Here is a 72,089-nt window from a genome sequence, read left to right on the forward strand (position 1 = left end):
TCCAAGCTCAACCCTTGTTCACTTGGGATAAGTTTGCTCCCCAGGTGATATTTGGAAATGTCTCAAGATCTCCTGTAATTGGCCTAACCTGAGGAAAGGAGCTACCTGGGTGGGGGCCAGGCACACTGATCAAGATCTTAACAGCGCTCGGGCCAGTCCCCACCGGCCTGGATGGCACAGGGCAAACCCTTAATGTCGCCAAGATTGGGAGATCTCCACTCTCACTTGTCCCCATTCTTCAAGTCTCAGTTCAAATCTCACCTCCTCTGGAAACTGCCCTGCCCCGTACTTCTCAGTAGATGGGTCGGGTGTGAACTCTCCCAAGCTTTTTCCTTCTAGTCCTGGGTATGTGTTCTTTCTCCAGCGTTTCCATGCTGTAGCAAATTGCCTTTGGGCTTCTATCCTTTTCCTCAACTGACTGGAAGCTCCTGCGGAGCTGGGGGCAGGGTCTGTTTCATCCACGCATGGCTAGAGCTCACACTAGAGCCTAGCTGGTTGTAAGGTTTTTTTTTTGAAATGTTGGAATAATTGAATGAAAGAGGAACAATCTTGTTTTAAGCTTTATGACTTTGCTTTTCCTCTAATTATTTGGCTGCATTAGAGACATCTTGCTGATCCTCTTGAGAATGTTTAAATACAGAACAAGTGGTTTTCATCTTCTTACATTTCATTATGACTGTTCTAGAGCATCTCAGCAGTGATGGCATCTTTGATGATAAACTTTGGATGGTGATAACAGTATACATTTGAAGCTAATACCAAGCCCATCTTTCACTGCTAATAATCTACTATATTGGAATTATTTTCAGATGAAAGTCACTAAAGTCAGATTGCCTTTGTTCACATCTGGGATCTGCCACCTACCACCTGTATGAACTCAAGCAAATTAAACTCTATGCCTCAATTTTCTGTCAAAAAAAAAAATGGAGGTAGGCATAATACAGGATGGTTATTAACACAAATGGAAGCACAGTCTGATATCAACCCCTCATTACTTGTCATGAATGCATCAAGCCAGGTAGCTGCAGCTCATTCTAACATGTTACTCTATTGCACTCCTGAAGAGAAAAGAATGGAACTATGTTAAACGATAAGAGTATTCACAATTTACCCACTATGTGTCGTGATCAAGCCAAAATAACTCTTCAGAACTCACCAAACTTTTTTTTTTAAGATTTTATTTATTTATTCACGAAAGACACACAGAGAGAGGCAGAGACACAGGCAGAGGGAGCAATAGGCTCCACGTAGGGAGCCTGATGTGGGACTCGATCCGGGGACTCCAGGATCATACCCTGGGCCAAAAGCAGACACTAAACCGCTAAGCCATCCAGGGATCCCTCACCAAACTTTTTACAGGCAGGTGATGGAGTGTCAGATAATCTTGGCACAATCCAAAAACCACTGATCATCTACAGTTACCACTGCTGCTGCATTCTAATTTTTCTGCTTCAAACAGTGGCATTTTAATCATTCTGCCCATAGCAACTAATGTCCTTTAAATTAGCATTAAAAATTCATTCTTTTGGTTTATCCTTCCTGAATCAAGCTAATTAGCTATCAGCTGAGAGCCCTTTAAATTATAACCTGAGTATGTAACATTTTCTAATTTATAATGCCTCATCTAGGCAAATTGAAAATCCAAAAAGGAGTGAATTAATTAATGTTAATTAAAGAGTACAGCATGGAACGGATGCCAGGTCAATCTTTGGAGTGCACTTGCTAAGCTATTGTTGGGGAAAAGTTGACCCTTTGCAGCACATCCATTTGGACAATGGACTTTGCCACAGTGGTTTTGTAAAACAGAGGAAAAGAAAGCTAGAGATAGGAGAGGAAGCAGCACTGAAGAGGACTGCATTTAATCGTACAATACATACATAACATATGTGATATTGCAAATTCTCTGTAATAGAACAAGTAAACAAATCAACCTTTGAAGGTTTTTACAAGTTTCTGAAATTTCTCTTTTCTATTTTTAATCAGTAAATATTCTCTGAATGCCTCTTACATACAAAGTTTTATTAGACACTGAGCAAAATGCAAAGATAAGAGGGTCATCACCCAAAGAACTTACAAAATAGAGTACTTTCTGTGATGATGAAAATATTCTCTATCTGCACCAGCCAATAGAGTTCTACATGTAGATATTCAACACTGCAAATGTGGCTTAAGTGCAGGTCTGTCTGGAAGGTAAGACATCTTGCAGACTGCTTGTTTTTATTACTTAAAGATTTCCAAATGTTGTCAATGTTTTTCTTATGCCACATCATTGTAACTCTCTCTGTCTCTCCCTCTCTCTCTCTCTCTCTCGCCCTCTCTCACTCTCTGTCTCATTCACACACCCTACCCTGTTTTCTGTTCGGTGTAATGTTCATCAACTTAAACTGATTTTCCTCAGGGCTGTGATGATCAACTTGGAGAGATGAAACATGTCAGAATTTCTGGAGTGAGGAAGAGAAAACAGCTGCATAATAAACATTAGAATTTGTAATAAGAAAAGGAACAAAAAGTATATCCAAATTATATGAAAATAAAATGGAGGAGTTTGGGGTACACAAATGGTTCTCAACAGAAATGTATACCTGTTCACAAAGGGGAATATCAGAATCTAGGAAGGGGTTAGGAAACAGGCTATGACATTTTTGTGTTGAACTAATTGGTACACGGGTTTACAAACTTTAAGAAATACAACCTTTACTGAAGAACAGTTAAAATACGTTGGTACTAAAGTGCTGAAGAGTCTTTTCACCACACAAGCCAGTGTGCAGGTAACCATTATCTCAACAGACATTGGAAATTCACGGAGTGTTACAAGGACAAAGAGCTGGTGGTTCTGGGTTCTCCACAGAATTGCTGACACAAGAACTGTGTATATGGAACCATATAATTTGGACTATACCTTAATATTCTTTTTAAAAAAGGATTTTATTTATATATTTGAGAGAGAGAGAGAGAGAGCACAAGCAGGGGGAGCAGCAAAGGGAGAGGAGAGGAAGAAGCAGGCTCCCCGTGAAGCAGGGAGTCCAACACGGGGCTTGATCCTAGGACTCTGAGATCATGACCTGAGCCAAAGGCAGCCGCTTATCTGACTGAGCCACCCAGGCACCCCTACCTTAATATTCTTAAATGAAAACAAAAATGTTACGAATATAGTTGTCAAAACCTGGTCCTATTCATAACTTAACAAACCACTATGAGTGAGCAAAATACATTCAACATACAATAATGGAAGGATTCATTATTCAGAACAAGTAATTGCAGTTTTTAAAATCAAATTTATAACTCAATAGGAGTATTTTAAAAGTAAGGACTGTTTCATAAAGTTTGGCACATTTACTTCTTTTTTCAAGTTACTATATGTTCATCAAAGATGGATTTCAGATTCAGTCATTTTCTTTGTTGAGCCACTAAATTGTTTTCTTATTCACCCCATCTTTTTGTGCTAGACTTGAATACTACTAATATTGCCACCTATAGGTCTAAATGATTTTTTGGTTTGTTTCTCAAGAGCACAATGTGGAAGAACTAAAAACCCTTGGAGGATGGATCATTCTGGATAGTTGAGTTTGACAGCCTTTTAGGGATGCATGCTTTTACTCACCTTTTTCCTTTTTTTTTTCTAATTTTGGATGGAAAAGTTTTTCAAAGACACTATATAAGTCCCTGACTTCTCAGCTACTGCACCAAAAATAATTAACAATTTTTGATGACTAAGAAGAATCATCATCTGTATGAATTATTGAGCTAGCTTCTTTGGCCTTAGGCAAAATCATCCCAGACCATTGTACCCTCTGAGTATTTCACTCATTGGAATATTCAGTCACTTGTCTGAACCATCCATTCACTTTTCACTGCTGAAAGTATATATTCCTCTTTGACATTTTTTACTCTTTCATGTTTTGCTTTTAGTTTCTGTAATTAGAAACCAAATGACTACTCTAGTTAGAGTTGTTTGCAAAATAAAAGTAATTTGGAAGTAACTTTGTGACTAAAGGATCCATAAATGTTATTTTAGGGATTTTTGTGACTCAGATGAATTTTTGTAACTTGCTTCCTGTTGCACAGGTAAGAATACCGAAAAAGAATTCTGGAGAGGTGACTCATTAATGACTTATTATGTTTAAGACTTCCTCCACTATTTAACGTTACTTTTATGTTCATATGTGGTAATTCTTCACATTTGAAATAAAGTGTTAACTTTTAAAAAAGTTCTTATGATATTAAAAATATTTGAAAATCTATTATCTTCCCCAAGCCTTCCAATTCTGCTGCAGTATGCTATGATACAAATGTTACATTTTTCTCCAGATTAGCAGAATGTATTATTCTGAGCAATAGTTAATGATCTTAAATAGATAGCATACAGAACATTATTTACTAATTTTTTAACGTATTGCATTCATGTGTAAGTCATATCTTGATATCTGATAAGCTTTTAAAAACTATAACTGTTAACTTAGAAGTATCATATTCAGATGATTTGTGTAAAGCTGGGGGCAATCCTCAGTGCTTCAGGAAAATCTAAAGTACATCTTATAGTTTATCTTCTACTCTGGACTTTAACATTCATCAACACCATTCTAGTTTATAACTTTTCTGGGGGAAAAAAGAGCTCCAGGTAGGCATCCATTATCCTCATTTGGAAAAATTGTTTATTACTTCTTTATATAAAATATTATTTTTTATTATTTTTAAGATGAGTATCAGATAAGCAATCCATAAATAAAGAGAAATTAGATAAATTGGGGATGGACTCAGAAAGTATACCATATAGATCATCTTGAAAAGACCACTGGACAGGGTTTTTCTACAGTTTAATGAATTTGGAAAATACCTCCTATTAAGCCTTTCTTAGATATTCATAATTCATTTTACAGTATTAAATACTATCCCCAAATGAAGAAATGCATGCACTTTGATCCAAATTTTCCAAATTTATGGGACCTTTCCTCTCAAAATGCTTTTTAATATCCTGTTGAACCATTATATCTGGGCACACATTCTGGTGGCCCCTGTGATGCTTACAATTATTTGCTTCTCCCCTCTTTCCAAGCCATGGTAGATCTGCACTTCTTTACATCATTGAAAGTTTAATATAATCAAATCATCTGTGATCATGCAAATAAATGGAGCAATCATCACCTGCGTCACTTCTGGGGAGCTCTTTAAGGGCCACTGTGCAATTTGTCACATTCCTTGCAAAGAGAAACTAAATGTATGTGTCAAGGTGCAGCATGGCTCAGCCTGGGTCAAGAGAGTGCTACCTATAAGAGATGAAAAGCGAGTTAGAAATCACCCTTCATTGGGTTTTCTGCCTCTGAGATCTGTGGGTTGTTATGGTGGTGTAACTTAGCTCATGCTGAATGATACACCGAACTATGCAACCAAAAACTTAAAAGTATAAGACAATTTACAAGATTGTTAAGATGATTCATCGCTCCGGAAACTAACTTTAATGGGATTCTCTCTTTTATATCTTTTTAAAGAAATTATTTATTCATTCATGAGGGACACAGAGTGAGAGAGAGGCAGAGACACAGGCAGAGGGAGAAGCAGGTTCTATGCAGGGAACCCAGTGTGGGACTCAATCCTGGGACTCCAGGATCATGCCCTGAGCCAAAGGCTGCTGAGCCACCCAGGCATCCCATTAACGGGATTACCTAGTGCTTTGCCTTATTTAAAAATCTCAGCCATCTCAATGAAGGAAAGGTGGATACACTGAGAATGTCCACTCAGCACAATTATGATCAAGCCAGAGGACCTCAGTTCATGGTTGCCCTGAAAGATCTGAAACTGTTACAGGCACAAAAATACAGCAGCATTAGTAATTATCTACTGCCTTAGCTCATCTACTCAGTAGCATTTCTTCCTGTACACCAGCCTCACCACAGCATTTCATATTTTTCTTACTACTCTCATAGGATGAAAAGTTTCTACAGCCTAAGTCATTTCATGAACTTGATAAACTTAATGTTGTTACTCCTTTTCCTGAAAGGAGTTCTCCTCATTTGCTTTCTGGACCTTAATAAAAAGACTAAATTGAAAAAAAAAATTGTTTTGGTCCTCTGGTCCCAAATAGGTGTTCATATTTCTCTATTGAATACAGTAGAGGTAAATGGACTTCTTCAATTATAGACAAAAGAAGGGACAATTGATGTTATGTATGAGGATATAAAACAGTCACTCTTTTCTCGCCAGGGAGGAGGTTTCCAAGTAAAGAGAACTTCACATCAGTTTATACTTATATTTGGTATTGACCTTTTCTAAAACCATAAGAGAAACATCAATGTAAAAATAATCTCTCACTTATCAGAACTACATTTCTATGGATTTTCCAAGCCACCCTGGTCCTTGATCCCCGTACTTTTATTCTCCCCCTCAGAATCCTGGAAAAACTGAACCAGCGAAATATAATTTAGAACAAACAGAAAAGACTAAGAGCTTATTTCCGCTGAGGTTATAAAGTGTTCCCTTGATTTGTTCAGCTCTTCTGCAAAAACATTATCTCTTCAATCTTCTAGATTTTGCTCATTCCTTCATTTAATAATCACTAAGTACTGTCCACTACGGGCAAGTTGTTGGACTTTTGAAACAATTCAAGGGGCACCTGGATGGCTCAGTGGTTGAGCATCTACCTTTAGCTCAGGTCGTGATCCTGGCATCTCGGGATCAAGTCCTGCATCAGGCTCCCTGCTGGAGCCTGCTTCTCCCTCTGCCTATGTCTCTGCCTCCCTCTCCATGTCTCTCATGAGTAAATAAATAAAAACTTAAAAAAAAAAAGAATTCAAAATCTTGAACTGCATTTCCTATATAGTAGTCACTAGCCATATGTCACTATTTAAATTAAATCATTTTTTTTAAAGACTAGTTATTCAGTCATTAAAACTATTTGAAGTATTCAGTAGACATATGTAGCTACGGGCTACTATGTTGAACACTGCATATGTAAAATAGTTTTATCGTCCCACAAAGTTCTTTTGAACAACGCAGATATAGAACACTAACATCATCATAGAAAGTTTTATTAGATAGTATAGGCTCTAAATAATAAATTTTATTTGCAAGTAATAATATTTTGATGACAGTCTTCTGTAGGGAGTACATAATGTCATGATATATAACTTTGCTTGGGGAAATTAGAGGAATCCAAAGAAGATTAAGTAGAAGACGGCCAGAAGGACAAAAGAGAGCCATTCTAGACAGAAATGTCAACATGTGCCAAGGTTCAGGTGCTTGACATAATGTATATTTTGAAACTAGGAGGAAACTTAGTATTCTAGAATAGATCATGGTTACAAGGGGATGGCATGAGATAAGATTGTAAGCTTAATCAGGAGTCAGAGTTTGGCAAATTTCATGTGCCATATTAAAAGTTATCATCATGAATCTCAAGGAAAACTAAAAACATATTTTAAGCAGAGTTATAACATGGTCATGTACTTTTTAGAAATATGATCCAAAATCTGTGTAATATGAGACAAACTTCTAATTCAAGTATGGGGGAATGATACAAAAGAGAGGACAAACAAAACCAAAAAGAAATGTTGGATTTTAAAAGCATATGCAAAATTTTGTGAATTAAAATAGAAAAAATGCAGAACATGGCTAAAGCCATTGGTCTATGGGCCTTCAAATTAAAGGTGCTCTAAGTCAGATGAGAACCAGATCTAGATTTACTGCTTGAAGCCAAGACCAGTAAAAAAAAAAATAAGCCATTTATTCTATTCATAAGTAGATTGGAAGATCCCTAATATGCAAAAAATAGCCAGAACAAATGGAGAAATACTTTCTACTTTTGGGAGGAAAATAACTATTCACCTAAAATTATAAGCCGAGTTATACTGTGGTTTAAAAATCAAGGCAATATGACTCAGCAATTGATCACTCAGCTCATGGGCAGATAAAGAACATGGCTAGCTGTGGGAATTAATGTGAATTATAGGACACACTGATCATCAACACTTCAAACACACCTGCAGCCCTAAGTATTTTTTAGAGCTATGCCAAAACAAAACAAAACAAAAATCAAAGAAATAAAGATATTTTTAGGTATTAAAATAAATCAAGACATTTCATCACCCACAGTCCCTTTAAAAAGTTAATTAAGGGAGGTACTTAAGCAAAAATAAAGGTTCAACCCAGGGGGAAATCATGATATACAAGAAAGAATGCTGTCCATGAAAATTTAAAAATAGATTAGTAAGCTTAATTAACTACTAACTGGAAAAAATAAACTGTAAGGACGCTGTAAAATCTATTTCACTTGCTATAAAAATATCCGATATTTAATGTTAAAAATAGCATTAAGAACTTCTAGTTTGTAGTCCAGCACATAAAGAGCTTGCAAGTCATCACATCATCCTAATAACAAAAGTGAACAAACTGAAAATCAATAACTCTTCTTAAATCCATCAAAAAATGAAGTCCAGGGCAAACCATTGACCCCAAAATTGAAGAGACAGATATACATACTGAGAATGACAACTTATTGGTACCCATGAGTATCAACCCACAACAGAACCAGTGATATGGTAGAAAAACCTAAACTGTATAGTTGGGAATTTTAATAAACATTTAAGAAAGAAATTATACCAATTCTCTGTAATCTCTTCAAAAATACAGAGGAGAGAATGCTTCCTAATTCCTAGGAGGCCAGCATGACCCTAATACCAAAACCAGACAAAGATGTTGTGAAGAAAGAAACCTACATCATTATTACTCATGAACATAGATGCAAAAATTCCTCAACAAAATGTTATCAAAATGTCTACCAGTATATAAAAAGAATTATTACACAATGTACAAATGAGATTTATTTCAAGTATGCAACAATTAGAATATAGTTCAACACCTGAAAAACAATGACTGTAATGCAGCACATCAACACTAAACTAAAAAATAAAAATCCCATGATCGTTTCAATACATGTAGAAAAGCATTTGACAAAATCCAATGCCCACTCAGGATAAAAGAATTTCAATAAACTAGGAATAGAGGAAGACCTCCTCAATTTGATAAAGAAAAGCTTAAAAATATCCTGCACCTAACATCATATTTACTATTGAGAAACTAGAAGCTTTTCTTTCACTTTAAGTACAAGGCAAGGATGTCTCCTCTCACCACTCCTCTTCAACTGCATACTGGATGTCCTTGCTAATACAATAAAACGGGGAAGGAAATTTAAAGTATACTGATTAGGAAGGAAGAAATAAAACCACCTTTGTTCCCACTTATGGGGAAAATCTCAAAACAAAAACCAAAAACCAAACCAAACCAAAACAAAACAAAAAAAAACCCACCTGAAATGAACACATGAATACAGCAAGGTTCCGGGACATAAGATTAATCTATAAAAATTAATTGCCTTCCCATATATGCCAGCAATTTGAAATTAAAAACACAAAAACACTTACATTAGCACTCAAAAAATAAAATAACCAGGTATAAATTTAACAAAATATATACAAGATCTATATGAGGGAAACTACAGAACCCTGATAAAAGAAATCAGAGAACTAAATAAGTAGAAACATATTCCATGTTCATGGAAAGAAGGACTCAATATTTTCAAGATCTTAGTTCTTCCTAACTTAATCTTTAAATGCAATGCAATTCTAACCAAAATCCCCACAAGTTATTTTATATATATTGACAAACTGACTAATGTTTATATGGAGAAGCAAAATATTCAGGATAACTGACACAATATTAAATGAAAAGTTAGTATTTTCTAACAAAGTTAGAATGCTAACACTAAATGACTTCAAGTCTTCCTATAAAGCTACTAATCAAGACAGTGTGATATTGGTAAGAGAATAGACAAATAGATCAATAGAACAAAATAGGGGGCCTAGAGCAGAGCCACACAAATATGGTCAACTGATCTTTGACAAAGGAGCACTTTAGAAGCTTCCTCACTGACTATAGCACTTAAGATAACGTGATCTTGGCATAGTGGTAAACAAAGAAAACTGATAAAATACTATAGAAAACCCAAAAATAAACACAAGTGAATAGGGAAATGTAGTATGTGTAAAATAAGCTATGAAATTAATAGGGGCTGGATAAGCTACTTTATAAAGGGTGCTAGGACAACTGATTGTCCATATGAAAAATATAAATAAGTAAAATTAGATTATTATACTGCATACTAAAATTAATTCTAGTAAATACTAAATTAAATACTAAATACTAAAATTAACTGTATACATGTGCACAAAGAAATATGCGTCGCAATGTCCATTATGAGATTGTAATAGTAAATGTCTTAAGACAATTTAAATGTCTACCATGATTGATAGATGTAATATATTCATAGAATGATGTAGATGGTATTTCTATATGCTCAATGTGCATGTAAATATTAATAGTCATAAAGAGTAAGTAAATCTGTTCCTTGGTAGCTAAAACTGAGATAGTAAAAAACAAGATATTAATAGTAAATCAATAAAACCCTCAAACTTGCTGATCACATCTGCATTTGTGATATTTCAAATGTGCCCTTCCAAGGACACCTGTCAACATGTCACAAAGAACAAAGCAAACGTCAGGTCTGCACTTCTGGATCTCTAGTATAAATGCTCCAGCTTAAAGCATGATGGCTAATTAAAGAGTTTAGTCCTTGCGTTGCCTTCTTTAAACCTTGACTTCATTGTTTCTTAAAGTTCCAACTTACTATGTTCTTTATGCCACAAAATGTCTCTTTCTTAATACGATTAAGCATAGACAACACATCTCCTGTTTACTGAGTTCCTGCCCTACAAGACTCTGTTGACCCTATTGTCAATTCTAATATTAGAATAAGGAAATACACTCTTTATTCCACTTATAGCCGCTTCTTTGCCTGGGAGAGGACTTACATCACACAACTGACTCGGATTCATTCCTAAATTTAGACATAGATAACCTTTTATCCTTTGTGACTAAAAGAAAATAGCTTGTTTTCTTTCCATTGGGAATAAATCATCTTAAAAATATACTAAAGAACAGAAACTAAATTTTTTTTTACAGGGCACTTCGTGGCTTATTTTAATCTCTCTCTCACTCCTTCTCTCTACCTCTCTCTCTTATCTTAGTACAGCTGACCTTCTGTTATGGCTTTGTTAAATTAACATTTGTTAAGTGGAGCACAGGGTGCCAGATGGCAAGCCAGGGTTCAGCAACAGACCATAAGAGAAATTGAAATAATTGAAGTAGAAAAGTTTGTTACTCATAGGTCCTAGAGAAAGTACACTGTACACCACACAGAGAGATCAAGGCAGGGTACAGGGAGATGCAGATCCTGAGGCACAAGCCTGTACTGGAGTCCACTGGTGGAATGCTTTGGATATCCCAGGCTAGGGAGAAATTGCTCAATTTAAACCAAAGGAATGGGGTTTGGGTCAACCCTGCAGGGTCTTATGTAAGGTACTGGAAGGCTGGGGAAACTGTTGCGCACAAGGGCAGTTGGGGGAGTCATGTCAGGAACTTACATTTGCTTGTGACTCTGCAGGCTCTAATCTAGGGCATGCACACGCATGAGGGGCTAGTGTCGGGGTAAAGCCCCCACAGGCTATTTGATCAAACAAAATGGATACTGAGGAAGCAATACCATGAGTAGCTTTGCTAAACTCTTGACACCTTCAGATGTGGGAACAATCTAAATGTGACACTTGCAATACTCTGAAGACCTGAGGATAGATTTGCTTCATTAGGCTGGACAGTTGGTTTTCTTCTTTTTCCCTTAACAGTTTTATGTTCATCCCATCTAATTGCTAAACTTCCTGCCAGCTGCATATTATTTCCCAGGGTATTCCATGGATGTAAGAGAAGTTATTGGTACCCCCCAGCCTCAGACTCGGAGTTTATGTCTCAATCCATAAGACATTATGACCTAACCACTGGTTGCTGAGTTTGTTTTTTTAGGTACACTGACATACAACATAATGCCCATAATACATTGGGGTGTAAAGTGCTCGCCACAAGTATTCTTATTCAGCTCTTCTGCCACTGGATATCCTGGATCAATTGGGTCTTCAAGCATGATCAATAAGAGATATAAGTACTCTAACCAAGATGCAGGGAGGAAGGGGAGTTTTGATCCAAGATCTGATCATGCCATAGCTTTGCGTGCAGTAAGATGACATGTTCAGTAATGTGCTGAGCATGGTTATTTTCATAATTCTGTTCAGAAATAATGCAGGACAGAATAGGAAGAAGGTCCAATTCCTGGGAGATGGGTCTGGTGAGAACAAAGCAGAAAGGGGATTCTCTGCTTAATTGTTTGGGTTTTAACACAGTGGCTTTCCTGTCCTCCCAGTGCCTCTCAAGCTGTTAAGCACCAGTGTACCCAAGAACCAAAAAGAAAGTGGCCAGATGGGGGCTGGTTTCTACAAGGAGTTACACTGCTTCTTTGCATCAAGGAAGTGCCTGAGATCTTTAGTTAGGGCAAATTAACATTAGCTATTATAACGAATAACCCTAATCTCAGTGGCTTAACATTTGCAAAATAAATTTTTTAAAAGTTTATTATTTGTTCTTGACACAGTTCCACATAGGTCCAGCCCTCTCCTAAAAAGCTTGAGAAAATGATTCAGAAAATAGCATTATTCCATTGTGTCTTTGGGTCATTTTAGAGTTCTTCTCTTCTAGTCATATAAAAGAAGACAAAGGGATCCCTGGGTGGCGCAGCAGTTTGGCGCCTGCCTTTGGCCCAGGGCGTGATCCTGGAGACCCTGGATCGAATCCCACGTCGGGCTCCCGGTGCATGGAGCCTGCTTCTCCCTCTGCCTGTGTCTCTGCCTCTCTCTCTCTCTGTGACTATCATAAATAAATAAAAATTAAAAAAAAAAAAGAAGACAAAGCATGCATAAAGATCATGCAAGTTGTTTGAGAGGCCACACTTGTAGGCATACTACATCACTTTCATTCTCATTGAATTGTCCAGAACCCAGTCATATAGCCCCAACCTAACCACCAAAGAGGCTGTAAAATGTGACCTTTCTATGTGTCCAAGAAGAGTAGGTAGGATCGGTGAGTATCTAGCCATCCTCTGACATACTATCTTCTGATGAAACCAGTAAGATTTTTTTTTCTGCTCACTGCTACATATAGTAAAAGCTTCTGGTAAATTGACTGGAGGCCTTCTTATTGTTCCTAGTCAGCAAAAATCTGGAGGCTTAGCTGGGCTAAGTCTAAGGTTAACTCTATCTAGCTGTAGCTGAAGGTTTAGCATATCCAGAATTCTGAAACCAATCCTGTTTCCTCTAAAATTAATTTTAGAAATCTAGGTTACTAAGTAAGTTATCAGTGTGAAATTCAGTGTTTTCTTGCTATAGCTGTGATCCAGTGCCTGTTAAAAATTGTGAACCCTGGAGACGGACTGCCTGGTTTGCAATCTGGATTGCTACCTATTGGCTTTGGGCAAGTTATCTCATTTTCCTGTTCCTTAAAGTTGGAGTTATATATTTAATACACTGGAGCATTTGTGAGAAATAAATTAGAAAAGCTGTGAAAAGCACCCAGCACCTAGTTTCTGAGCCACTGCTATTATCGTCGACATTTACCAATGTTGGACTATACAAAATTGAGTCCTGCTCCTATTTCCCCAGAATCTGAATGATTGTAAATTTTTATCTGTGGGTATGTCAATGGAAAGGTACTCTCCAGATTTGGGAGAGGGGGTATATGGGGGGGGGAGTTCAGGGAGTGAGCCCATGAGAGAAATTATGAGTGTATAGAGTCCCCCCAAAATGAGATGTCATGAGCTGTCTACACCAACAGCCAATAGACAAGAGTGAGTCAAAAGAAGATAATCCAGTGCCAAGTCCAGGGTTCAGTTAGACTCCAGTATTCAAAGAATCACCATTTAGCCTGGGTGGGCCTTGAATGGAATCACAAGATAGGTAACCTGTGGCAAAGTTGGGTCTGATACCCAAACAGACATCATGGCCCTTTCTAGTGATGGAAGAGGGTAGAACAAGAGAAGGAGGAAATGTGGCCTATAGGAGGGACAACAACAATAGAAATAAAACACCTGTGCGGGATGGGAAATAGTTTTGCTAAAGTTACCTTTTATTCATATTTGATGTGCTGCACTGTCCTTCTAAAAATCTTTGCCTGTCATGCCATTTCGCTTCAAATGAAGCCTTGCCTTGTTCTGATCAGTGACCTTGCCTCTCCACCTTAGTTAACATCTGAGACCAGTTTCCTCTAAAACTACTACATCTCTCTCATGTCCAATAGCTTTGTGGACCTCGACATGTCATTCTAGATCCACCACCTCTGATACTAATCATCCATTGGCTCACCTATTTGAATATGTACCAAAATTTATATTTTATATTTGCTTTTTGACCCTTGAAAAATCTCTTGGCTTATCAGATCCTGGACTTTTAGGGTACAGCTAGTCCTACCACAATTCTTGCTTTTGGCCCATATTTGGGAAATCCTATCTCTAAAGAAGACACATTATACTAACTTAAAATCTTCAAGAACTCAATCAACCAATAGGAGAAGTTTTCCTTTATTGAAGTTTATTAAACTCTTTTTAAAAATTGAGATTGAGGAACACCTCGGTGGCTCAGCAGTTGAGTGCCAGCGTTTGGCTCAGGGCATGATCCCAAATCCGGGGTCGAGTCCCACATCAGGCTCCCTTGTGGGGAGCCTGCTTCTCCCTCTGCCTGTGTTTCTGCCTTTCTCTCTGTGTCTCTCATGAATAAATAAATAAAATCTTTAAAAAAATGAGACTGAAGTTTCTTTTAAATTCCCTGACATTTCCAAAAATAAATACTGGCATTTCCTTATGCAACAAGTCTTCACGCTAAACACTTGTTTTCATATGTTGAATCAGTAGGCTTCAAACCAGTTCTGAGTTCTCTTTGTAACCATTTCCCATGTTCATTGCTTGTATCCCAAGCAAAAATTGCTTTCTTTTTTTAGGCAGCCTGATGGTATGCTGTTTGAAAGGAAATATCGCTATTTGGAGCATTATGAGCACCTATGCTTGGTTTTCCATCTATACATTTCCAACATGACTTATAAAGAGAAAAATATATTTGCTCCCTGTATCCAAGGTAAAAACAGGTTTATTTCCTTTTGGGGGATATAGGAAAAAGGAAACAGAATATTATCATCAAATTTCTTCTTTGAGTAATAATATCTTAATGAAGATTTGTAATCTTATTTCCTCTTTGAAACTTCATTAAATATTTTAATCTACTTAATTCAAACTAAACAAACTGCTTTGGTAAAAGATATGCCTTTGCACATAACATATCTTGTCTTCTCCCTTTGCATCACTGCTTATAAGATTTGAATCTCCCCTCTTGTTATGGTTTAATAGCTCTAACATTAAACTTCATTTTCAGGATGATGAATAGAGATGAGGTAAAAAATATATTCCCAGTTTAATATAGAGTACACTGAACTCTGAAGTGTTTCATAAAGAATAGTGAAATGCAGAAGAAAGTTTGAGTTTTTACATTTTTTATTAATGATTATAATTAATAACCAAAATAGTTAATTTTCTTTGGCTCAACTTTTTAAATATTATTTTACTGTTGAAAGGCACACAATGCATTTATTTTTTTAAATATTTTATTTATTTATTCATGAGAGACACGGGGGGGGGCGGTGGCAAAGACACAGGCAGAGGGAGAAGGAGGCTCCATGCAGGGAGCCTGACGTGTGACTTGATCCCCAGTCTCCAGAATTAGGCCCTGGGCCCAAGGCAGTGCTAAACCGTTGAGCCACTCGGGCTGCCCCATTTATTTTTAAATCATAATTTTTAATTTAGGAATTGAAGATGTGAAATCTTAAACGACAACAAATTAACATTTGTTTTAGACTTCTGTATAGTTACTATTCTTTGAAACCAAAGAAAAGATATTTAATTTTATATAAAGCTAAGTGTCCAGCTTACTTTCCTAGTGGAGGAAAGCACCATGCATTCACTTAAATGTCAATCAATATAAATTTTATTTTCCTTTAAATAAACTAGCACAATTTTACTTATACATACATATATTAGTGATAGATGTATATATCATCATACTTGCAGAGAATAATTTGGCACTATCAATCAAAATTTAAAATTCCTACATCCTTTGAGCTGCAACTTTGCTTTTAGGAATTTTCCTATAGATACACTGGCTCATGGCTTAACTGATGTACTAACAGAATTTTTGTGGCAATAGAGCTTATAATGCAAAAGTTGGACATAACTTAAATGCCTATTAATAAGAGACTGACTAAATAAACTTTGTTAAATACATACAATATAGTAGATTATGCTGTAAAATCTAATATATTCATTCATCAAACAAATTTAAATATTTATAGTATGTCTCCTATGTGCCAGGCATTGTACTAGGCATTGGAGATGTGTGCAGTAAATAAAATCATTGAAAATATTTAGTCATATAGTTAACATTCTAGTTTGGTATCATAAACAATAAACAAAGATGATAATTAGTTCTATTTTTTTAAAGGAAGAGGGATAGAGAGCATGGGGTATTGAACTATATCTAAAATAAAAAAAAAGATCTTCAGCAGTAATATGGAATACTCTCTAATTTACATTATTAAATGAAAAAAGAAAAGTATCTAACAGTACGCAAAACACACACACAACTCTTTGCTTATATAAAATAGCTCTGAAAAATAACAAGAAATTTGTAAGATGAGTTATCTTCACAAAGATATTTTGGGTGAACAGGAGCAGAAGAGAAAATTTCATTTTATATTTCAAAAATTTTATACCATATAAACACTTATTTTAAAAATTAAATAAAAAATTGGTACAAAAATAGGACTGAATTTCCAAATACTTCTGAAATCCTTTTATTAAAAGATTTTATTTATTTATTTATTTATTTATTTATTTATTTATTTATTTATTTATAGCAGGGAGAGGGGCAGAGAGAGAGAGAGAGAGGAAGAAAGAGAATCTCAAGCAGACTCTGTGCTGAGATTGGAGCCAGATGTGAGGCTCAATCTCATGACCCCGAGATCATGACCTGAGCTGAAATTGAGTTAGACACTTAACTGACTGAACCACCCAGGTGCCCCTATCCCTGAAATCCTAATATTAGGAGTTATTTTATATCCTTGGGAAGTATTAATGATTTGTAGTTTTGGTAAAGTATTTCTGACTGTAAATACTTTAATAATATAAAGTGAATTTCTCATAATCTTTCTGAAAGTCTGTTTTTCAGGATGACTTTACCTGACCATACTCCTGTTCTAAAAGGAAGAAGAATGAGGTAAAAGAACAAGGATGAGGGTGTTTTGTTTTTTGTTTTTTAAACAGTTATTTATTTATTCATTCATTCATTCACTCATGAGAGACAGAGAGAGAGAGGCAGAGACATGGGCAGAGAAAGAAGCAGACTCAATGCAGGGAGCCCAATGTGGGACTCGATCCTAGGACTCTGGGATCACACCCTCAGCTGAAAGCAGACGCCCAACCGTCAAGCCACCCAGGCATCCTGGATGATGGTGTTTTAAGGATCCCACAAACCATTAGCTTAACACCTAAGGTGACTCAGGTCAGCACGGTCATTGGCACTTTGAAGATATATTCAATATTTTAATGGCTCCAGCTCACTTGTATGATATATGTGAGCATTCGTGGAATTGATGCATAATATCAAAATTAATCTTTAAGGGCCACAATAGGGTATACTTCTCTTATAAACTGAACTTCAGGGAACTTGAATTCCCTCGACTTTCCCATGGTGATCACAGACTGGGAAAAACAGGACTCCTAAGGCTTGAGAATGTGTTTCCTCCCAAGTGAAACAATATTAGTATTAGTATTTTCTTTCTTGTTTCTTTCTCTTTTCTTTGAGAGTAATGTTCTCCCCTTCTATTGTGTCCATGCTAATCTTCCAAGGATCTAATCTGCAACAGAGGCAGTCTGCAACAGATTCCTGGGAAAAATAAGACCAACCCATGAAATTCTGCTGGATTTCACAGGTAAGATATCAGGTGTCTTTTTTCCCAGCTAGTCAATACTCCACCAACTTCCTTCATTTTGGAAGTTCATTCACTGATGTTCTAGCAAGTGTCCCTCTGCACTCTGATACACAGAGAAGTATATATAACTAACTAGTAACTGACTGAGATTTAAGATATCCAGATTCTGAAGCTTCACATATGACTTTTTGTTAGGGGGCTGTTTATGACCATGCAAACAGTATCAATCACAAAACTAAAATTAGAAGGAACTTAATCATTCAGTGCAAGGAGAGGCCAGTTTTGCATGTAAGAAGCTTAGAAGAAGTCACTCCTCCATCCTAACAACAAGTAAAAAGCTGAACAGAACAACTCTTTTTGGATCCATAAGAAAGGGGAGGCCACAGGGCAAACTGCTATCTCCAGGAATAGAGAGACAAACAGACGACTACAGGAAAGCATAGAGAGACTATCTCAGAGACTATCTATCTATCTCAGAGACTTACCACTGAAAAATATCACAGGAACCAGTGTCAGGTATGCCATGTCTACGTATCAAGAAAAAAATTACAAGGCATACCAAAATGAGAAGAGCACAACTTGAAGAGATAGAATAGGCATCAGATCCAGACTTAGCAAGGATGTTGGTATCATATCAAATTGTTCATTTAAAGTGATTAGATTAATAATTTAAGGAATAAGTGGAAAGCTTACAAAAATAGATGGGCAATGTAAACAGAGAGATAGAAATCCTAAAAAAGAACCAAAAATAAAGGCTAGAAATAAAATATACACACACTCACTGTAAAGGAAATAAAGAATGCTTGGAAAAGTTTAGTAGCTAAATTGGACATGGCTGAAGAAAGAATCTCTGAGCTACAGGATGTATCAGTAGAATTCCTTAAAACCAAAAAGCAACATGAAAAAAAGACTGAAAAAAAACCAGAACAGAATATCCAATAATAGTGGCACTGCTACAAAAGGTGTAACATATATGTAATGAGAATGCCAGAAAAAGAATCAAGAGAGAAACGGAAATAAATATTTGAAACAATAATGACTGAAAATGTTCACAAATTAATGTCAGACACCAAATCATAGATTAAAGAAGCTCAAAGAATACCAAGCAGGATAAATGGGGGAAACAAATTACACCTAGGCATATCATTTCCCAACTCCAGAAAAATAAAACATAAAGAAAAAAATACTGAAAGAAGTCAGAGGAAATCTTTCCTATAGAGGAAGAAAGATAAGAATTCCATCTGACTTCCCCTCAGAAACCAGACAAGCAAGAAGAGAGTGAAGTAAAATGTTTGAAGTGTTGACAGAATGAGAAAAAAAAAATACACCTTAACCTGGAACTCTACACCCTGAAAAATTATCATTCAAAAGTGATGGAGAAACTAGGACTTTCTCGGACAAAAATTGAGGGAATTTGTTGCCGGTAGCCCTGCCTTCTAAGAAATGTTAAATTCTTTTGAAAGAAAATAAGTCAGATATTTGGATTTATAAAAAGTAATGAAGAGCATTAACGAAGGAGGAAGTGAAGGTAAGATAAGAACTTTTTCTTATTCTTAATTGATCTAGCACGTAGCAGTTTGTGCAAAATAATAGCATCAACAGTTAGATTATGTATGCTTATGTATATATCACATATGCTTATGTCTGCTTACATATAAGCTAAAATGACAGCAATGATACACGGTGGGGTGCCTGGGCGGTTCAGTGGTTGAGCATCTGCCTTTGGCTCAGGTTGTGGTTCCGGGGTCCTGGAATTGAGTCCCACATCAGGCTCCCCTCGGGGAGCCTGCTTCTCCCTCTGCCTATGTCTCTGCCTCTCTCTGTGTGCCTTTCATGAATAAGTAAATAAAATCTTAAAAATATATATATACAAAGAATGGGTGAGAGAAATTAGAATGATTTTGCTATTAAATGAAACACTACCAGTGAAGTCGCATAGGGCTATTTGAAAGGGAACTTGGATTAGCTGTAAATGTATATTGCAAACTCTATGGCAATTACTTAAAAAGTGAAAAAAGAAAAGAAAAGAAATATAACAGATATACTAAGAAAGGAGAGAAAATGAAATCAAATAAAATGCTCAGTTGAAACCACCAAAGTTAGTGCACGATGAATAAACTGAGGTCTAGAGAAGGAACATAATGATTTCTTCAAAAATTTAAAGTAAGATGCTAAGCCAGGACAGGAACCAATGTCACCTCCAGTTCAGTCACTTTCAGACATAAATAAATACTCAGCCTCACTATGCATCCACTACCAGTAGTATTACATTCTCTTTTAGGAAACAAGGTCCCTGACTGGTTCTTTTGATCTTCCATTTCTATAATTACTCAATTTCACCATATTGATCATTGATGCCTCTATAGATTAATATAGCCACCGATACATTGGTATTTTTATAATCAAAAACTACCACCATTTCCTGTGGTTCTAGTTGGGGAAAAGTTAGCTTTGTTTATGCTTTTCCAGACATTGGTCATGATTCCCAGTCCTTGCTGAAGGATGGTGAGGAAACACCATCATTATTTTATCTTATCTTGAAATTATCATGGCATCCAAGATGTATTAAACCTTCACATGCATGTGAACATTTTTTTACCTCAATAATATTTGAATATTGTCATGGGTCAGCTTCACCAGAAGAAGACAATGACGTGAGAATTCAATACAGAAGGGCTCCTGAGAGAAACCTGTGAAGAAAGGAGATGAGGAGGGCAAGACAGAAGACAAGTGAGGGCGCAACTTCAGGCAAAACCCCAAACCAGTCTCATCCTGTAGAGCTCTGGAATCTAAATTCTACCCCCATATTTACCCCAACATAAGGCAAGTTTGCCGAGCCTTCAAAACCTGTGTCTGTCTGTCCTTAATGAGCATCATCATCGGGGACCTGTGAACCTTTAGGGAGGGATGCTGGCTGGTTGTGCATGCAGTCACCATGGCACCAATAGCCCAAGGGCAGTCCTCCAAAGAGAATTGAGGTCTAAGCTTCCAGGGGCCAACACACTGAAGCCAGGGAATGGGCACATAGAAAGAGTCAGACAGATCTAAGGAGATCTGCTGAGTACCAACAGCATCTGCTCAAACATTTTTGCATTATCTGTCCTAAATAAAAAAGACGAAAATATGATTAATCACTGACATATATTAAAAAAAAATCACTGACATATATTATCCAGGTCTTTCCTTAGGAAAAAAAAACCTTAAAACATATTGACGTTTGTTTTCTATTTAAGACAAAGGCCCAATACCACCATATACATATTTTTTCCTACAACACATGCACATATTTCTAAAATATTTTCTTCTAGGTTTATATATGATTTTTAAAAGGAGTTTGCATAAATGAAACATTATTCCTATTCACAGTCAGTTTATTTCATACCCTCCTTCCCAAATTTTCCTTAGGGATTCATTTCCCTTCCTTTAAATCTAGTCAACTCATTCAAGGTCCTGATGACTTTAGTATAATGCACTGGAGCTCTAATTATTCATACCTTCCAATTTGTAAAACCTAACCAAAGACGATGAACAGTTTTTTTTTTCCTTTGTCAGGCAAGGAAAGGCAAGGCTTACTTAATATCTATCTACTTTTTGGCATATACTTAAAATGCTTCATGTCAGAAAAATTAAAGCAAAATGGAAAGTTTTAGCCAGAATCTCTCATCTTCAGACATTGGAAAATCAATAAAAGAGTTAGAGAGATTCTCACTTCTTAACTATTCTATACCCATAATTTTGCCCTTTGAATTCTTCCTACATTATAGTTCAGGACTATCAATAATGAGAACAGAATAAATTTAAGAACAGATAGCTCATGACATAGTTTGGAGTAGTTATTCCTAATTTAGAGTTTCAAACCCTCAGAGTACACAAATAAATATAAAAAGCAAAAGTCATGTGAAAATCATGCATTTATGTGGGGAATAGACACATGGATTAAATAAAAGGATGTTTATTTTTTCTAAACTAAAAATCATATCGACCCAATATGACAATCAGAAGCTCTGTTAGTGGTTACATTAGCTTGACTAAAAGATCAAAATATGCAAACAAATAGTTACTTAAGGAGTTCAATTACTTTGTTGAACTGATTATCTCAAAACAAAGCCTTATGAGTGAAGAACAATAGAGGAGATTCCACTTTGTAGAAAAGACTGAGAACACCTTCCCTCTTCTCTTACTCATCTGTAGGGTGATTCAGGTATCTGAGACTGATTATCAATTTACCAAGAATACTGGTTGCGAGATAAAAATGCATGCAAAATCTCTTGTAGCCTTATTCCAGTGCCAGCCATTTAACATCTTAATATTCAGGGCTCTGACATACTGTTGCAAAGTTTGTGTATTGTAATACAGTGCCAGGCTGCAGGGGTGAGTGGGGGCTGAAATCCACCCATGCTCAGGAGCCAAGCTGTGGCTTGCAGCTACACCTAAACCGGGGGGGTGAGGGGACAGGGAGTCTTTTCTTAATTAACAAATGGTACCACAGAGGCTAATGGCAAGCCTGTTTATCTTATTAAAGTAAACATATCTGACCAGATATTTTTCTCTTTGGATCTGAAAGGTTACCCTTCAGCCTAGAAACACTCAACAACCTAGATATCAAATTATGAACAATTAGTTATATAATTTCCAAAATATTCCAAACGGTTTCAAGCTGCCAAGGGAAAATTGTGTAGCTTGACACACACAGATATGATTATGTAGACATGAAAATATACTTAGCTAGAAAACTGGTTCACATACAGGAAAATATATTTTTTTCTTATATGGGTCACGTAATTGATCTTAACAGTCACGTTCCACAATAAGACATTTTGTCATTTAAATGAAAGTACTCTCAGGGTCAGAGAAAAGATAGCCTCTGTAGAGTCTGTGATTTTCTTTTTTTTTTTTTTTTTTTTTTTTCTTAAATACCCTCTTAGAAACACCACTAGGACCTACCATTTGGGTTTTATGACCCAAATAAAATTATCCCTTTAGGTCCCCAAATTAACCTAACTCTTTCCTCTGGTATTTATGACTACTGTTTTGTATTCATTAAATTTAAATGCCATAATGTATTTTTAATAAATAGACATAAATAATCCAATCCTAAAAATATCCAGGCTATCTCTCTGTGTCCTCAGGGAGCTTATAGAACTTCTGTTGTTATAAAATTTTGACTAGAAAAGGCTGTCAAAAATTTACTTTTTTATATTCCATTTTCTTATTTCTTTCCATTGTTTTGTTTACTAGATTGTTTCAAAACTCAAAAATCTAATATTTAGTAAAAATGCCTCCATTTTGTTTTTTCCACAACTTGACCTTCTTTCTTTTATAAAAAAAAAAAAAATAGTTTTATTCCATTGATTTTTTTATCCTTTCTACTGATGGAGGATTTTCAAAAGTTTAACTCTTTCCTTTCTGACCACTGTCATTAACCTCATCCAAATACCAGTCCTTCAATCTCCAATGTCTCTCTCTTTCCTCCCCACACCCTTACTACACACACACACACACACACACACCACACACACACACACACACACACACACACAGGATCTAGAGGAGAAATCTATTCCCCTATTTGTTCTTGCAAAAACAGGGAGATGGAAGAAGGAGGCTTAACCAACAGAAATAGAGAGTACCTTCTACAGTATAAGATTGCACTCTTTCAGCTGGAGGGATATCACACTCCATGATTGCCTGCTTATTCATCTCAGAGTTGGAATTAGAATATCCTTATTTAAAACTACAGATTGACTTCTTTCTCCCCAATTGTTCTTTGATTGAATGGCCCACCTCCAGGACAGTGTGTTATTGACAATTGCTTAGACAAGCAGATAGAGGACAAAAAGAATATCTAAATAGCTCAGTTTCCATTTCAAAAGAGAATTTTCAAAAATTTTAGTTAATTTATCTATTTGAGAGAGAGTGAGAGCGAGAAAGACCACAGAGGGAGAGGAAGAGGGAGAAACAGAGTCGCCGCTGAGCAGAGAGCCTGATGTGAGGCTCAATCTCAGAACCTGAGATCATGACCTGAGCCAAAGGCAGACATTTAACCAACTGAGCCATTCAGGCATCCCAAAAGAGAATTTTTAAAATGCAGAAGCTGTTTTAAAAAATACCCAAAGGAATCATTCTTCTAATATTACTCAAAGGACAATGGGCATCCTGTGTGAGAAAAAGAGCAAGTGTATGTAGCATACTAACTATGGAGGCCACAAATACCACCACTTTCCTGAGTCACAGGTTCCAAGCCTGTATCTCATAGAGCATGAGGAAATCATGAGTTTCATGTACAATAAGCTGGCTGTCTCTCATCACTGGGGGAAACCAGAATTATGCATCAATTGCATAATTCCAAAAGCCAACCTCAGTTAAGATTTATTAAAAGTAGATCTCCACCCTTCACTTTCTGAGAGTACAAATTCCATTTGTCTCCACAACTCATTGATGATAGTCCCTATTCCCCCTCCAAAACTGTACAACAAAAAAGTTATTCCTGTTGTCTATACCTCTCTGGAGCTGATCTAGGGACAAGATGACATTTGCTCTGTATTAGTCTTTAGGTTATTGACAATGGCTTCTCTATCTTGTGTGAGCTTGGATAAAACCACTGCACGTGAAATATTGATGTTAGTGATAACTAGGGGGACACCTGGCATTTGCTCTCTAGTCCTCTGACATTTATGTTTCCACTTTGATTTTTTTTGGCTCACATTCAAAGCTAGATTTTCTTCAATGGCACCCCACCTGGCTTATTTGACCTGGTAAGAGTGACACTGTATCCTAGAGAAACTTTTGCAGGGAGTTGAATCAAAGTAAAAGATAAATGCAATTCTTTGCAAAACCTGACTTTATGGGAACCAGGGTTGCTCCCTGCAGGGACTTTCAGTAGAAGGGATCCCACGCAGATGGGTGCTGTGCTGCACGGTATTTATGCATGCCACCTACTGGTGCACACAAAATGCATGGTGTGAGATTTGACACATCATCCCAGTTCCAGAATACATGTGCAACCTGACAAACATTATCTGATCAGAGTGAACTGCATCCATCTTTGCTGTTTATACAACTATTTAAATTTAAGAATGTCATTTATTCCTCCCCCTAATAGGGGACGTGATTTTTTTTAACATATTGGTTTTACAGAGGATTTTAGAAAAGGTGCCTGGATTATGAGCAGAGTGGAATTTAAAAGGCATATAGGGATGCCTGGGTGGCTCAGGGGTTGAGCATCTGCCTTCAGCTCAGGGTATGATCCTGGGGTCCAGGGATTGAGTCCTGCACCCGGCTCCCCATAGGGAGCCTGCTTCTCCCTCTGCCTATGTCTCTTTCTCTCCATGTGTGTACCTCTAACAAATAAATAAATAAAATCTTTAAAAAAATAAAAAACTATAAAATAAAAGGTATGTTAAAACCAAGGCTTTGTGAACTATATCAGGAGGGAAAAGACTTCACTAGTGAGCTAGATAACAGAAGGAACAAAATGAAGTAACGTTAGTAAAAAAGAAATGAAATAAAAAGAGTTGAATTATGCCTTCGTGAGTACTTATTTTTTGTTCTTATTGAGGTGTTTTTGAAGGAATGCAATGGTCAACACAAAAAGAGATCCAAGAAAACATTTCATTAAGATTTATCTGAATTTCAAGTAAAGAGAAGAAATTGATAATAAAAGCTTATTTGATATCAGAATTTGTGTAGTTCCACTCCCCCCACTACCGACATCCTTCTTCATCCTTCACGTCCCTGGGCTTGCCCTGGTTGGCTGACCTTTGGGGTCAGAGGTCAGCCAGGCTGACCCCAGCTTCACCAAGCTTCTTGCTTCTAATTGGCTTTGGCCATTGAGGGATAGGATACTAGAAAGCTGGAGGAAAGAAAGGTCATCAGATTAATTCTTCCCTGACTCCTCCTTGTTTTGAGGCTGTGTTTCTGGCAGCATATCCTTCTCAAAACACATCAACCAGAGCCCGGTGCTAGTAGCCCTTCATCCAGAGTCCAAGGGCTCCTTAAGCTCTGGTATCTATTTCTTTACCTCCTTCCTTCAAACATAAGGCTGGTAAAAGCTTTCCACTATTGCTAATGCCTGGGTACCCCCTCATCATTTGTTTGCCCAAAATCTGAAAATAAGCCACTTACAGCAGCCTCTTCTTGAACTAACTGGTGACCAATTTTGAACCCTGCCAGTAGCTTGACCAATAAGCCTTTGAAGAATGCTAGAGCTTGAAGGCATCCTGGAGAATGGAGTCCAATATCTCCATTTTAAAAACAAGGGAACCAAGATTCAGAGAAGTGGCCCAAGAGGTCATAACCAACAACTCAATGAGCTGAGGTAGACCTACACTTCAGGGCTCTTGATATGTGCTTTGGCTCTCAGTTCCTTTCAGGGTACTGTATCAGTTTCAATGTCATTAGTTTGTAGAAAAGAGAGGAAAATAAAATATGTAAAGTAAATCCCAATGCCAATTATATGTGTAAATTAATTTTGTGTTTATCAATATGTACTGAGAAGAATTTTGACACATATTTTACCTCAGCTAGATGGTAGCTCATGACACAGGGCAGAAGGTTTTGTTTTCGCTGTGGTAACTTCTGTTGTGCTAATGTTACATCTCAACATTCTAATTTTCCTGCTGTGAATAGAACACTTTTTAAATGACTCAAGCGCCTAAATTATCACATTCTAATCTACTGATATGTCTAGTAAGATGTTTTGAAATGTAGTGATATACCATTTGAATCAAAATTGAAGGGAGAGTGAATTCATTTTTCTTCAAATGGATTCCAGTGTGACTGATCAATGGTGGGGGACTGCAGGTTTGAGTTCTGGTCCCAGTCCCACAGCGAAGCCATTGGTCCTTGACTGAGAGTCAGTTTATACATCTCTAAACAAAGTGGAGGTTCAGATGACTTCTTATTTTCTCTTCCATCTCTGCTATTCCATATTTCTACAAACCAGAATATTGAAGCAAGAGTGCCCCTCCAGTTTTGTCATTAGTAAAATACAGAAAAAAATTCCAAATAAGTTTTGACTTGCTTTATATTTTTCTATCTTTTTATTTTACAAATACAAAAAGAAGAAAGTAAATATAATGACTATTTCCTCAATAATGCTGAAATTAATGGAAAATAAAATGTTGAAAATGGATTTCTATCGTCTCTTAGCTAGTCTAAGAAGAATATAATTGTAGAGGGATTTTTCTGAATGTTTTTTAGGTCATTGACTACTTTCAGGATCTTCTAAGGGTTGTCTACAATTTCAGAGGTCTACGAGCTAAGGCATCCATTGCTTAGGGTAAAAATTCCTTTCTTCAGCATACAGATAATGATACATTTTATAAGTACATTTCCATTTTGAACTTTTCCCCAATAGTCTTTTTCTATAACTATCAAATATTTAAGATTGACTTTGTGTGAAAATAGGGGTTAAATCTTGGTTCTATTACTACCTACCTGAGTGAGCTTGATCAAGTTGATTCCTGTTTCTCATCTTCATCTTCAAAATTGAATGAACATTTTGCTTTTATGAGGTTAGTGAGATAATAAATGGAAAGTGGCTCCAGTTACTGTAAAGGATTTATCTAAGGTGGTTACTGTTTGTTAGCATCTAACACGATACCTAATCAAGTAGGTGCTTAATAAATATTTGATCAAATAAGCAGATGTTTGAATGAATAAATGATAACCATTTACTTTCACATTCTCTCTTGAGATTCACATTATGGCCGTTTTAACCTTTGTTAAAATCTAGGTTTTCCACTGAAGTTATTTATTATCTTAGTTACCTATGGCTTAAAAATTATTGTGTTAAAAGATGCTCATGGATATGTAGTATTACAATTCTTTAAAATACTGAAGTAGCTATAATTTGAATTCTTTGGGTCAGTTTAATAATAATGTAATGTGTTGTTATGAAAGCACCTAGCAGGGGCACACAATAACCTCAAAGTAAAAACAGTTCCCTTCTTTCCTTTCTTCTCTTCTCTGGAGAAGTTTACTATTCAGTGGAAGTTTCCTTTTAGACATCAGGAAAGTCTAATTCCTACTTTACTAAAAAATCTTCAAAATCTGTCTTAAAAAGTAAGGTTTCTTTCTTCCTCGTGATTATACATTCACCACAGGTCTCTTAAGAGCTGTTACTTGTAATCATTCATGGGCTCAGGCTGATAACATAGGTATCATCTCCAACATTTTCAGTTGCTGTACCAGAAAGATACAGTTCTGGAGAGTTTTATATCAACAACTGGCTGCGCCAGCCTGGAAATGACATATATGTTGTCTGCTCATACCTCATTGGCCAGAACTAGTCACATGGTCCCACTCAATTACAAGCGGTCTAGGAAATATAATCTTACTGTGTTTTCAAAACACGAAGAACCTGAAATACTTGGCAAGCTGTGCTAAGGACTGCCATTATAGAGGCATAAGATACGATTGTCTTGGACCACTTTAATCTACCCTTAACACATTTAGTCACAGAAATCTTGCTTCAAGCCAATCACAATCCTCTCCATGCTTATTCTGAGAAGAAAGAAAAGCAAGAAATTGGAAAGAGAGATGGTTAGGAAAAATGGGAAAAGGGAGAGGAAAGAGAAGGATAAACAGAAAAGCAAGAAGGTAGGGAAAGAGCAAATCAAAGAAAATATAATTGTTCCAGAATGTTCATCATCAATGAAAGGGTACATGTAGCTCTAGCAATTTTAGAGTCCAACTTCTCTTAGAAGGTTGTGGAATTACTGGGGTTCTTAGATTTTGTTTGCTATTTCCTTATTTAACAGTAAAAATTGATAATTGAACATTTAACCATTTTCAAAGTGATTTCAGTGACATTGTCCCTCAGGATAATTATTATCCTCATTTTATGAACACCAAGTCTGAAGCCTTGAGAGGTACATGAGAAATTATTCCCCTGGCAAATGATTTAATGGTGAAGTGGGTCTCAGAGTAGAGGAGTGCAGATGGGAAAGGTGGAAGAAAGGAGAACGAAAAGAATTAAAGGGGAAATTGTATGGTTCCAAGAAACTAATCCAAGAATGAGAAAGTCCTGACACCCAGATTGATATAAAGTAACAAAGGATTTGGGGTTGTGAGTTCTCTGATCTTGTTTAAGAATGGGCTTTTGCACTTTGGATGACATGTTAGATCATTTCAAAGCCATGACAGTAATCAGAGCAAGTGGTCAAAGATGGTAAGGTATGAAGCAAATTTTCCCAGGACTTGTCCCGAATCCAGGGTACAGGACAGCAGGCTGTGACAGAGCCACCTGTGCAAACACCCAGCTGGGTGAGCCCCGGGAGCTGAGGAGTTGAAGGAGGACTTCCACCTGTTCCACCTGTGGCCTTGGTTACTGCCAGGAGCAGCAGATGGCACTTGCTGGACGTAGATGCTTGGTAGCCTGGGATACCTACATATAAAGCAGAGCAGCATGTTCATTATTCCTCCTGGGATGCAGCCACTCTGGGAAGGCCCCAAAAGCCTCAAAATCAGGAAAAAATATTATGTTAGGTGCAGTACAGTTTTTCTGGTGCATAGAAGGTTCTAATTCCCTGATACATGTTTTCTGAATCTGTATTTTATTTTTGTACCTCCACTTTTTCTAAAAATATTTCCTTATAGTCCTCAAATATTTAAGCATTTGAAGTAAACTAGCATTTTCAAGGTGAATTTTTTCCTAGAAGAAAATGTTTCCTATACTGTTTAGTAGGAAATAAGAGATCAGATGATGAAAGGACATGGAAGAAACTTAAGTACATCTTATGAAATGAAAGAAGGCAATCTGAAAAAGCAACATACTGTATAATTCCAACTGTATGACATTCTGGAAAAGGCAAAACTACAGACACAATAAAATATCAGTGGTTGTGAGGGATTGGTAGGGGGGTACTTTTAGGGCAGTGCATGAAGTATCCACATCATTATACCTGATGTATCTATGTCAAACCTATAGAACGTACAACACCAAGAGTGAGCCCCCAGGTAACCTATGAACTTTGAGTGGCTCCAATGCATCAATGTAGGTTCATCCTTGATTTAAAAAAAAAATGCATCACTCTAGTGAGTGATGCTGATAGGAGGGGAGGCTATGTGTGGTTGGGGGGCAGGGGGTATATAGAAAATCTCTGTACCTTCCTCCCAATTTTATTATAAACCTAAAACTGCTCTAAAAAAGATATTTTCAAAAAAAAGGAAAAATGGAAACTTTTCCCTGGGAAGAATTTTTAGGCAGTTGATTACCTGACAAACATCCAATGAGCCAGTTACTGAGTGGAACCTTAAAAGTTGAAAAACCAATGATTGTTTTATGAGTTCGTTACCCTCATAACATTGTTGATATGTTTTCACAGAATTCTGGGAGGAGTGGAGAGGATGGAAGGAGCCTTCTGTGAGTCTCCCACAGGTAAGAATATTTGTGAATATTTCCCCTGGAACTGTGCTGTTAATTTGAGCCCCAAAATGCTGGCATAGCCCATGGAAAGGGGTTCCTGTTCCATCTCTCCTCCTGACCCCATCCCTTCTCCTGCTGCTACTACTGAGGGCCTAACTCAGATTGTCAAAAGCCTGTGCCTCGCTGCCAGAAAATCACACTTTTCCCTACCTGCTTACAGTGCCACCCACAGGCCTGCCATATGTTGCTGGATCCAGGGAAGAGTCTCTGCCTAGAACTATGGAACACACCTTCTCTGAAAATTCCATTGTCAAATGTTCATGGAGGAAATCAAATTGGGTGGGGGAGGTTTTTAAAATTCTCTGCTCACCTCCCAGCACCAGAAAAGGAGCAGATGGGCAATCATTTAAAATGTCATTGTTGTATTCCGGTCATTTTCCTCATAGTCATGAGATATTTAAGAGCAGAAGAGATCTCTTGGCCACAATACTATATGAGACACTTTATATGGGTCTGGGACCCAAAGTAGAAGCACATATTTTAAATTATGCTGGATATTTGTTTTTGTAGATGGTAAAATATACCAGGACACTGCTGGACATTGCCACTCAGAGTGTGATCCTAAAACTAGCACCAGAGGCGTTACCTAGGAGCTTATCGGAAATTGCAGAATCAAAAACCCTAGCATAGTTTTCCTGAATCAGAATCTGTATTTTAGCAATATCTTCAGGTGATTTATAGACACATAGAAATTTAAGAATGCTCTGAGACATGTCTATATCCTTGGGAATATGTGGGACAATTGAAAGAACAAAGGATTTAAAATCAAAAGATGCCCTCACATGCTCGGTGAGGGTGACTATAGTCACAGATAATTTCCCAGTTGAGGAAGAGAAAGGAAAGCAACATGGGAGCAGCAGAAATGGGTCTTGGGTGTATTATCCAGTTATTCTCAGAGCCAATCCTCCTCATGTTGATAGCAGTTAAATTTTCTCAAAACTTACTGCTGTGTTTCCGACTTAATTTCTTGTAATTCAATTATCAGACACTTATCTAGCACTCACTAGTGCCAGGGACAGTTCTTAGCAATTTACAAATATTTACTCATGCGAACCTCTGAGGCAGTATCATCCCCATTTTATAGAAGAGGCAACTGAGATTCAGAGAGGTTAAATAATTTGCCCAAGGCACACAGTCAGGAAATAGCAAAACCGAGATTCAAATCATATCAGACTGGTTAACACTGGGTCTTAAATGAGGTCGATTATTTTTCAAATGACAGAAAGAATTGAAATCTGAATCCCGTCATTTCAACCTAACATATTTTGAAGTCCTGTGTTCAATTTTTTTAATGAGTGTCACTTTCACTTTCTATTCCATCATATATCGATGTTTGTTTTAACATAAAGAAGTATTCTTTTATTTAATTTAATTATTTTATTTAATTTTCTGCTGGATAAAACTGAGGTTTCTAGCATGTTGTGGGTGATGGTCCTTGAAAAACAGACTTAAAGCTTTCTGAGCACCATCCACAGCCAACTACAGCCACACAGCTGAGTCCTTCTCCAATTATATCACATCCTGAAGGTTTAAGGCTGAAAAAAAGGTTCTATTTGAAATCACAGGTCTTTATGATAGAATGTAGCTAAGATTAACTGCAATTTGATGGAGCTGGTTCTAACTTGGAAAAAGTTCCAAAGAAATTATTCTTAGTTGATATTGTTTTTATTATTCATATAATCACAACTGTTAAACCTGCGGTGTTCCTGTAAATCCTGTTTACCAGTTAATAGTTTTCAAAGACAAAAAAGAAGTTGACACATTATGATGCCACCCATTCAGATAAAATTTTAATTATCGTTAATCCAATGTTTTTCAAATTTTCAAATATTTGATATAAACCTTAAATATGGGCAAAAATGCTTATTGTCAAAGGTTTCAGAAGACTTCTTAATGGATAATTTTTCTTCTTCAATAGAAAAATGTGACATATTTTCCATGTACTTTCTTATAAATACAGGTTTAACAGAAAAGTTTCTTTTGCTAAAAGTATACTCCACTTGTAAAAACTAATCACTGCTAGAAAAAAAAAATTGAAGATTGGGAAGGTACCATAGGAAGAGCAAGACTGCTGGATGAATTCATTTCTACACGTTTGAATCCTTTGGCCTCATGAACATTAGAGAAAAGTCAAAATCCTACCCATATATAAGGTAATCCTACAACAGGGAGAATGTGCTAGATGTATAATTAAGTTTAAGAACAAAAGTAAAAGGGAAATCTCTCTCTCTTCCATCCAGGCAACCTAGCAACCTAGAACAACTTTAGTCTGCTGGTTAAATTATGAACTCAGATTTAACTGACCCTCCCGGTTGACTGATTTTGCCACATACTAGATGTGCTTTCATAGGGTGCTTGAAGATTAACCAAGAAACGCTTGTAAAACAATAAACACAATACTTCCCTGTGGTAGGGGTTCAGTAAATGTTACTTAAAAGGCTGTGTAATTTTTCCTAGATTTATAAAATGATACTCCTCATTTCCCAGCTACTCAAATATACAAAACCCTAACAAAAAAGATGTTATTGGCTCCTGATCATCAGTTTTACTGATACACCAATTTGACAAGGAGAGCCTCAGTGAACAGTTTCATGCCACATACTGTGCCATAGAACTTCTATGGAGAAAACCTAGTAAGAAACTCTGGCCACTGGTAGGGAATATGTCATTAGTGTCCCTTTCGTTGAGTCAACAAATATATATGGTACACTGACGTCCATCCCAGCTCACTACTGTCTCTAAACCATATAAAGATTCATGGCTCCTGATTTCTAAGACTAAACATCTTTGGGAAGATAAACCATGTAAAAGGAAAATCTGCAATTCAGGGTTTTATATGCCAATTGCTAGAGGTGTATGCCTGTGAATGTTCTTAAGAAGGTGAGATTCCATTCAACGAGGCCAATGGGAACAGCTTCAAAGGGAGGCAGAACAGAGCTGGGTTGGGCTTCCCAATAAAGGAATTCAAATCTCTCACCACAGCCCTCCAGCCCCCACTCCGCTTGGCTGCTACCCCACTGCCCTTATCTGGGATCACCCTCTCTAAGCTCACACAGATCCTACCCTCTACCCTTTTTTCTATGCCTCATCTTTACTAAGTTTGCTCAGCCTCTGCATCTTTGTACTTGATGTCATCCCTCCTGGAATTTTTGGCCCTAAGTTCTTGGTACAGATATGTCCTTTTAGTTGGATCTCAGGCCAAGTGTCTGCTCAACTCAAATGTCTCTCCTCTTTACTAGTTAGTTGGCTTTCTCTGCTTCCTCATAGTTTCTGCTCATCATGATAATGTCTAGCTTGTGGTTGGATTTGGTTTGATAAGGTTCCAGCTTTGGCTTGACATGATCCTCATTCCAGCCACAAATTGAACCACTCTCCATGTCTCTTGGCTTAAATTCTCAAAGAAGGCCTTCCTATTTGACATCAGACTATGTGCTTCCTGGCCCAGTTGTTTGTAGTCATAGGTAGGGGTTGTCCTTGGATAGGTTATAAAAGAACCTATGAGGCAGGGAAGTGATAAATCTTGTCTGATCCTCTTGTCTCCTGAAGTATTTTTCTGACTCTGTTATTAAACTACTTTATTAATTCTATTAGTTTTGAAGAGTGTTCTTTTAGGTTTCTAAATATTCAAGTTTATCATCCAAATATAATAATTTTGTTTTCTTTGTGTGTTTCCTAATCAACCAACTGATGGATAAATAATAATACCATACCCCTGGATTTGTTATGGTGCTTAAATGAATTAATACATGTGAAGCACTTAAGACAGCACAGAGCAAACCATAAATATTGACTACTGTTGTTATTATTTTTAATTTTCATGGAATGTTCCTTTGTAGGACTTTAAAATTTGGAATAAAATGTGAGAGGTTGATAGACTAAGGATAGCAGGTGTGAGAAGCTATCAGAAATATGAAAATATAAGAGATGCTAACATTTTTATATGTTAAATTATAAGAAGATTATTTGGTTAGAAACACTGAAAGAAATATTAAATTTAAAAACTGACTTTACATGTTTCCATTGGGCAATATTTTTCACGAAGATAATTTCTTTTCTGCTTCTTTTGACTGTTATTATCGACATTCACTAAGGACATAATACTTTCCAGGCCTTAATCCACATGATAAGCATCTTAGATTGAGTTCCCCCCAAAAGTGGATCCTGAGATAAGGATATGAGTGTAAATACTTTGAGTTCATTTGAGTGATTCCAGAAAGCATCACTAAGGGCATGGGAAAGTGAAATAGGGAAGAAAGGAAGCCAATAAAAAGGGTTATTGTGCAGAATACTGTTCTGAGCATCAGAGCCCAATCCCTCAAGGAACTCTGAGAGCCAGCATTTCATGGAGTCACTCCAACAAAGGGGCAAGGTCACTGTTCCTGGGAGGTGCTACCTTCTGGGCACTTGTTAGCCTATCTAGCATGTAGACTGGCAGACTCTGGTCACCAGAGAAACAGCCAGCACTATTGGCTGTTGGAGATGCTCAGATAGGCATGCAGAGAAGATATTGACAGGAAGGATAGGACCAGCTACAATAGACATTCAAAGATGATTTCTCTCTTTAAGACACTCTTAGCACTGTAGAGAAATTAAAAAGAAAAAAAAAAACTCTATGAAGTAACTAATTGCATGTGACGTTTCTCTGCAGTGTATTTGATAAGTTGCCTAGGTACTTTCACAAGCTTACAATTAAAAAGTAAACCTTTGACTACAGGTGCCTACATGGCTCAATCAGTTAATCAACTCTTGATTTCAGCTCAGGTCATGAACTCAGGTTCCTGAGATCAAGTCCCACTTGGGGCTCTGTGTTGGGCATGGAGACTGCTCGGGATTTTTTCTCTCTCCTTCTCCCTCTTCCCCTCACCTGAACCCCAGATTCATGCATGCTCTCTCTCCCTAAGAAAAAAAGCAATTAAAAAGTAAACTGTGAAAAATAGCTACATCAGAAGTTTACTGATAGTCTGTGGGCTAGGATTATATAAAATTTGTTAAGATGAAATTGATTTTATTGCAAATTCTTAACCGTTGTAAATGTTAGCTATCTCTTATGGTTGTTTTGATGGTTCAGTTAAAGAAGATAAACATGATATGAAATACTTAAAACAGTGCCTAACACATAATCAGTCAATATATGGTCATAAAATATAACCTCCATATACGTTCATCGTTAAAATAACAAAATAATAAAAATGAAATAATACGTGTGAGCCATATATGGTAAAATGTATCATTACTCAAATATATTTGCTGACCCTTCCTCTTATGAGGATCAAACTTCAAACTTAAATACACAGTTATTTTAATTAATGAAATGTGAGTGGAACTAACATGAAACACTTTCAAAAAATGGTTTAAGAAACATCATTTGGTCCAACATTGTTCTTTTTTCTGTATGGCAAGACCTTCATATCCTAGGTTGATGTTTCTCTTTCATCCTCAGTCTCCAAATGAAGACAGTTTGAAGGCATCAAACTGACTCATAATGGTCATGTAACATGAACAAGAAATAATCCTATCATTAAAAGTCACTAAAACTTAGGGGCTGTCTATTACTGCAACATAATGTACCCTAAACTGACTAATAGAACATGGATGAAAAGAAAATTCATGTGCATAATTGCATATTCTAAATTCTCTGAATATGAAGGGAAGTTAGAAATTATCTAGTCAAACCAAGAGGCTGTAATGTCTTGAGAAGGCAAAGCAAGTGGTATTTAAGTAGCTACAGGCATAAAGTTTAAAGTAAAACTATCTGAATTAATGTCCTATATTTTAAAAAAATTACTTCTTTCATACATTGAAATAAAATTTGTATGTTATCTATTTATAGGTCTGATTCTGCCTTTTGTTTGTTTATTCATTTATTTGTTTTTTTAGATTCCATGTATGAATGAAACAAAAAGCAGAATCAGACCTATACACAAAGAACAAACTGATGGTTTCCAGAGGGAAGGAAGTAGGGGCCTGGGCAAAATGGTAGAAAAGGAGTGGGAGATACAGACTTCCAGTTATGGAATGAGTAAGTCACAGGAATAATAGACACAGCATAGGAAATATAGTCAGTGATGTTAGAATAGCATTGTATTGTGACAGATGGTAGCTACACTTGTAGTAAGCACAGAATAATGTATAGAGATTTTGAATCATTAGGTTATACACTTGCAACTAATGTAATATTAGTGTGTCGACTATACATGAGTGTACCTGCTAGTCTTAGTCTATAAACCTCTCACATTTTATTCCAAACATCATGACTCAATAATACACACATTTAAAAATCCTAAACAATATCACAGCTAAGGAGAAATAAAAGGAAAATGGTCTACAAGATAAAATATATTTCAGTGTTATTATAATTAAATAACATGTGTTTCAACAAATAAGGGTACAGACATGTACACCAGACACCTACATAATACAAAACAAGTATATGGAAATATGTGTAGGGGCACCTGGGTGGCTCAGTGGTTAACCCTCTTCCTTTGGCTCAGGTCATGATCCTGGGGTCCTGGGATCGAGCCCACATCAGGCTCCCTCCAGGGAGTCTGCTTCTCCCTTTCCCTTTGTCTCTGCCTCTCTCTGTGTGTCTCTCATGAATAAATAAAATCTTTTTTAAAAAAAAGAAGAAAAAGAAAATGTGTGTAGAGATAAAGAGGCTACTAGAATAAAAACAGTGGTAAAACATAAAGAGAACAGATTTGTTAATTTGATAACCTTAACTAGATAGTAATAACAAGATAAGATAAATAAATTATAGACTGTGTAAAAGAGAAAATTCGAAATATGATTTTTTTAATAAATAAGCTGGGCCATACTTATAACTCTTATGTCAAAATAATATGCTTTTCATAACATGTTATGGATATTTTTTAAAAAGCATCACAGAAAATGTATCTATTTTAAAATCTCAATACATATCAATAAACATGTAGACAAATACATTTCTTGTATATAAAAAGACCATAGGCAGACTTAGGAATACTACTCAACAATAAAAAGGAACAAACTATTGATGTATATGCAGCAACTTAGTTGAAATTGTAAGGCATTATCCTAAGTAAGGGAGCCAGTATCAAAAGGTTATATACTGTGTGATTTCATTAATGTAACATACTTAAAAAGCCAAAAACAATATTGACCTTACTAGAGAACAGATCGCTCATTGTCAGGGGTTTGGAATGGAAAAGAGCTTGGAGTGTAACCGCAAAGGAGCAGGCTGAGGTAGTTTTTTGGAGTACCAAACCTATTCTTTATAAGAATAGGCCACATGTGCTGATGGCCACATGGAATCTATAAATGTGCTAAAACTGATATATATATGAGACAGAGGGATGTAGACTGGCAGGCTAGAGACCCAGGAGAGTCAATGGTACAGGGTAAGTTTGAAGACAGTCTGCTGAAGAAGTCCCTCTTGCTCAGGGAGGTTGGTCTTTTGTTTTATTCAGGCCTTCAACTGACTATATGAGGCCCACCCACATTGTGGATGGCAATCTGCTTTACCGAAAGTTCACCATTTTATTTTTATTTTTTTAAGATTTTATTTATTTATTCATGAGAGACACAGAGAGGCAGGCAGAGACATAGGCAGAGGGAGAAGCAAGCTCCCTACCAGGAGCCTGATGCTGGACTCCAACCCAGGACTCTGGAATCACAACCTGAGCCAAAGGCAGACATTCAACCACTGTCCTACTCAGGTACCCAAGTTCACCCTTTTAACATTAATCTCATTTAAAATCAGTGCCCAAGTTGACACATAAAATTAACCATCACAACCGTGGAAGCCATATCCTCCAACAAACAATGAGAAATTGATGAAATGGAAAAAACAAAGAGTAACATAGTAAGTCATGGTCAAGGGGTACCTTGGTGGCTCAGTCAGTTAATCATCTGACTCTTGATTTCAGCTCCTGTCATGGTCTCAGGGTCATGAGATCAAGGCCTGTGGCAGGCTTCTTGTTCAGCATGAAGCCTGCTTGGGATTCTCTCCTTTTCCCTCTGCCCTTTCCTTATGCTCTCTCTGACAAAAAAAGAAAAGAAAAGAAAAGTCATAGTCAAATCAAGAAGCATCCTAATAATAAATAAATAAGTTATTTTGATTTACTTTCATATTTCTTATCATTGACTTCAATATTCGAAGAGTTTGTGATGGAAGAAAAACAATTTTTAAAATAGACTCTATTAATGAAATTTTGTTATATTTCTATATTTTATTCTTTTATGCATTTAATAATGCTAATTCTAAGTCAGTCTGTTAAGGAATCTCAAGTTCTCAAGTCTCTTTCACTATAGGTAGCCCTTGCTCTACACCATACTATGTTAACCAATACTGCATTCCAGAATTGCGTGGAGTGGGGCCTCGGTTCCAGTATGCACAGGTTTCAATTAACATGGTGCCATGCAAACCACATTATTGGTTACAGTAATTCTTAAAGCTGACTTTAGTGAAAGGGGAAATCATTCACTCAAAATTGCAAAATTTCTGTAGTTTCTTTGGTTCCTCTTAGTTTTCTCATTGCTGCTTTGTATCAAAACTAATAACCCTTGTAAACCTGATTCTCAAGGTAATAGGAACAGGAGAATTATCAAGAGACACTATTGCCTTTAAAATAAACTAGGCAAAGGACAGATAGAGGGTGGAAACAATGTCCTTGAAGTCATACAGGAATGGCACCATGTGATTCAGCTAATGGGCGATAGATACGCTGCTGTTTTGTTTACTTCAAAATTTTGTGTCTAAACTAAACTTTCATAATACATCACCAAGACAGTGTGGTTGTGATTCATGTAAGTGTTTTGGTATCCACTAAAATGACAATTTACTACTTCAGTTATGCTTTTCATAGCATCGTTCATTTTGGATCATTCAATTAGTAAAGACAGTGGGGTCCTTGATTATAAGACAGTGTCACTATTTCTGGAAAAACATAAAGGAATGTGCTTCTCAATGACTGTTTATCACTTGATAATTACAGAGCCCTTGCAACTATTCTCTATATTTCAAGAACTCCTATTTTTTTCTCAGGATCCAGCAGTTCTTTGTTTTAATTTATTTTCCTCTTAAATACCTCCTGCTATTTAAGCAATAATTCCTTCTAAATCAATTGTTAGCTGCAGTTAATGACCGGTTGGTTAATTAATAGCTCAAAGCAAAGCTGAGGGTGTTCCCTGTTCTAACAAACCACCAGACTCTAACTGGGGCATTATTGTTAAAGTAGCCTATAATCACTGGCTTTTCACAGCCTTGCTGCCACAAGTATTTTATTTTAGCTTAAAGGGATGAGATGAATGGGAAATGGGTGACAGCTTTATAAAATCAATCATGAAAATATACATATTTTTAAATTATCTGCATGTCCAGGTCAATCCTTATTTCTGTAGGATTCACCACCAGACAGGTGGTGAAGTATTGGCTTGTGCTGGTTAGGAAGCTCACATAACCATAGCAGTTGCCTCTCTTCCACCTCCGGGGCAGTTGCCTCTCTTCCACCTCCGGGGCTCTGAGCCTGGTGTAGCTGCAACAGCCTCATGGCATTCTGAATCTCTACTGTTCCAAAACTGTGCTTTTTAAATGCTGTGCTCACTGACAGTGAGGAGAGAGACCATGCTGCACATTTTCTGCCTGATAAACATATGGTTTACCAGCGACACCTTTTGTACAGCTAATAGAGAGGAAGGAGATGTGCTTAATAATTAGTGCAAGAAACGAAACATCAAGAGTCCTCAGTTCTATTCCTAACACCTTCTGCCTTGTTCTGTGTGATCACAGGGAAGTCATTAGCAAGTTTGTGCTTCTCATGCTAATAATTCTAACAATCAACCAAAATTTAGAGAAGTTGAGTATTCACCAAGACCAGAAAAGCATCTAGAGGTGCGAAAAGGCCTAGAGCTTTGCCTTTTCTAGAAATATATTTATGAACATGTTGCATGAAAATAAACGTCGGGCAGATATTTTGTGATTTGCTAGAGTAGTGCTTTTATTCTTCTAGGCCCTCCATCATCAACTCCTTGAGAGGATAATGGCAAGATAGCTTTGGTTATGTCATCCAGTCCTCTCTGTGTATTTAAAAGATATTGAGATAACCACCAGTAAATAATCCTATAGAGAGTTAGGATGTGAATATTAGTCAATCTTTTCCCTTCTAGAGTTCAATGTAATAGACTATTGCTGGATGAAACAGGATATTTACCATGGAATCTAAAATCTCAACCCCCGACTTCAAGGACTTGCTGATCACACAGTGAAATGGGCTTTCATAGATGACAATGGAAGAGAAGAGTTGGTGGAGCTAGATGCAGAAAGGAAAATTAAGGCTATTCATGGATAGGGAAGACTCTGAAGGGGAAGATATATGGAAGATACACCAATATCGAAGGAAAAAAAAGATAAACATGAAAGATGTTGTCAAATGCGAAGCTAGTAAAGGTCACAGTGATGCACTTACTCACATGAGAATCACAAATAATGCTTTTGGCTGAGTTACAAAGAAAATGAGAGCTAGAGTTCATGTCCTTTGCTCTATGACAGGATTTCAAGCTTGGTTTGCAGGCTGTTGCTCAGATTGTTATTAAAGTTTACTCACTGCAGCTCCAGTTTATCTATATTTTATAATTTTCATGATTTCCAAAATTTCATTGTTCACTAAAACTGCCCCAGAATGCCAGAATAAGCAAAGCACATCCATTATGATAATAAATTTCCAACAGGCTCTCAGTCTACAGAGATGATTAACAACATAAAAGATTAAAATATCCACAGAAATAACTTGTAACTAAACTGAATCTCAAAGTGGATTGCCCTCCCATGAGACTACCTGTAATGGTCTAAACATGGAAATATGATGGTCTCATCAGAGATATAATAGATATTTTCTATTTATTCTGAATCAGTATAAACAGCCTTCTTAGATTTAGGGGGAAGAGATTTATTCCAATTTTGGAATAAATTCCAATTCCAATTTTTCTTTTTGATAAAGAAAATGGGTTTGTTTTCTTTATCACTACTTTCAATATAAATGAAAAAAAAAAAACAAAAAACATTTGCTTGCTGAGCAACTAGTTTATCCTGGGTACTGGACCTTATTTCATTTAATCCTGGGAGTAAATCTGCCTGGTTAGTGTTATTACATACATATTATTGTGCATACTGAAGACACTAGGGTTCAAGCACAGAACCAGTTATAAGCACAGGTCTGGCCTGTTCTAACACCATTATATCCAAAACATAGCACTGTCTTTGAATCTCACATCAATCTCTAAATCAGAGCATATTACTTTCGATGATAACACAATCATCCTTTTCACCTTTCAAGTTCCATCCTTGTACTACATTTGCTTTATGTTTTCCTAAAATTTATTTCCAACATAGAATTATCTGAAGGAAAAAAAAAAAAAAAAGGAGTGTAAGGTCATTCTTGCCTCTGAAGTCTCTTGATTAAAATTACGTGGCTGACCCTGTAAAAGAATTCCTTATTTCAAAGCTCATTTTCATGGCTGAATGAAAACTATGGACAAGTAAATGGAAAGTGTGCATGCTCAGAACGTGGACCATGGGAGCACTCAGGATTTTTGCTGTTTTGGGTTTTTTTGCTATGTTGAACAGGCTTCTTTGAGAATCAATCATGGACAAGTATACCTTATAGCTGCCCTATAGGAGTGCTCAGTTTTGTAATCTAACTGAAAGAATACTAAACAGTTCACAAGTGAGCACAATATGATAATGGGACAGTCAATAGCAATGCCTGGGACTTCCGAATGATCTTTGTAATAATCGTAGGTGTGAGTCTAAAACCAATAGTACTTCCATGTTTGTCAAAGCAAGGGAAAAAAAATCCCTGTGTGCCCCCACTTGTATCAAATGCAGAGTTTCTTTTAAATTGGCTTTTTTTTTTTTTAAATCTACCACCTGTGATTCTCAGCTTTGTTAGGGATTGAAAAGCTAAGCATAATCTATGATCCTATGAGTCTAGGACCACCTCATGGTAGATCACATAACAGTATTCCAGCCAGTTGGGCAATGTTTACTTTGTGTAAGAATATAAGAAGAAATAAGCAATGCAAAATAAATTTATTTCTCACACACAACCGAATGAACATATTTGGCTTTTAAAACCAGACTAATTATTCACACAGTTTGGCAAATATTCAAAATACTGGAGGAGTGGGAACTAATGCAGTAAAAATAATTTTCACACATTTTCATTTTCTGTGAAAATTGTTCTTCCAATTCCCGTCCTAAGTGTTTACTTTACAGTTCATTAGAAAATGTTTAATCTCCACCAAACTGTATTCAAAGTATATTTTCTGTCCCATAATATTACATCATTGGCAAATAATAATCCAAGAAGGTGTTGTTGAAAAGTAACGGGAGTCACTTGGGAACAACACTTGGTTTTGAAAGTTTCCAATTTGCAAAAGAGGAACCTCACCTATGACTCAGCTTCAGAAAACCAATTGGGAAAGTCGGCCCTCCATTTTGAGAGGGACTTCTGATTAAAGTAGTGGATTGTGGGGCCTGAATTTAAGTTTGAGGACTCTTTAAAGAGCACATATCATTCAGCTGAGCCATTGAATGGGAGAAAGATGCAGTTTTTCTTTCCATAATCTATGTTTATATTTGACTAACAGTGAGTGCTTCAGTGAGTGTGGGAAGCAAATGCAGGGTGGAACTCCGGGAAAAATATGACATAAAAACCACTCTAGGCATTCACTTCTATCTACTTAATTAGCTTACAAAATCAGAGCTATCTCTTAATTTTTTATTTTATTTTTATTTTTAGTGAGAGACAGAGATTGAGAGAGAGGAGCAGGGAGGCTCAGAGGGAGAGGGAGAAGGAGAGAATCTTAAGCAGGCTCCAGCTCAGTGCAGAGCCTGATGAGAGGCTCTATCCCACGACCCTGAGATCATGATCTGAGCCAAAATCAAGAGTTGGACACTTAACAAACTGAGCCACCTTAGTGCCCCAACTACCTCTTCATATTTATGGACGAGCAGAGAAAGAAACTAGTCAATTTATCCTGTTTTTAAGGGAATAGCAATCATAGATATCCAAGTTTAACTTAAAAAATAACTGGCAAATATTCTCAGAAATCTTCATGATTTACAGTAATACAGATTTCACCCTGACAAATTGTTTTTTCTAAGACTTGCCTTTCTTAATGATTATTGTCCAAAAGTTATGCTATCATAGCCAACAGAAAATACTCCAGAGAATCAGACATTGTAGTATTCGTGAGTTCCGTTTAAGTACGAGTATGTCCAGTATAAAGAATAACATCTGTGCTAGGTTAATCTCCAGTTTTTTCAGTCACTGTTGACTTACTAAAGGAAATGGAGAGAAAGAAGGTCACTTGTAATGACGGAGTTTATAATCACACTCTTTTCTTCTCTGTTGTTTTGAGGATAGCTCATGTTGACAAGTACAGGCCTAGCCTATCTTTTGCAGATTCTAGGACAAGAATATTGACAGAGCCAAAATTATTTAAAATATATAAATCAAGTTTTCTTTTAAAAAAAACCCTCATTAAATAAAATACATTCTATCTTCTTACCTAGACAAACATCCTATAAACCACCTGGAATACCAGATTGGAATTTTGAATTTTCAGTGTCTCAGAGTTGCAGGCTGGGAAGGTAACAAGCTCAGGATCTGTGGCCTGGGCTGTGAAGCTTGTGGAAAGTTATTTTCTAAATCTGCTCCAATTTTCCAACATTTCTCCAAGAATGTGCAGATCAAAACTGAACAGAATATGCTGTGCCTCTGAAAGAAAGGCAATGTATACATATTTTGGAAAGATAGCCATCCAAAATAGTTTCAAGACTTTAGAGAGTTTTATTTGTCTGAAAATACACTTATAAGAATGAGTTCATGTCTCAAAGTAACCAGATAAATGCAAACTAACCAGATTTAAACAAGAGTGGGGTTAATAGCAAACATAACAGAAAGAAGATTTCTTGGCTCTCACATGTCATATCACTCCCACATGCATGTATCACATTTCATGGCACTGTCGAGGCTTGGTATGGCTGGCTAAAATGTGTATGTGTTTTAAATAGCTTTCCGTGTGGAACATTTAGAACACAAGTTTTTGATTAGTTCGATTATTTAAAAATATTTTCATTTATTTATTCCTAACTCATTCTATCACCACCTATTATTTTCCAGATACTCTTCCAGGTATAGGATCCACAGAGAGAAAAAAAGATACACTTTTGCCAAGTCAAGAGACTTCCAAAATTATCTGGCCTATCTAGGGTTAAATATTTACATTTGGTAACATTGTTTGAGCGCTTTGAAAGAGGATTCAACATTTTCTCAGGAAAAACTAGCACAGTATTTTGCAGGGCATTTTCATGAAAGGAAGGCACATTTTGAAGAATTCAGCTTTTTATATAAGAAGGAGGCCAGCACCTCCACTTGGAGACCCAATGCTGTTGTGAATTATTGGCCTCCCTTCCCCCTTAGTATAACTAATCTGTATTGGGTGCTCACTAAAAGCATTTTTTACTCTATTATCTCATTTATTTCCTTTTAAAAACTCAAACCTCCAATCCTCCTCACAAGAGAATATCGTCTGTGACTAGCAGCTTTGGAAGTAGCTCACAGCTCTTTAAATATACTTTCTGGCTAGAAAAGGGTCTAATTCTATGTTCTGTACAGTGTGTAACGCCATGTTGGTGCTCAGTAAATGTTAAATACCAATAATAACTATGGCGGTAATCAGAATTCCTTTTGATACAAACTAGTTTGTCTCTACCTTGTTTTTACCCACTGTCTCCCAGTAATTGTCTGGCATTTTCCCTGCTGTTCTTGTCTTTTTTAATTACATCCTACTGACATGACTGTTAAAGCATCTTAAAGCAAATGGAAGAGAGGCTTAATGCTTTCTACCCAAAAGGAGAAGCAGAAAGCAGGTGCCTAGCAGTCAGAATAATCAAACTCAAAAGAAATCGGCAGAGTCTTGCTTTCATTCCTCTTAAATACAGAAGGGAAGATGGGGAGAGACACAGTGTAGGGAAGAAAGGAGAGAGTAATCTGCTGGCATAAGTGCTGATGAGAATAAACACAACCTTCCTTCATTTTTTTTCACACGTTCATTGTATTGGAGAGAGTTGGTGCCTTATAGCAATTCCCAGCCACAGGCTGTCACCTGCTTAGGGTTGGAGAAGGAAGATGGGTATATAAAAGTTATTTTTTAACAGGAATTCAGCATCTATTTCACATAAGCCACATGTCTGCAGCCCGGTGGAGGAACATAAAGTTGACTTAATCTCTTGATTTAGAGTTCATGTTCCTGATTGAAAAATCGGGTGTCCGCAGGGACCTAAGACTATGGTTGTCAGGTCACTACCCCCTGGATTTCAGAGGTCAAATTAACATAAGATTACTGAAGTTGTGGTAAGTGTTAAAGGGCCACCAAGAATGTCTTAATCTAATGGGTAGTAGCAATAGCTTTAGGATAGGGTTAGTTTATCACATGGATTGCTTCAATTACAAATGCATTACTATAAAAGTAAAGGGAAATGCGAACATAAAAATTGTGCACCAACTGCCACTTTTTGTTTGTGCAGTTTCCTAGGATCATGATGCCAACTGTGTAAGGAAGTAATCCCATTTCACTCTCTGGTTGAGGAAATCATCTGAGAGAAATAAGTAACATTATTAGTCAGAAGTAGCCAACCCAGGATTTCTACTGGGGTCAATCTAACTCTATGGTGTTTTTCCTATGGACAAGTGCTAGTAATTGATTTGAGAAGAAAAGGAAACAAGATTAAAATGACTCCATATTGTTCTTGTCTTAAATGGAGACTTATAATGTGTGTCCCTGAAGAGGCTGAGGAGTGGGGAGAGGTCTTGCCCAAAGAAGGCAACTTGTGTTTAATGACTGCAGATGGCATCTTCCTCTTGCCCAACCAGTTAATATTTCTATAGACTATCATAAAGGGAATGTGGTCAGCAAGAATGGACAGAGAAATATCAAACTGTCAACACTAATGGAAAACTAACCCAAAGCACAGAACCAATTGCTATTAGAAGAAAATTCTCTGTAGGACTACACTACAATGCAGAGTGTTCAAACTATTCTTCATCTGGCCTAAAGGAATATCTGGTATCTTTTTTTTAAATTGTCTGTTATTAATTAGGAGACACAACCACATTTACTCAATGGAGTTCTCGTACTTGTACAACTTCTATTACCCCCGTCTGAAATATCTTTTTTCTTTACATTTTTCCTAGTTTGTGCCAGCAAAATTAACTACTCCATTATAAAGTCTTTTATTTATTCTTTATTAGAAATAGATTATGTATTAGATAATCCTATAAAGTGGTTGTTAAAGGTATTCCAGTAGGTTGTGAGCAAAGTGAGATTACATATTCATCCCTAGCTTTGGACACATAGTAAATACTCAATGTGTAAACAAAAAAAAAAAGAGAATAAAACGGTAGGTAACTCTGGTTTAAGTAATCATGGAGGCACATTCATGAACAAAAAACATATGCTGGTCTGACTAGAATGAATAACTTTTCTTCCTCGTTACTTGCTTAAAGACAGACATTTATATTAAAAAGTAGTGTTCTCCCTGCACCCCGATGTTTCTAGCAGCAATGTCCACAATAGCCAAACTGTGGAAGGAGCCTCGGTGTCCATCAAAAGATGAATGGATAAAGAAGCTGTGGTCTATGTACACAATGGAATATTACTCAGCCATTAGAAACGACACATACCCACCGTTTGCTTCGACATGGATGGAACTGGAGGGTATTATGCTGAGTGAAATAAGTCAGTCGGATAGAACAAACATTATATGGGCTCATTCATTTGGGGAATATAAAAAATAGTGAAAGGGAATAAAGGGGAAAGGAGAAAAAATGAGTGGAAATATCAGAAAGGGAGACAGAACATGAAAGACTCCTAACTCTGGGAAACGAATAGGGGTGGTGGAAGGAGAGGTGGGCGGGGGGTGGGGGTGACTGGGTGATGGGCACTGAGGTGGGCACTTGACGGGATGAGCACTGGGTGTTATTCTGTATGTTGGCAAATTGAACACCCATAAAAAATAAATTCATAAAAAAAAACAATTTTCAAGTAAAAAAATAAAATTAAATTAAAAAACAGTGTTCTCTTCTCAGATGATTCAGCATTGCATAAAGATTTTTTAAGACTTTCCAAGACATGGAGAGAAGACTCAGAAAAATTGATGTAATCTCTCCAAAGTGGTATGTAATCTTAATCTCATACATTTTAAACCAGATTTATTAGGTGTCTGTGTGGTATTTAAGAAGCCAATCAATGAACAATCATAGCACCTGTTCTCAAGAAGCTTACAATCTGGGGGATTCCTGGGTGGCTCAGTGGTTTAGCGCCTGCCTTTGGCCTGGAGCATGATCCTGGAGTCCCAGATCGAGTCCCACATCAGGCTCCCAGCATGGAGCCTGCTTCTCCCTCTGCCTGTCTCTGCCTCTTTCTCTCTGTCTCTCTCTCTCTCTCTCTCTCATAAATAAATAAATAAAATCTTTAAAAAAAAAAAGAAGCTTACAATCTGGTGGGAAAGACACACATTTTATAACCTACAAAAATAATTATTAAATTAAAAGTATAGAAAAATATAATTTAAAAAGTACTATATGGAAAAGTATGGGGGATGTGAAGTATATAGCATCTTCTCTGGTGAAGGGTTAATCTTAATAAAATAAGGGAATGAAGGGAGATAATTAAGAAACTAGTGCAGTAGTCTGAAAGAGATAATGTTGAATTGGGCAAGGGTTGTGACAGCTCAGTTGAACAGAAGTGAATACATTTGATACATATTTCAAAATTTGAACCAGTAAGACTTTGTGATGGATGGAAGGGTGAGAAAGAGAAAGCAAGAATGGCTCAATGAGTAATGACACCATCTACTGTCAGAAGGAGCAATGATGAGGGACTAGTTGGGTGATGTGCAGGCAAGAAGGAGAAATTCAGGATGCCTAGGTGGCTCAGTGGTTGAGTGTCTGCCATCAACTCAGGTCATGACCCTGGGGTCTTGAGATTGAGTCCCACATCAGGCACTCTACAGGGAGCCTGCTTCTCCCTCTGCCTATGTCTCCACCTCTCTATGTGTGTCTCTCATGAATAAGTAAATGAAATCTTTAAAAAAAAGAATGAGAAATTCAATTCTGTACATGTTTACATAAACAGTGTTCATGAGTCCTAAAATGGAAATAAAATAATAGAAGTAAGAGTTTTTTGTCTTTCAAAAGAACTTTAAAGAAGAAAGGATTTTATTTACTTATTCATTAGAGACAGAGAGAGAGAGAGAGAGAGAGAGAGAGGCAGAGACACAGGCAGAGGGAGAAGCAGGCTCCACACAGGGAACCTGACGTGAGACTCGATCCCAGGTCTCCAGGATCACACCCTGGGCTGAAGGTGGCACTAAACCGCTGGGCTACCGGGGCTGCCCCTCAAAAGAACTTTTAAAAGAGTGTTCTCCACTGTCACTGAGAAGACCAAGCAGAGTACAGTGAACTAATGTCATTCAAAGCTCTCTCAAAAACTTTGTCTCTCCATACTTTTTATAAGTTCCTATAATTTGAATCCTACCCTCTCGAGTTAAAATTTTAAGAAAAAATATTTTCTAGTTTTCTTTACACTTAAGGTGAAGACATGTGCCATATATTACATCAACCAGATGTACCTGCTGAGCTACTAAAAGCAGGCAGCCAGGCAACAGTTTTTCTGGAGTAGTGTCATTGTTTTGAGGTTGGCAGTGGCAGCAACAATCACTACCGAGATTACAAGTGAGGTTCTAATATTGCTCCTGAAACCTTAGGACCTGTTTCTCCAGATCTCTCCATGGTTCTCTGAGCTTCGTAATAGTCTCTAATTAATTACCATTCTGTTTAAAATGCAAGAGCTGGGGCACCTAGGTGACTCAGTAGGTTGTTTGCCCTTGGCTCAGGTCATGACCCTGTAGTCCTGGGATCCAGCCTCGTGCTGGGCTCCCTGTTCAGTGGGGAGGCTGCCTCTCCCTCTCCCCCACACTCTCTCTCTCTCTCCTGTTCGTGCTGCCTCTCCGCAACTCTCTCTCTCTCATACTCTTTCTCAAATATATAAATAAAAATATTTTTTAAAATGAAAAAAACAAATTAGCAAGAACTATTATTGTCCTCTAAAACAATTCAGAGTCTGATTAATACATAGTGACAAAACATAATAATATAGTGACTTAACATTTCTACCTACATACATTGTTACAGATGAAACAACCTATCTGCTTCAAAACATGAAAATATCACACAGAGATGCTTGTAAGCAAATAACCTAATAAGTTTTCACTTAATAATTCAGCTCAAGGAATGTAAGAGAATGCCACAGAGGAAATAAACTTCAGAAACTTCAGGAAATGAATATAGAAGTTAATCCTAATAAGTCTATTTATAGTCAGTGTCTAGGAGACAAAAAAAAAAAGAAAAATGGAAAGGAAATTTCTGTATATAACTCTAAGTTAACAGATGGAAAATTGTTGCATAACAAGAATACTCACACTGGGCTTTCAAATTTTCAATTTACATTGAATTCAGAAAATGGCTTCCACAGCAAAGCCATTATGTGAAGTGTGTGAAGAAAATTTGATATATTGCAGTTGATATGCATAAATTAACACATTTTCCAGTAGGTGTACCTATCTAAAACAGGAAATCAGTCTTGTTCAAGCTATAATTAAAGACAAAAATTTTTTTAAAAATAAAACCTTTCTAAAATCTAAATGTTCTTATTCCATCTAATTCCTCCTAGCTACCCATAATACTCAGCTAGCCACTTGAAGTCTGCTCAAAAATGACACGCCGGTCTAAAAAAATCTGAGGAACATTCATAAAACCAGAAAGTTACTTGGAAATAATATTTTAGTATCTTAAATCCAGATGCAGATTGTCTTAAAGAGAACTAGTATTTATTTCCTGCAATCTGCATGCCAGGCCCTGAATTAGGTACTTTTTCACAGTATCCTACAGATGAAAAGCAGGAAGTCTAGGAAAAATTGTCATCACACAGATAATAAAGGGACAAATCTGAGATTCAAACAAAGTGTCTGGCTCCAGAGCTCCACTCTCTCCTCTAAACCATACCATCTCTATCCAAACATGGAAGAATCAAGCTGCAGCCTCCCACATCATCAAATAATGGGCTTCTGACCAGGTTTTGCCCATCCAAGATTGCCCTCTACAAATTTGATGCACCAGAAAAGCCTGGTTCTGGGATTAATTTTTTTCTACCTATGGTTGGCCCCCCATCCTTTATTCCTGCCAGAGTTGAGTCCTGTTTTCAGGTTTTCTGATTGCTCTCAGAATGGTTCTCCTGAATCAGTTCAAGTTCTCTACCCAACAGTCAAGTACATCTTTTCCATATTTCTAGTGTAATATTTCCCATCAAGCCTGCCTAATCTAGACCCACTTAGGTACTGTCATAGACTATGGTTGGTTTTCTCACTCTCTTAAGTCTATCTAAATATTCAAAAAATAAAAATAAAAATAAAAAAATTAAAAAATGAAAATAAATATTCAGGGGCAAGGGGAGGGTTCTTGATTTGACCTTGATTTTTTTCATTTATCTTCAACAAGTTCCTTTCACTTGGGCTCTGGACCAGGTGTGGCCAGAATGCCAAACCAATGGACCTAGCACTTTCCTTACCTCTATTCTAGGCCTAGTTCTTAAAAAAATACACTGAAGGAAAGAATCCCCAATGCTATAATAGTATCATCAACAATATGTGATATCTATATTATTTTACCCATTACAAAGCACTTTCACATTGATTGTCTGTTTTAAGATAGTAAATACATATATTGTCCTGTCATTATGGAAAATAAAGTACAGATCCGAAATATGAAACGATCACCTAACATCGCAAAGTTAACTGATGAAGCTGGGTCTCAGATTTAGGCTTTTTAATTCTAAACTCCATCTTTCTGGAAAATAACAGCATTTATGACAACTCTAATAAGCCATCCCGTAAAATTCACTAAAACATAATAGTGAAACAAATAATTTAACTTTAATGAGTTTTTCAATCAGGTAAGATCAGGAAAAAATTCATTGCAGGAAAAAAGGTTGTTAACTCTTCTCTGAGGTGCAAGTCAATAATATCAGCATGTTTTAAAAGCTTTAAAAAATGTTTCTTGTTAGGGGATTGTTTTGCCTAAATTGGCAATTACATGTAATTGAAGCTGCATTATTGACAGACACAGGGGACTAGAAATATTTATACAAACATGTACATCTAACATATTCTATCTCACTGACATGCAATACGTTATTAATTTCTTTCTTCAACAATAGGATCTGCAGTGTCAAATTAATCTCTGGAAAAGCTTCTAGTAGAGAAATATAACTAAGAGTTTAAGAGGCTGTAAACTAGAACCAAATGGGAAGTTATTAAAATAGTTGTTAACAGAGTTCAGAGAAAGGAAGAAATCATGACCATCTGGAGCCAAGGTCAGCAAACTATCACCTGTAGGCCAAACCTGGCCCACCACCTGTTGTTGTTGTTGTTGTTGTTTTTAAAGATTTTATTTATTTACTTGTAAGAGACACGGAGAAAGAGGCAGAGACATAGGCAGAGAGAGAGAAGCAGGCTCCCTACGAGGATCCAGATGTGGGACTCCATCCCAGGACGCTGGGATCACGACCTGAGCCAAAAGCAGATGTTCATCCACTGAGCCATCCTGGTGCACCCACCACCTGGTTTTATAAATAAAACTTTATTAGAACACAGCCACACTCATCTATTTGCATATTTTCCATGGATATTTTTGTGAGAGATGGGCAGAGGTGAGTGGTTGCTACAGAGACTTGTTTAGGCACCTAAAATATTCACTATTTGGTCCTTTCCAGATTAAGACTAGGTCTGTAATCACTGTGGAAGTTTTTATGGGGGGAGAAGAGCTGGGCCTGTGTCCTTGGGAAGAATGTATAAAGCAATGAAAAGAGACAATTTGGGTAGAAAATCTAGAAAGATCAGAGGTACATCCTTAAAATATGTTTGAGGATGGTCAAGGGAGAGGAAAAGATGTAGCTTGCTTGACCCAAACAGAGGACCCATTGTGGGAACTGAATGAATATAATTATGGAAGGCTGGCACAATTTGGGGTTCAGGTCAATCAACTTGAATGTTCTCTGAAGAACTTCATTGGCACTCCACTAAAGGTATAACTGCAATGCCATCATCATACAATTTTGAATAGAGTCAGGAAAAGAAGAGCAGTTCAGAAATAAGCAAACCAAAATTAAAGAAATTCTTCCTTTCTCTATTTTCCTAGGAATATTAAAAGGGATCCCATTTATAATAAAACCAATTATAAAAATCCTCTTTCCTTCCCTCTCCTATTTTCTTACCTTCCATATTAACCCCCTTTCATCCTCCACTTCACCCCGATGCATACCACATTGGCTATTTATCCCCTTCACCTTCCTACTTTCCTCCCCTCTTCTCCCTCCTTCCCATTTCCTGTGCTTCCCCCTCCATTCTGTTTGATGTAGTCTTGGAGACCCTAGAAAAGATTGGATTCTCTTTATAGCAGGAGCTTATAACTGTTTTTATGCAGTTGAACTCACAGCAGTCTCATAACGGACCTTATCTCAACAAAGTCTTTCTAAATGCCTAAAATCAAATGCATTGGACTACAAAGGAAACCAAATATATTGAAACATTGCAAAATAATTTTTTAATGCTACATTATAGTAAAATATGTCTTTTATCCATACATTAAATAACAAGATCTAGTGATAGGATTAATAGCTACCATGTACAAAGTGGTGATTAGCTTAAGTGATGTTTTAAGATATCAGCACCAACTAAAATATGATATACAATTATCTAATTTGATGTATAAATATCTATGATTTCTATTTCTATTTAGAAGTTAGTGAAAACAATGAGGGTGGCTTCATCATCTCACGTAGATGCTCTCCTGAAGGCCAAGTTGAGATTTCTTTCCTTAGAGGATGAAGAACAAGGAACTAAACAAGAAAAGACAAAAATCTCTTTAAGTAGGTACGGAAATCGAGGAAAGCTGGAACTCTCATGTGGGATTTTTTTTTGTCACTAAAATTTTTGAGTAAGGAGGAAAATTCAAACAACACAGCTTTATAAATATTAATATGGCAGCATTCAAACTGCATTAGGAAAAAAAGAGATGTAAATAAACTAGTCAGAAAGCTTTTGCAATAGTACATGAGGCAGACTACAGAGGTTACATTCCATTTGGAAATAAAAGGGGATACCTTACTTGAATTTAGAAGGTATCTCATTTATCCAGCTCCCACACTTAAGTCGGGGGTAGATGACAATTAAGAAAATGTTTCCCAAAAATAGTGAATGTTTTGTGAAACAAAACAGTATATTCCCCAAACTCTGCAATACTGGTGCACACACACACAAGCATACACAACTGGAAAAACTAGTAAAGCTGTTAGAAATCTAGTACACTGAAATTATTCAACTATTTAAAAATGCTACAAAATTCTCCCAAAATACAAACATTTTGAACAATGGTATCTCTGTATGTCGCAGAATAAGTATCCAGTGTTGGAGTTGAAATTCCCATTCTGCCACTTGTTAACTGTGTAAACTTCAGCAAATTCCTTTTGCATCAGTATTTTTCATCTTTAAAATGAGAATGCTCCCAGTGATATCTACCCTCCAGGACATGGAGAGAATAATTACACTGTATAAGCCAAAACACTAATCATGGTATTGGATATATTGTAGGTACTCAATATGTGTTGATTTTATTTCAAAATAAGAGTGTACAAGATCCACAAATTAAGATGCTATCATCTAAAATCATCTTCAAATGAAAGTTCTCATGCATTCCCCCTTTCTTCTTGGCTAAATTGTGCGTGTGTTGTCCTAGAAAGAAAGCTATAATTTGACTCCCCATAAAATTTCCTTGATCCTTAGGCAATACTGAAGCTGTAATACTTAAGCATTTAGAGTATTAGAAAGTTGAGCATCTAAATAGGGTACTTTGAAAGAATTTTGATTACATTGTGTACTCCCATCTTCTTGCCTTGGTACAAAATAATTATACTCTTTTGAACACAGGTTTCCTCGTACCAACCCAGATTTCTGAAGCTGCAGAGTCCCGGCAGATAGAGCCTGATATTATGAAATGTGGTTTCACTCTGTACCCTTGATAACAAAAGCAATGGTTAAAATAAAGGATTCAAATCCCATGCAATAGCCAGTAATGTAGTACAAAGGGAAGGCAGTGCTTAAACTCTACAAAATCCACTTAAGGATGTTCCAGGGTTTTATCTGAAAGCAAATAGTGGCTTTTAGACTTGCTTTTTTAGAAAAAAAAAAAAAAAGGTACTCTTTTACTGATTATAAAGAAAGGATGCACACACTACCCATTCAAGACTCCTTCCAGTGAAGATGTATTTTAACAAATTAAGCCTTTTTAAAACTTTATTTTGCTCCAAGAGAAAATGCTGGCCATGTTCCTTTGATTGGCCAGAAATATTTTTTGAGTCGGCTACACATTCATGTTGGTTTGCTCTGTACCTTTCCTCAATCTGGCTAAGAGTCTTCATATCTTCCAGATTTTATAAGCCATTCGGCAGCTTCCTCCCCGTCATTTCAATTGAGCAAGACAGGACCATAAAATTGAAAGATTTGAGCCAACACGAAAGAAAAAATTGTGATTTCGCCCTCTCCTGAACATTAGGTTTCTCCTCCAGCCACTTACTGAGTTTGCTGGAGAGACCTCCAAACACCATAGCCGGTCATGTATGTGACCCCTTTCTCACTAAAACCATATCCGATCATGTCCTCTGATTCTACCTTTCCTCATGTCACTCTGTTTACTGGAACGGATTTTCTTTAAAAATTGCTTTTGACTAAAACCTCATGGCCAAAGATTTATTGATTTCTGGGGGACCTGGGTGGCTCAGTGGTTGAACATCTGCCTTTGGCTCAAGGCATGATCCTGGGGTCCTGGGATCCAGTCCCGCATTGGGCTCCCCACAGGGGGCCTGCTTCTCCCTCTGCCTGTGTCTCTGCCTCTCTCTCTCTCTGTGTCTCTCATGAATAAATAAACAAAATCATTTTTAAAAAAAGATTTATTACTTTCTGCCTCTTCCTTTCTAGCTTGCATTTCAAGAGAATCCTCATGTTCTTCCTGTTACCCACACACTGATAGAAAAACATTATTTTTTGACTCCCGAAAGTTTGCATAATTGCAAGATCTGTGTGTGGGAGCTGTGTAACCATGCTGCCACAGGATGAAAGGCAAAGGCAAGTTTTGTAAGTCTGCTGCCATTTAGAAGCACAGCATTGTAAAACTGCAGAAACAGGACCTCAAAGAATATACTTGACAGAGGTCACAATTTAAATGCATTTTGAGTCCAGGTAGGTAAAATGATGCTGTTATAACGCTACACATAAGACAAGAGTAGTGGGGTCTCTGGTGGATTGACTTTAGTCACTGAATTTAATTCAACACTGTGCTATGCAAACAAAACCTGTAAATAGGCCAGATTCCACCTCTCAAGCACATCAGTTTTGTGATCCATCACAGGTCGAATGGCTCCCCTCCTATTCCTCCTATATCCCTCACTGAAGGGTATATTCTCTCCATCACTTCTTAAACAATAAAGTACTGATTTTACATGATGGCTGAGAAAGCCCTATCTGCTTTTCATACCCAATAACTAATCCAAGGAAGGTTTATGCCTGAAACACATCTGGCATAATCATTTTAGCTTTAAAGACAAAATGGTGGCAAAGATGGTAATCACTTTGCTTTTTGGTCTACCACAAAAACCTGATATCTCTACCTTCATCAATCTATGTTGCACACTACCACAGAAACCATCTTCCTTAAATTTATTGCAGTGATACTGCTTCTCTGCCTAAACACCTGCAGGAGACTTCAATAATTCCTTGCTTATTCAAATTCTTAATAATGATGAGAAATCTGCCTATGAACCCATCCATTCTCAGTTGGGCTTCCTCATCACTTATTCTCATCTGAACGCATCATTCGTGTCAAGCAAACTTGCTTATTGTCTCTGATGCTAAGTCCAGTTTCTGAGTTTGGGCACACATTCTCCTTTCTCTGTTCTCCCAGGGATGTCTTTCTCATCCCTTTTTCATAAAACTATGCCCCTGGCTTTCTCGAGTGATGATTACCATCACTCAGCACTAGTTGTTGATACAGCTGCTTCTGTCATAAAGGAAAATATGTAAAGTGCTTCCATCTCTAGTTCAGCATAGGAAAGTTTATTTTGCCTTGTCACTAATTTTGTTGTTGCAAGTGCCTTCTACTCCCTTAGAAAGGGAGGCGTGGTAGTACTTCTTCAGAAACACTGGGTGTTTCCTTCCACTATGGCCATCTTGGTTGTTGCTCTAATCCCACAGCTACCCTTTTAACCTAATTATGTAATCAAAGAATTATTAAATATTTTTAAATGCCAGTGATTATGTATCTATAGCAAGGTTTACCTTCCCTAAAACAAATGTGACAGAATTTCCTGAACAAAATGCTTCATGACCAGAAACAGAGAAGGATCAAGATAGAGGAAATTGGTTCCAGAGCTTCCAGAAACATTATTTATTGTCTTTCTCTAAATCTGATTTGTTTAAATCTGAATCATAAGAAAGCCTTGATATCAAGTTATCACTTCCTTTGAGATCAAAACAACTAAGAGAAATAGCCTTGGCTTTGAACCATTTAAAATCAAAAATGAATTTGTTTTACAGATAAATGGCCTAAAGGCAGAAGTACAATAAGTCACTAATCAATCACTGATGGAGAAGGAAGACTTATAATCGGTCCCCTGTAAGATATTTTTAAGGAATATCTTTAATTTTCCTAGCGAGTTGGTAAAGCCATAATGCAAACTGTGGTTTGTTGAGCTCCAGAGCCAATGTTTTATTCTCGTTGTTCATTAAGAACATATTAACTACTGTGGTTTGGGGATGGATTCACAAGTATGAGTGTGAGGACTTCTCTGTCATGACCATCTCACTGGGTTTCCAAGGCTCTGTGTTCCTTTGCTTGAGTTTAAGAGTATCATAGGATGCCTTAATGGTTGTAAAAAAAAAAAAAAGATGCCTTAATGGTGTCCATATGGGATACATCCTGTGAGAATAGAGCAAAACCTTGGGATTCTAATGCCTTAACCTCTGTGGGATGTCACTGGTTGAGGTGCTGACTGCTGACAAAGGGAAGAGTGAAAAAAGGGTAAGGTAATTTTTGCTGGACTCTTGGATGAGGTGGGTGATGGGTGGTACTTGCTCAGATGACGTTTGAAGTCTGCAGAGGATGATTCAGCTCACACACAACTTCTGGGGGTCTCATTCCTGCCATCCAAATCCAGTAATGCTCTATGCCATTGCCATTCTAAGTGTGCAGTTTTGGTATTACCCAGGAGCTTGGTAGAAATGCAGAATCCCAGACTCCACTTTGAATCTACTGAACAAGAGTCTGTATTTTAACCTGATCCTCGGGGGGATCATTATGTTAGAGTTAGAAAAGTATTCCAGTATATCATTTCTATACCAAGCCTGGGACAGAAGAAATCCACGTGAAGCTCTCCGTAGTCTTTTCTGCCTGGACCTCCTCACAATCTGTCATTCTAATTGCCTCCCCAGAATCTACCTAGAAAACAGAACCCAGGGTTCCGTTCCTTGGGAAACCATCAAGCCCCCTTTCCTCATCACCTGCTCCCATCTCCTCTTTCAAACACCAGCAGGTTTTTTTTTTCTAGTCCTAGTAGGACACTACCCTCTTTCTATTATTCACCAAGAACATTTTATCTATCTTCATTTAGGTTAACTAAGACCTTACCTGCTTCTGAAGCAGAAGAGCCTAACACACTATGATTCTATTTCTGAATTCTATCTTGCCTCAACTCTGAGCTAAGGCAGTCAAATAGAAACAACTGTCTGTGGGACGCCTGGGTGGCTCAGTGGTTGAGCATCTGTCTTTGGCTCAGGGTGTGATCCCGGAGACCCTGGATCGAGTCCCACGCATGGAGCCTGCTTCTCCCTCTGCCTATGTCTCCGCCTCTCTCTCTCTCTCTCTCTCTCTCTCTCTCTCTCTCTCTCTCTCTCATGAATAAATAAATAAAATCTCTAAAGAAAAGAAGAACCAACTACCTGCTGGGATTAGGACAAAAGAAAGGAGTAAAGGGGGGTGGTAGGGTAGGGAGAGACATAATTATTTTATCAAAAAAGTATTCTCCCAGATATATATGATTCATTTGTTTGAAGTACATTCTCAATACTGTGTTTCTGACCATGTCATTGTTGTTCATAGATTTCTAGAAACTAAAGCCTATATCTGCTTTCTGCTTTGAATCCATGTGAGAAATGTTTGTGGAAAATTATGATGGACTTAATATATCCCTGGTTTTGAGATGACTCAGTTATAAAATGAGCTCATTTCCTCTGAGCATAGGGGAGGCCGTCTGGTCTAGCGGTTAGCAATGTGAGCACTGATGCACAACCCTATCACTTCCTACCTGAGTGGCTCTGGATAAGCCTTTTAATCTCTCTAACCTTCTTCTTATGAAAGAGTATAATCATATTATGCCTACCTCGAAAAGTTCTTATAAGATTAAATGAGAAAATGCATGTCAGTGTTAACATACTATCTGGCATATGGTATGCCTAAAAAGTCAAGCTTCTCTTATTACTTTAGAATTACTACCCACAAAATGTTAATATTCACCTATGGCAACTAGAAAATTATGAGGGATTTCAATCTAGACTCTAGTGTTTAAAGTTTTTTATATTAAAAAATCTGAGTTGGAATTATCATTATGCTAATCGTATATTTATTGGGCATTAACAATGTACCACATTCTCATACATTATCATGTATAGTTCCCCTAACTCTTGTGAGGCAGTTCCTTTTCATCTTTCTCTTTCACTAAATTACTAAACCTATCTCCTCTGTTCCTGGGCACATAACTAGACACTAGATGTGTAGCCGCCCTTATACCCAAGTATGGCCACGTTACTGAGTCGAGTGGAATGAACGAGTCGAAGATTATTCTACTTCCAGGCTTGGCCCACTAAAACCCACCATGTGCCATCCCTGTACTTTTCCTCTGCCGTGGCAACCTCAAAAAGTATAGGGTGGAGATGAAAGAGTTGCAAGATGGAAGGAGCCTGGGTTCTTCACTGCCTCTTGGGGGAAAGACACCAGGGGTGAGAAAATAACTTTTTTTATTTTATGTAAATGAGAAATAAACTCCTACTGTGAGTCTCTAGCATGTATTTGTTACAACAGCCACTCTGGGGGATCCCTGGGTGGCGCAGTGGTTTGGCGCCGGCCTTTGGCCCAGGGCGCGATCCTGGAGGCCCGGGATCGAATCCCACGTCGGGCTCCCGGTGCATGGAGCCTGCTTCTCCCTCTGCCTGTGTCTCTGCCTCTCTCTCTCTCTCTCTCTCTCTCTGTGTGACTATCATGAATAAATAAATAAATAAAAAACAAAAAAAAAAGAAAACAACAGCCACTCTGACTTTAATTCATCCAGGAGATTAAGTAGTCAGTCTACTTAAGGACTACAATTTATAATTGGGGACCAGGAATTCTAGGTCAGTTAAATCCCAAAGCCTGTGTTCTCGTTCATTAAACTCAAATGTCATCAAGTTTCACCTGAAAGCCAAAGAGTGGTTTGATTTTAGCACCTTACCAAATTATTTCAAATAGTGAACACTAGAAGGGAATGGTTCTGAAATCTAGAAAACACCTGAGCTGGGTTGTTTTCAGAAGCCAGTGCATAAATCAGCGAATTCATGAGCCCTGGGAATTTCCCATAGCTGTCATCAGATGGTCTCAAGCAATGCCAATTTATTAGGAAAACAATTTTGCCTTAAGAAGCTGTCATTGATTTTCTGAAATCTGTTGTCAGTTTCACTTCTCTCTCCATGGGGTACTGAACTGGTGACGTGTATGTTTGGAGCCTCTAAATGAGGTTAGTAATGGTCTTATAAACTCTCCATGGAGTTCTCACGTCTCTAATTGAGAATCAGACTTGAAATTGTCTAGACCCCAGGGAATATTCTCAATGTGGGTGTTCATGGTGATAGCTATTTATTCAGAATGCCCGCAAGGCCTTCTCCCTACCAGAGCCTTAAAGAATCAGGGCAGGCAAAGTCCACTTGGTGGAACAGAAGCTCTATAGTCAAGCAGAAAAACAACATCTGTGATAACAACAGCAACCCTTGCATGGCACATACAGATAACAAAGCTCTGTCAAGTGTCAGTAGGCATTGAGACGGTCTCCATTTTATTGATGAGATTCCTATGTTGGATGACTTGCCAAGAGCATAATAAAAGAAGGTATAAATATTGGCCTCCTAATTCCAAATCCCTCACAAACTATTCCAACTCCCTGTATTTAAATTCTCAGAGATCCCCATCAGCTTGCACAAATAAAAATCAGAAGGGCTGATTCTCATACTCTTTCAAGTGATGGAAGCTGACCCAGACACAAGACAATATGACCTATGAGTGAGGATCTGTTCTGGCATCATCATCCCTGCCCTTCTCCCTGTCTGCTTAGCACCATTGGCCTACCCCTGCCAGACTCAGACCCCCCAGATCTGTCAGGAGCCACTGCTTTGTCTTACCATTTCCCCAGCTTAAGTAGATAATTTTATACAGCTCATGTAATTCATTTGTCTAGTTCCAGAGTCAGGAAGCAGAACTCTCTCAAAGACTAAGCTTCTCCCTTCTACCCAGGCCTCAGCCTGGCAAAAGCAGGTGAAAGAACTTTGGCAGAAGGCAGGATGGTTTCCCCTGCTCTGCAACCCTCCTCCGAGGCATATTCCAAGAATATTTTTACACACTACAAAGGGAAGCATCGGGTTTGTTATTTCCAAAAGGCTCATTCTGAACTGTGAATCTGTTTTCCCACCTTACCACAGTAAACAGTTGGAAAAACATCCGAAAATAGGCTAAAAATACCTGAGCCAAATTCAGCACTTCTGTGAGAAGGCTGAGCACACCGGTAACACCCATGGTAGAGACAGTGCCAACATTATAGGCAACAAGTCATGTCCTGATGAGTTAATTGCCCCAATTGAACATAAGTGCAGTGGAGGAAAATGTTCATTAATGCATGAGACTTGAATTTCTCACACAGAAAATAAAACCCCAAATGGAGATTTAACACCTTATGAAAACCTGTGCAAGGATCATTTTTAAAGGAAAAAGAGCTGCTCTGATTTGTAGATGAGAATATCTCACGATATTGATTAATCATACTTAATTTTAAAAGAAAAAAAAAAGACTATTCTGTGTCCTTTCCTCTCAGCATGGATTTGTGGAAAGAGTAGGTACTCTAGAGTCCAGAAGCCTTGAAGCTTAAATCCCTCTGTCCCCCTCCAAACATGGTGATGACCACATTTATTAATTTCCCAATCTTGGTTCCCATCTATGTAACATGGGGGATAATATCCATTTTTCTTGGGCTGTTGGACATTAAACGAAGTGACACAAACACAGTGCCTGGAATAATGCCCAATATACAACAGGAGTTCAACAAACAAGGGTTCCCCCTTCACTCTGCACTCTAGGGGGTAGAATCAAGAAATGAGTAGAATAAAGACAAAGAAAGTAGGAAGACCAGAATGCAGGACAGAAAGGCATTGTGAATTCTGGCCAAAGGTAGGTCAAAATTCTGATATGGAAAACAAGAGGGTAATAGAAAAAAAAGTTCCTGCTCCTCAAGGCTTCTTCAAATGAAAAAGGGAAACTCTGTGTAATTCATTATAGCTTTCTTTGCTTGGATTCTATAGACATGGTCTCCTAACTCTAAATCCATCACAAACTATTCCAGCTCCCTGGATCTAAATGCTCAGAGATCCCCGTCAGCTCACAGCAGGACTGACTCTCACACTCTCTCAAGTGATGGAAGTGACCGCAAGTTACAAGAAAAGGCGGGAAAAGAGCAGGGGCTATGTACACCAGGTGATATTAATTACCATTACCCGCTACGAGTTCACGTCATTGTGAAAAATTCATAGATCTAGAATACCAATAGGTAAATCATAAAAACCTGCTAAGAGAAACACCACAAATCGGTGCAGTAGGAGAAATAATAAAATCCTTACTTCAACTTTTGTTTAGGAAAACCTGTCTCGGTTAGCTATGTTGGTGGTATACCAGTGTGTGGCCCTCGCTGTGGTCCCCAGGGAAGCTAGGGCGCACCGCACACCTAATTAGGGGACTGGAGGGTAGGGGTTGGGGGCGCTACAAGGTAATGTCTGTGAAGAACGTTTGACTGAAAGACTCTTAAGATCTGGGATGTCTGACAGCACATGTGAAGCCGTGTGCTGGGGTGCATAGTGTTAAAATCAAAAACAAATGGAGACCAGCCTTGACAATTCCCTGAGCAGACAAAACCAGTTTAGTCATACAAACAAAGCTTAATTTAGCTTATTTTGCAAGACTAACTTGACCTGGGTCATTTCTTGCTTCTGCCTCTGGAAATCAGGAGCAAAATTTCGACTGTTTCCCAAGGTTAACATGAGGTAACCCTGACCAAGTCCCTGTCATTTAAGAAAATTGTTTTATAACCAATCCCTGCGAAGAATAAATAGTCACTGCCTTTCTACTTTATAGGCTGTGCTACAATAACATACCCCTCCCGAGCCTCATTCCATGTTTTGGTTTGAGTTCTCCCAGTTTGCAAACTATTTTTTGGATTTGTGCACAGTACACTTTTACTAATTATTACTTCGGTGATTCATTGGTTTTACTTCTGTTTCTTCTGTACTTTTGACAGCAGTAATCCTCCCTCATTGTCTGTAGCCTTTAGAAAAGGTCTGTTCCACCACTGCCTTCTGATGGTGGGTGCTGTATAGGAATAATTAAAAGAGCACAGAGCTCCATTTTACAGCTGGGTCTCCTTTGGATAAAAAAAAATAAAATAAATCGACAAAAGGGCAGTCCAGGCAGAAAATACAAATTGAATTCTCAGTAACTGTGGGCTAGGTGCTTTTGTCAGGATACACAGGTGGACTGCCGAGGTCCAGTGCTTTGCTAGAGGGCCTCAGGATTCGGCATTCCCCCAGTTACCAGACTCCTGCCAGGCAGGATACGTGGCCTTTCCTGGGACAGCAGTCTCAAGCCGGTTTGCCAGCTTTTTTCTGCACAGAACTTAAGACACTTTTCAAATATTTTCAGACAAGCATTTCCCTCAAATTCTGGAAGACTAGCGATATCAAATGTCTGACATTTGGATTATGCTAACCTTTTTGTAGTACTTTATACTCTAATAGCCACTTTCCTGTGTGCATGAGTTTATCTCTATATCAGTGCTGAGCAGTAATCCTTATTACCTCGTAGATGGGAAACCCCAGGCTCATTGAGGTTTGGTAACTTATGGTCTCACATTGAGTATGTTATGGAACTGCGCTTCATACTCAGATCTTTGGACTCTGAATTCAGCATACTTCCCACGAATTCACGCCCATGCCATTTCTCAGCTTGTGACTTGCATTCCAGTCCTCACCTCTAATCCTCTCCTTCAGGAGCTTTCTATTTTCACACCTGCCTAAATCCAATAATGAGACTGGCTGATCGGATTTCACAAAAATGGTCACAATGATATTTCCAGGCACACTTGCCACTCTCCCACGGAGATGTGAAGCCTCCTCCCATCCCCTCCCCCACTCTTGTACCTGGATCAACAGAGAATGTGGCAGAAGCAATGCCTTAGGGCTGCCCAGGCTACGTGGTGAATGGCCATACAGCTTCCTCTGTCTCTGTCTGTCTCTCTCTCCCTTTGGACATGCACCCAGTGGCCCAAGGTGACAAGATGTGCAGTACGCTGATGCAACCATGCTAGAAAATCCCTGTGGAAAGACCACATTCACACAGATGCCTGGGGACTCCTAGCTGTTCCAGCCCCGAGTTGAGGCTTCCCAATCCAGGTACCTGAAATGCAAAGTGAATCAAACTTCACATGATTCCAACCCCCAGCCGGTGAGCCATCCCTGCCGATGCCCAAAGAGACAGAAACAAACTGTCCCGGTCAAACCCTGTCCAAATTACAGACTCACCAGCAAAGTAAACATTGTTATTGTTTTAAGTGACTTAAGTTGCTTCTTCCATTTTAGTAGCATGGTTTGTTACACATGAACAGGTGACCAAAACAGTGTCACTGCTGGAGCAACAAAGAAAATAGGTATTTAGACCAGTAAAAGACCAAATTCAAGCCAATATACATAAATATATACTGCTGTTAAGATATTTTACATTTACATCGTCACTAATCTTTTCGAGCTAAAATGCTCTTAATATAGCAAACAGGAATGCCAGTCAACCACATACCACATCTGAGGGTTTGAAAATACGTGTAAATCTCAAACTTTTTGCATTTCTTAAGAAGAAATCATTTCATATTTTCAGACAATGAAATCATACTTAAAGAGAGTCTCTTTAGCCCAATAATAATGAATTTCACCACAAAACTGGACACATTACCTCATTTAATGGAGGAACTTATTTCTTGGCAGACATCAGCGCCTGTATCTTCATCTGTTATAACTTAAAAAGCTGAATTTCATTGGAGGTGAATTTATTAGAGCCTTTGGAAAGTGGAGTGTGACCCCTGGGGGATGAGAAGTGTTAGGACACCTTTTGGTGGGCAGGTAACATGAAAGTGACAGGCCAGGAATACCCGGGGTTTGGTGTGTGTGTGTGTGTGTGTGTGTGTGTGTGTGTGTGTGTGTGTGTGTGTGAGCATAGGGGGAGGAAAACCTACCTAAGCTGGCAGTAACCACCAGGTGAACTAATTTAAGGGAAAATGAAAATAGGATGTTAATGAGGTGGGAGGCTATGGACATTAGGCATTTGTCATTACTCGGAGAGAAAATAAAACAGGAAAATCCTTCACACTTGAAGATGAACATAGCTGCTTCATCTAGACTTTTCAGGGTAGATCTCAGAAAAACAACCCTACTGGAATTAGAAGTGGTCCCACTACACAGAATGCCACGGAACATAGTTATAGTGTAGAATTCATCTCCAGAAAATGACTATCTTCCTCATCAGCAGGACATATACAACTAAACCTACTCCTGGGGAAGAGGGGGGGATTTTTCTTGTTCTATCTTCATATGAAACTGACTTTGCTATTTACTTGGAAAGAAAGAATATAATCTCAAGACAGTCAGAAGTATGCACTGCCAGGGATGGAGTAAATGGTGCTCTGCTGATGTGGTTCTAGGGCCATGTCTTTAGAGAAGGCACCTGCAGGGGGGTACTTCATATCATGTCTCATTTCTCCATACTTCACCCAATTTTTTCTATTTAAAATTAAACTTCTACAGAAATGTTATTATTGGAAAAATTCAGGGCCAGCCCTTGAATGGCAGATGCAAAAAGAAAATGTAAATTAGAAGAGAAAAGGGAATTTTAATTATGCCCATAATTACACCTATTTTTCACTTTCCTTCTGCCTTCAGGTACTCTCAACCCTCTCCTCTCACAATACCATATAGCTTTCAAGGATTTATAGTATTTAGGCCCCCCAAAATATTTTGGTATATGGAGGGAGTTTAGAAAACAATATCTCATGCTGTTTTGTTAATCTGGCCTTTTAATGACATCTCAATATTTCCTTTTATAAACTCTTATGGTACACAGAATTTTAAGTTGTCCCTCAATATTCCACCAACCATTGTACACATTGGTTATGATATGTATGATAATTCTCTCCCCTTGAACATGGGCAGAACCTATGAACATGATAGATAGTCACTCCCACAATTATGTTACACTATACCAAGACTTAGTCACAGCAGGCTAGAGAGATTCTCTTACTGCTTTGAAGATGGAAGCTACTGTGTTTTGAAAACGTCAATGGCTAAGACCTGAGGGCAACTCTTAGAAACTGAGAGCCATCCTTGGCCAACAACCAGCAAGAGAACAGAAACCTCAGTCCGACAGCCACAAGGAATCACATTCTGCCAAAAACCCACATAACCTCAGAATGCACCCTGATCTCTGGATGAGAACACAGCCCAAAGGAAACCTTGATTTTCTAGGCTAGTAAGACTCTGACCAGAAGACCTCCATCAGTGTAGTGACAAACTTTCTGATCTACAGAAAATGTGAAATAATAAATGGGTATTATTTTAAAATACTAAATTTGTGGTTGTTATGAAGCAATAAAATAATCTACTCTCTCCCCTACCACTGCCAAGTTTTGTTTTCAAGATGGTATTATATAGCACTTAACATAGTGTTTACATATTTTATTATCACCATTTTGTAGTGATATATTTTATTATCACTATTTTCAAACTATAGAATTTCTAGAGGTTTGGCACAGCCTTGGAATATTCCATCCTATTATATGTTTTATCCAGTCAGGTTATGCCTATAACCTGATTCACTATGTTTTCAGGACCTCCCTTTTTCCACTTTGTGTATCTGTGAAAAGAAAATCAGTAGCAAGAATGATATTTATATTACCCCAAGCAGTAAAAAGTGATGTTCATGGTAAGCATGGGTGGATACTCTTCCTGCCCCATTTCCTCCATATTATACATCTGCATTACACATATGCAGCTGTTTGTGGCTGCAAGGTAGGCCAAGAATACCACTCATCAGGATCCTAGAAGTACTCCCTCTATCTCCATCTCCATGTCCAATATTCAGGGCTTGTCTACTTCCATTGCTCTGGAAAACAAAGTGATGTAAGCTATTTTGGTTAAATTTCCAGAAGCAGAAAATGTCTAAAGTAATTGCCATTTGCAACAATGGTTGTTATCATAAATCAGCATGGAAGATAAGAGGTTAAAATGACAAACAAAACAAAACAAAACATATAAGTTGTTTAGGGTAAGCAAGGCAACCCTTTATCTATCTATCAGTTTTAATTCATGACATATTTCCCCCACATACCACAGAATATGACCTAATTTGGAGAGAGAGTTTTTATAGAGATGATCAAGTTAAGATGAGATAATTAGGATAGGCTCCAAACTAAGATGATTGGAGTCCTAGAAAAGTAGACATTTGGTAAGAGAAACAGACATGCATAGAGAGAAGACAATGTGAAGAGACATAGAGAAACAAACATTTACAAGTCAAGGGGAGAGGCCCAGGACAGACCCTTCCCTCACTGGCCTCAGAAGGAACACAGTCTGCTGACAACTTGACCTTGGACTTCTAGCTTCTAGAACTATGAGACAATAAATTTCTGTTGTTTAAGCCACTCAGTTTGTGGCATCTTGTTTAAGACAGCCCTAGAAAACTAATAGCTCCTAGCTTTGCTCTGTGTGTTCTTTGTCTGGTAAGTCTCTGTATTCGTTCAGCTGATTGGTCACCATTTCTTCCTGAGTGCACCACAACTTCAGCCTCTTTGTACAGGAAATGATGTTCCTTCTTCCTTTATGCTTTTATTTTAAAAAAAATCTCATTTATTCTCTGTGCTATCGGTAATGGTTCCTTGGCCCCTCTAGGAACAAGCCCCGCAGAACATCCTGATAATTGTTTGATGAAACCAGAGGACAGGAAACAGGTAAAGACCTACAAATTTTGATATGCTAGACAAATTGGGGAATGAGTGAGCACATCTGTCTGGATTGATTAGAGAGTTCATGACCCAAAGGGATAAGGTATAAAAATCAACATGGGTATATTTTGACAGAACTTTGGAGAAATCTGAACTTTATCCTCCAGGCATAAGAAGTCACTGAAGAGATTTGGCTCTTATCTATTGTTTGCCAAGAGTATTATAATGGATGCAGCCTTTCAGGAAGATGAATTTGACTACACATAATTTTAGAGAATAGATTAGAAAAAGGGCCAGAGTTGTGGAAATCAGATGGAAGGTTACAAAATAGTCATGGATTGAGGTATCAAAAACCTAGACAGTAAGTGGCACCTGGGTGGCACAGTCAGTTAAGTGCTGGACTATTAGTTTCAGCTCAGGTTGTGATCTCAGGGTCCTGGGATGGAGTCTGGCATAAGCTCTGTGTTCAGTGTGGAGTCCACTCAAGATTCTCTCTCCCTCTCCTTCTGCCCCTCCTGCTTGGGCTCTCTCTCCAAAATAAATAAATAAATCTTAAAAAAGAACCCTAGATAATAATAATAGAAATGGAAAGAAAAGAATTTGTTTAAGATTTTATTTACTTATTAATGAGAGACAAAAAGAGAGGCAGAGACATAGGCACAGGGAGAAGCAGGCTTCCTGTGGGGAAACTGATGTGGGACTCAATCCCAGGACCCTGGGATTAGGCCCTGAGCCGAAGGCAGATACTCAACCACTGAGCACCCAGGTGCTCCTGGGAAGAAAAGAATTTAGGTAGAAAAATCTTAAGAAGAAAGAATCAACAAGTTTTACTGAACTGTAAGGTGACCTTGAATTCTCCAGCTGGGAAAAGCAGAACTGAGTCACCTGATAGTGATAAGAAAAAACAATAAATGGTAGGTAACTTAATCTACGTAACACACATGGTGTCAGTAGGTCTTAATAGTGATTAACAAAGTATTAATATTTACTAATAAAATATTTTTGTTTCCTAGGTATATTGTAGAACTCTCTTTTCAGATACAACATTTAATGAGTCCAACTTGAGTTGTTGAATTGTTGTTACCGTTTGATAAAATCATATGCAAAGATTTTTTTTTAATTTTTTTTTTTATTTATTTATGATAGTCACAGAGAGAGAGAGAGAGAGAGAGGCAGAGACATAGGCAGAGGGAGAAGCAGGCTCCATGCACCGGGAGCCCGACGTGGGATTCGATCCAGGGTCTCCAGGATCGCGCCCTGGGCCAAAGGCAGGCGCTAAACCGCTGCGCCACCCAGGGATCCCTTATGCAAAGATTTTAACCAAATTTTTGGGAGGACATGGTCACTTTCCTTCCCAAAGTGAAGGACAAAGCTCATATCAGGACAACTGGATTACGCTTACTTTGTGTTGCCAGAATAAGTACTCATCTGCATACCCACACTCACATTCCTACACAATTATACAAGCCTTCCTAAAACTGTATTATAAATGATTGCCTTCTTCATTACACTTCAGGAGTAAATGAGACTTGTAAGAATTAAGTTATAACCTAAATCATAGTCATGAATCCATTCTCCTCCATTATTTCTAAAGTACCAAATTTAATATTAACTTGACTGCCTTAATGTAGAAACACATGAACAACAGGGTCAGTTTTACAATGAGAACACAGCCTTTTCTGACTCTGTCATATTTAAATCAATAAGCTTAACATTGTTAAAGATTGTGTAAGTCCTTACTCACTTTCTGTCACTTTCTTCCCCCAGATGCATTTAGTGCAAATACAATGTAGAATGTGACAACTAAAGATAGCAAGAAAATGCTACACAAGTATCAGGAGCAATTGAGAATTTGGGGGGAAAAAAGAAGCAGACTGTATCCCTTGCAGATGTTTACTCATGGAAATATAAACATCACAATTCTGGACACATTTTGAAAGGCATCACTACTTGAAGTGTGACAAAGCAATGTAAACCCCCAAAGCCATAAAATCATAGTCTGTTAGTATATGACATCCCTAAATCTCAAATCATTCGGAAGTTACCTCCAGGTACAAAGTTCCAAGATTTTTGTAAACTTTTTCGCTCAACACCCAGCCGGGGCACATGACTTACTGCAGTCTAGAAATGAAGTTCTTTTCATGTTAGTGGAAAAAATATGAAAAAAACAACCTTTGAAAAATGCTGATGAAATGTAACTTTTCCCCATAATAATTTTCTGGCATTTATGACAAAGATTCTCTGTTACTTACAACTTCCAGTGAATTTCATTCTTGGCCTAGATGCAACCTAAGGAACTGACAGCGGAGGGATATTAATATATCTCTGAGCACTGAGGGAGCTGTTTTTCAAGTGAGACTGAAGCAATGAGTGTTTGGAACACCTCATCCTTCAATGAAATCCAATTTTTTCTTATAGGTTTCACTCGGTGGCAAGAAGGCACTCTTACTGCAATGCCTAGATTCCAACCCCATCTATAAAAGACAATGCTTTTCACACTCTGCAATATTTAGGAGTTTTTGTTACTTGCAAATGTACTTTTATCTTGTCTGCTTCCAGTGAATTCTAATCACTGAGGCAAAACCTCTCAGACTTCTAATGATTTGTAGAAAATCATGTTACCAGTAGTTTTACATGTCCTCATGTCTAAACCTTCTGGGTTTTGCGGAAGCACAACAGTCAGGGATTTGCTGGCAGACTGGAATAATATTTTATAGCAAGGATTGAACAGTAGTAAAGGGAGATTTCAATACAGCATAAAGGGGGATTTCTGTAGGGTGATATGGTGATATGTTATGTGAGATTGGAAATTCTCTTGTAGGAAGACATGAAAAGATTCACAAAGGTTCAAGGTTATAACGAATATTTAATAGGTACTTACTGTGTGTTGGGCCTTCACATCTTGAAGTCACCCCGCACTACCTAGAGACATGGAATTTGGGAAACCTGCAAAAGATTTAACCTGGGGAAGAAAATCAAACACAAAGAAGATTGTCTATAGTCATTGAGGTATTTCAGTGGCTCATTCTGCAACCAGCTGCCATAGCTAGAGCCACAGCCCACAAAGACTTCTTCAATTCCTTGGATGTATATGGGAGTTACTGTTGTTGCTATTGTGTTTGTTATTAATAGAATGTCAGTCACATTTTAAATATGAGAAGACCTTGGAAAAACTTCAATCTCCCTAGTAAAATAGGAATCTCTGTTCAGAAAGAAAAGTTTTATAGGTTAGGGCACTATGTTTAATTTTTTTTTTAAAGATTGTATTTATTAATTTGAGAGAGAGAGCATGAGCAGAGGGAGGGGAGAGGGGCAAAGAAAAAAGAAGAATCAGATTCCCTGCTGAGCAGGAAGCCTGATGCAGGACTCCATCTCAGGATGCTAAGATCATGACCTGAGCTGAAGGCACACACTTAACCAACTGAGCCACCCAGGCACCCAGAACACCATGATTTAGACCCCAGGTTTAGGAAATGGTTGGCTTTCCAGAGCCTCCACTGTTAATTACCCAGAGATATGGGCTGCATCGAGGTTCTGCTGTAGGTTTCACTAAGGTTGAGAGTTCATAAAATCTGAATTTATTTAAGCCCAGAGTGAAGTCTCAACTGGTTCTGCGTATTGGATCTAGAGTTCACTCACTCCAATTGGGAGTGAACCTCAGTTCCCTTGTTTGGCATTTAATTCACATCAGACACAATTTGACCACGTTATATAACCTCACCAAACTTCCACAATAACCCCATGAGTCAAATACAATTAACATCCCTGCTTTGAAGATAATGAAAATTAAGAGTGTGGTCAGACAGCTACTTTGTAGCAAAGCTTGATTTTGACCTCAGAAATGATCTGTTAACAGCTGATTTTCCTGAACCTGACATTGAACACCTTACTACTCTACTAGTAGTAGTTTGTTATAAATCATCCACATCAAAAAGGGAAATTATATAAAGACAGTGAAGGAAGATTACTGGTGGCATCTTATCTTGGCTCACAGTTAAATCCAAAAAAGTTTTCCAGGAATTTGTGAAAAATCACATACCATTAGTTCAGCCAAAAATTGACCAAACTAAACCATCTTTTGCTAACAGTAATCTTGATGCATAGCACATAATGAAGTAACTGTCTCTTCACCTTGACTGTTGGGCATCAACAACAGAAATAAATATTGGGG

The 72,089-nt window shown here is 37.6% G+C and overlaps 1 long non-coding RNA gene across 1 annotated transcript; it reads right to left on the bottom strand.

Moving 5' to 3' along the window:
• Positions 1-4,856: 4,856 nt before the first annotated feature.
• Positions 4,857-58,014, bottom strand: LOC125754194 (uncharacterized). Its single transcript, XR_007407784.1, has 7 exons — positions 57,934-58,014; positions 51,946-53,383; positions 43,937-44,145; positions 43,704-43,833; positions 38,251-38,405; positions 20,558-20,648; positions 4,857-5,264 (listed from the first exon to the last, which is right to left on the bottom strand). It is a non-coding gene; the product is annotated as an uncharacterized LOC125754194 (long non-coding RNA).
• Positions 58,015-72,089: the final 14,075 nt, after the last annotated feature.

The sequence above is a fragment of the Canis lupus genome, chromosome 32 (genome assembly GCF_003254725.2).
Source record: "Canis lupus dingo isolate Sandy chromosome 32, ASM325472v2, whole genome shotgun sequence".
NCBI lineage: Eukaryota > Metazoa > Chordata > Mammalia > Carnivora > Canidae > Canis > Canis lupus.